Here is a 72,089-nt window from a genome sequence, read left to right as displayed (position 1 = left end):
GTGTCACAATGGAATTGAGCTATTCTCACTCACTCATAACTTGCCCCCAATGAAGAGAAGGTTGCCCTTTTTATAGGTGAGGGAGCCATGTTTTACATAATCACTTGATTAAGCTAAAGAGTTAGCCCAAATCAAATGTTCTTTGGATATTTCTTAAAATGGGCAATATTAGGACTCAAAATATCATGAAATTCAGCATTTTTGGTCATTGAGGCTCCATGTGGGTGCGTGATGTATATGGGCCCCACCTAGGCATCTTCTGTGTGGCTCCAGTAGGGGGTCCCAACTTGTGTGTCTTGTCCTTCAAGGCATCTTTGACGTGTCACATTCACTTGCAGTGTAGTTGTGAGAGGGTTTTTCACTAGTTTCCCTGTAACTTTTGACCTGTAACTCGGATTGACATGCTTCAAAAGGAAAAATTGGCCTACTAAAAGAGCTTGACTTGGTTTTGGCCTTTTCTCCATGCCCTTAGTTCAGAATGTTCAAATTGGGATGGTCCAAGAAGCTTTGGATCTTCCTTTTCATAAAGTCTTCTAGTAGGCCCTTTCCTCTTGTATGTATCCAAGAAGGTATGCATTATTGAAGGGTTATATTATTAGATAAATGTGAAAAGAAGAAAATAATTTATATATGGTAGGGTATAGCTGAGATATTAGAAGAAATATACAAATGCTTTTCCCCCAGACAAAAAGAGACACAATCATTGATACTTCTCTTGCAGTAGTTTCTAATAGTAATGTACATTTATATTACTTCAAAGGTAATACTAAGGTATGGTAGAAAGATTTTATTTATGCATATGAGTATTATATGAAGTATACTTATGCGTCAAAAAGTCACAAGATAAATCGTTTAATGCCCGTTCCCACTATATACGTGCCACATTACGACAACGTGTATGATGTCTTTTTGGGTAAAATTGTACCATTTTGCATTGTAAGCTTGGATTTGTCTTTATATAGGCTTAGACAATGATTTTATGAAATTATGGTTTAGTTTGGACCAAAATTGGCTCTTGAGACATCCTACGCGTATGATGTCTTTTGTATCATTTTTGCATGAGATTGGTTCTGTGGGCTCCTCATATGATAGTAAAGGATTGTGTGTACTCAAATCTTGCCTTGAAGTTGAGTATGATGAATTTTGGTAAGATTAGGCTTTAAGTAGAGGATTTTTTGCTAATTGGGCTAATGGAGTGATCCACTTGGCCAAATGGTACCAAACTTAATATGTGGCATGTATTTGATGTATATAATGGATATATGATCAGAAATGATCAATTTTGGCTCTGTATATGCAAAGTGACATCATATGTCTTTTTTGCCAAAATGATACTTTTTGGTTCCAGATAGCTTTTGCATGTGTTGAACAACAATCCTACAAAGTTTCATTGAGTTTGGAGCTATTTTGGCAAATTTAGGGCCATAAGTCGGTTTTATGCCCTACTTTGCGTCTTTTTAGTTTCCAATTGGTTTTTCAACTTCAAATCTCATGATACTTTGTACATTTGATGTTGTTAGCATATAGAAAGGGGCTATGTATTCATGTGTTCAAGATGATGTGAAAATCATGCTGTGAGACATCAGACGCGTATGATGTTTATTCTTGATAAAAAGTGTTTTTTGTGCAAAGCATGGATTGTGCTAGTGCCCTAAGCCCTGCTAACTAGTTTTCAACCTTAAAAATTATCAAATTAGTTAAAAGCCCCCCTTTGTAGGCATTTCAGTCTCCGAAGTCGTCTTTTGGTGTTGCATTTGATTTTCCTCGATCTTTCTCCTCGAGAGTTGCATCCCGAGCTCATTTGAGGTGTTGGGAAGTCGTCTATGTGGTTGGACTCGACTTTGGTTCCTTCTTTTCCACCTTTAGCCATTTGGTTGCCCGAAAGCGTCTTTTTCACCATTGGTAAGTGAAATGGCTTTCTCTTGGGTTTTGCTTTTACACATGTGTCATTGATGGCTATTTGAAGCTGCTTGTGAAGTTTCATGACCATTGGTCCTCAATTTTGGCCGTTATGCCAAAATGACGCTTTCTGTGTCTGCCGTCGAATCGGTTGTTTCGACCCACTTTTGGTGGTCCAAACCTGGAGATACTCCATGGTTGCATTGTCCTCGATGTTGTTAAGCTTCCTGAGAAGTTTTGTGTCGTTTCGACAACTTTTTCCTGTTTGCCACTTTTGCAGGCTCTATTGACCTAGGGTTTTTCCAGTTGGTCTTTCTCGATCTTTGAGAGTTAGAAACTCATCTTCTACACTAGGGTAAGCCACCTATTGGTTCTTGCATGGTTTGGTCAGGCGGTTGTGCCTCTACCTAGAATTCTACCCATTTCCTAGTTTGCTCTTGTTTCTTTGTTTTGGTTAGTTTTCGCGACAAAAGTTAGTGGTAAGCATCAAAAGCCTATGGCAACGAGTCTACCTCTCATATTTGGAGTCCTCTGAGCTCTCGTAGCAGTCGTAGAAGGCTGTAGAAGGTCGGATGCTCCTGTGTGCTCTTTGCTCTTTCCAAGTGGGTAATAGTGCAAATGAGCTTGTAAGTGAAGTCAAAAATACTTAACTTTGGACTTCCCGGCTCACTTGTTACCAAATTTTACATGTGTTCCTATCTCATCGTGAAATGCACTTTAGGATTTGAAATTTCTCAATTTGGACTCCGTTTGACCTGTTTCCGAGAAATCTGTCCACTTTGCCAAAATTCTATCATTTCGGGCTTTCCGCAACTTTTCCCGAATTGTACCCAATTTTTACCATGGGTTGCCCTTGTCATTAGGATCATCACCGTCTATTCTTTTCTTTTTTCTGATCTCGTTTCACCTGGTTTTTAATTTTACTTTTACTTTTATTAAGAAAATCCTAAAAAATAAAGGAAAATAGAAAATTGAAGCCAAAAATTTCCAAAAATACACAATAATTAGCTGGTGACCCTGTGTATATGTATATATACTTATTTGTGGTTTCTCGGCTTGGATTACCACTTTTTTCCACTTTTTGGCTCCAAAAACACGCATATTTAGTCGTATTTACAAACTTAGAGACTCAAATTCATCATTTGATCTCTTATTATTGCAAAACAAAGTATATAAGGGCATAGATATTATCAATATACGCAATCAAACATAAAAAATTCAAAATCATGTAAGACACTGCCCTTGTAATATCATTTTCTTTGTCCTTATTGCTTGTAGTTCCTGTATACTTGTATACCTCCCCCCCTCCTAGTCTGAGTCGTCCCGGACGACTATGAAGTGTCTGAGGGTGAAGCATTGTATTTGTTGTGGTCATGCTTGGTCAATTCAATTGTAGAGCGATGAAATAGCAATATTTCCAATAGTGTCGCTCTTTGTTTGATTGTCAGATTTTTAGGCAATATTTGGGTTGTAGCACTTTTGTAGTAGAATCAGTATTTGGATTCTTCTTTACATTGTTATCCTTTTTTATAATCCAAATCTGCTTCCGATTGCCTGTGCTTGCCACAATTTTTTTGCTACCCAAATTTGCTTAACTTTAGGTTGTGATGTCTCTGTCCTTGAGTACTTAGGATTCTTTGTTGATTGTACTGAAGGGAGTTCCTGCTTACAAATCTTTGGAATCCAAATTTCCTTGCTATGGCTTTGTGCTGTCATCAACTTCTTTGGAATCCAGATCTGTTTCACTGAATTTGACTATCTGAAATCACTCTGTTGTCTGGTGTTGAAGACTTTGTTTTCCACCTTTGTTCTCTCTGGCACAACCTTTTTTGGCCTCCATACCAACTTTGAGTCTGTCTTTATCCAAGGTTGAGCTGTGCTTTTATTTTCTGTCTTCTTTACCCATTTCTGCGAGTTCTTTGTTGAGGAGCATTCTTGTTTTGTCTAAGTGGCTTTTGGTTGCCATTGCTCCTTCTTAATCTCTTTAGGTCGTTTACCCTTGTCATTGGATTCTTCGGCTTGCACCTGTACGGTTGCTTTGGAGAACGGAATTGATTGACTTTCCTCCTCATATTTGATGTTAACTGAATTAGAGCTCCAATTAATCATCGCATTGTACTGCTTTTGCCATGGTTGTCCTAGCAACAACGGATGTTACTTAGCTTTGTCTTCAACCACATAAAACATATGTGGATACACATATTGATTTATATGTACGTGTAGTATTGTGCATCCGATTGCTTTAATTGAGTGTTCTGAATAACTCTTCAACTCTTATTTGGTAGTTTGCAGCTTAGTGTCGTGTTTCAATTGCTTGTACAAACTGACTGAAAGCAGGTTAGCTTGTGCTCCTGAATCCAATAGTGCTCTGGCTTTAACCTGGTTTGTGCCCACTTTGACCTCGATGATGGGTTCTACTTTGTCTTCACCCATTTCAGAAACACTAACTGCGTTTATTCGTAAGTCTCCATCATTGCGTTGTCTCTGACGCAGTAGTCTTCTTTTCTCCATTCTTTCTTTTGCTTCCGCTTGCGCTTCCTCAACAATCTTTTTCTTTATCTAAAGTCGCAGCTTATCTTGATGTATTTTGAGAAGCATCTCTTGGGTTAGTGGAAAATGATACTTCTTCAATCTGCATCCACTAATCCAGTTTGGCATTTCTTCTCCGTTTAATGTAGCAAGCTTGACGGCCCCACTTGGTGATAGATCTTTAATCACAAGAGGTCCCATCCCTCGCTTTTTAAGTTTTTTTTGCATGTTGTTTTAGAGTGTATACTAGGACAAAGTCCCCAATCTTAAACTCTTTAGTCCGCACATGCTTATCAAAGAACTCATTTTGTCACCTTTTCTAAGCATAGATTGAAGCCACGGCTTTTAAGCGAAGCTCATCTAGCTTTTCAAGGTCGTCTATTCTATCTGAAAGCTCATGTCTTGTCCACTCTAATTCCTTAGCTACTCTCAGTGTTGGAATTAAAAATTATATTGGTAAAATAGCATTCAAACCAAAAACCATGTTGTATGGGGTCGTTCCTATGGATGTTTTATATGCTACCCTATACGCCCATAATGTCGAATGCAATTTCTGGTCCCAATCAGTTCTCGACTCAGATACAATCTTTGTAAGGACCGCATAAGGTTTTGTTCATCGCTTCAGCTTGTCCATTGGCTTGTGGATGATATGGAGCTGATTTGCGATGTATTACCATGAATTCGTCTAGAAGGATCTCCATCACTTCATTTATGAAGTGTGTGCCTCGATCACTCACAATTTCTATTGGTAATCCATATCGTACAAAGACGTATTCATACAAAAATTGTGTCGTGGTCCTGGCATCTGCTTTTTGAGTTGCTTTTTTCCTCAATCCACTTTGTTAGATAGTCCGTCGCCACAATGATGTATTGTGCATGAGTCCTGTATGCAGGAGGTGAGATAGGTCCAACATAATCAATCCCCCATTTTGCAAAGGCTCTTGCTCCCATCATTGGTCTAAGCGGCATATCATCTCTTTTCAGTGGTACTTTTGTCCGCTGACAGTCATCACATCGTTTTACGTATTCCTCAACGTCCATGTGTAATGTCGGCCACCATATTCCTGCAGCTAAGACAATTTTTGTTGTCTTATCACCTGAGAAATGGCCTCCACATACTCCTCCATGAGCTTGCTCTAGGATTATCACATTCTCTGACTCCGATGGGCATATCCTAAGTTGGTTTTCCTTTCCTCTCTTATAGAGTTGATTTCCTATTAAAGCGTAATCTCGCGCTTCTATCTGTACAGCTCTCTGACACGCTTTTGAGGTTCCCTCTGGAAAAGTTCTATTTGTGAGATATTCAACAATATATTGACTCCATTCAGGAGTGATCATTATTTGATACAATGTTGAATACTCAATTGGCGGTTTTGACGAACATGTAATACATACTATGACATATTTATGTACACTCTCTTTCATTCCTGGCCAATAGACTCAGTAGTAACAGATTCATGTACGTGTTCCTTCTTGAACAATGAAATGCACATTCCTGAACATGTGCTTTTCACAGATATATGTTATATTCTTCAGGATTGATGCATAACCTTAAGATGTTATCGGTTCCTAAGTGATACAACCTTCCTGCAATCAACTAAAGATTTTTGGATTGCTAAATAGTAACTTGTTTCTGGTTGTATTCTTTTTTATCAAAATCTCCTCCATAGGTTAATAGACTAACAACATCCTGAGACCACTTTGGTATCATTTCTATGTTGAATAAGTACGGATCTAGCATGTCGTCATCTAGACCTATAGGGTCTTCTCCATTCGTCAACCTTGAAAGGTTATCCGCTTTAAGATGTGTCTTTCCTTTCTTTAATACTACCGTGAAGTCGATTCTAATAAGATGATGAACCATCTCACTATCCGTCCCGTATTGCATGGTTTGTTCACTAGGTAGAGCAAGGCTTGATGATCTGTGAAAAAGACAAACTTATTGGCTAGAAGATAATGCCAAAATTTCTTCATAGCATAAATCATTCCTAATCCCTCTCGCTCTGTTGTCGTGTAATTCCTTTTAGCATTGTTGAGCTGTCGACTAGCATAGCAGATTAGAAAATCCATGTTTCCTTCTTCTGGCTGAGCAAGGATGCATCCTATTGCATATGCCGAAGCATCTATATGCACATGGAATATCTTCTCCCAATCTGGTGATTTCAAGACTGGAGCAGTAATGAGTGTCTCTTTCAGTTTCTTGAAGGATTCCTCACACTCCTCTGTCCATTCAAAATTCACTATTAGCTTGTAAAGTGGTTGGCCTATTATAGCGTACATGTAAATGAATCGTCTATAATATCCACAATGTCCCATAAAACTCTGCACTTGTTTCACATTGGTTGGTCTAGGCATATCCACTATTACTTTTATCTTTTCCATATCCGTGGATATTCCGTTATGTGAGACAATATGTCCCGGAATTTTGCCTTGTCGGACCATAAACACGCACTTCTCAGGATTGAGACAAATGCGATATATCCTACATTTCTCGAATACCTTTTTTAGGTGTTCTAGATACTCATATCTTAGAAGAGAGTCTACACACAAATCATCCATGTATATTTCTAGAAACAACCTCAAGTACTCTTTGAAAGCATGCGTCATCAGCCTTTGGAATGTTGCGGGAGCATTAGTTAAACCAAACAGCATAACTCGATACGCATAAATTCCCCAATCCGTTGCAAAAGTTGTTTTGTGTTGATCCTTTGGCGCAATGGAAAGCTGATTATATCCTGAAAATCCATCTAGAAAGGAATATGCTCTTTTCCCCAATACACGTTCTAGAGCATGATCAGTTATTGGCAAGGGATAATTGTCCCTGATTATCGCAACATTTACTTTCTTCAAATTGACACACACTCGGAGTTTTCTGTTTTTCTTAGGCACTACAACAATCGGAGATACCCAGTCCATGTGTTCAATCTCATATATGAATTCAGCTTCCCTTAGCTTGTCTATTTATTCTTTGATTCGCTTAGCAAACGTGTCATTATACATGTATGGTCTCTATTTGCTAGACTTAGCGTCTTGTTTCAAAGGAATTGTGTGTTGGCATATTGATGGATCAACTCCTTTCAAGTCCTTGTACGACCATGCAAACACATCCCTGTATTCTCTGAGAAGACTCAAAAGTCTCTCTTCTTCTTCCGGAGACAAATCTGTAGCTATGTATACCGGTCTCGGTTCCTCTCCTGGAGCTGCTAAATCAACCTTTTTAGCGTCCTCCGGTCCATCATAGGATTCGTTCTCCTTTCTTTCTCTGATAGGATGGGTTAATATCACCTTCCTATCCTCTATCGTAAATTTCCTGAAGTGAGAGGGAACATCCATGTTTCCCTTGATATTGGAGTTTTCGTCCTCACCACTGTCGCTTTCAGTCGTCCAAACTTCTTTCAGAGTTTTCTTTAGCTCTCTGTACTTCTTTTGGTGTTCTAATTTGGACTCTTTGTTTTCCTTGTTTCTCATGTTCTTTTCTGCTTTATCTGTTTCGATTTTCATTTCACTGGGTTGAACTCGATTTCTTGAGCTTTGTTTATCTTTTTGTCAGCCCGTTTCCACATTTCCTCTCATTCTTCCAGAAATCTTATCCTTGACACAATCTTCCGCTTTTACTAGCATTAGGAATTGGTTTTTCCCTCTTATCCTAGGCGTCGAATTGTTTCTAACCCCTTTCGTTTTTCTCTTTTCTTTGTAGCGTTTCTGGCGTTTTTCAGTCTGATTTGGAAAGTCGTAGAATTTGACATCCTTTATGGTTTCCTCGTTCTTGCTTGAGTTGTCTGTGGACTCATTGTCAGCTTCATTTCCCCATTCTGGATGATCGGAAATGTTGTGAAACATCTCCTCTTCATCTTCCTTGTCTGATGTATCAATCTTTTCAGTCTCCTTTTTTAGTACAGCTCTCATCATGAAGTACGGAACCACATCATATCCATCTTTGTCACAGAACTTTGTTGTGGGACCATCTTGAACTGCACAAACATCTAGGGTTGCTAGAATGTGTGTCCATTCTAATGGTTCAAGTGCATCCTCTGGAAAGGGTTCGCCTATATAAGTTTCGTCTTCAATTGCCCTTTCTAAAACACATTCTTTGCGCTTCACACTTCCACAGTTCGAAGCTCCACACATCCATAACTCTTTGGGTTTGCCTAACCAAGCTAGAAACTCTGATCCTGCCAAAGTAGCTGAATCAAACTCTTCAACTGGTGTTCGGTTCACATCCTTGTAGCTATGATCTTTTAGGTTCACACGAGTAGTGGTTTCCATATGTCTCAAGTATATGTGCTCATAACCCCAATCCTGGACCATTTTCAATTGTCTCATGAACGGTCTTCCAAGTATAATATCATAGTTATTCTCCTTGCCAAAGTCAACAATAGCAAAAGTATCCTCGTACTCAATTCCGCAACAAGTCACTACGAATTTCTCTAATAGTCCCAAAGGTCTCTCCATATGTTCGTCCGCTAGTTGGAGTTTCAACCTCGTTTTTATTATCGCCGGTTTTCCCCATTTTTTCCATATTTCTTTCGTAGCAATGGCTACCCCAGCCCTACTGTCAAGTATTGCCATCGTGTTAACTCCCTGGAATTCAACTGGTAAGGTTGTATTCCCCTCTTCGCCTTCGCAATACTCTCCGACCTTGTTCAAAGGTACAGGCTTAGCGGTTTTTTGTGGCTTACTCAGCTCTCGTATGCCCTGGTGCAGTTTTGCAGTTGGGTCTTTTATCCCAAATTTCTCCAAGCATTTTCCTACAGTTGCCCACATGTTTGGTCGTAGTCTCAAAAGCTCAGATAGGGTGATAGTGCATGTCACTGGTGTTGACAAAATCTCTATCAATCCTTGCGAGTCCATAACTTTTTCTGAAGAGATTCCTCATGAGGGAAGTTCTCTAATCTTAGATTTTGCTTCGTATTCTCCTAAGTATGAAGGTAAGGTATTCAGCGAATGAGGTTTACTCTCTACTATTCTAACAGAGCCTCCATGGCCCCTAGTAAGAATGCAGATCTAAGTCCACTTGAGATCCTGCCTCAAATTCTTCTATGGGAGGATTCCTGATGTCCTTTTCCCCATTAGTCTGATTAGCTTGACAACTCAGCTCGTTTGCAAAGTTTGCCTCTCTCACTTATTTCCAAAACTCATTGTAATCCTCATCTCTTCCATAAGACCTCTGTACCATAGGATCAAAACTCTCTATTTCTTGATTTGTTGTGTTCATCACTATACGTTCATCCCCGTGCATTTTTTCAGGCTTTTGTGCAATGTTAGGCTTTTCAACTACCCGTGAGAGATAGTCTCTCGATGAATTGGGTTTTTCGCTCCACAATTCATTGGTTCTCTAGGTGGTTCTAACAAGGCTTGTGCAGTCTCGATCATTCTCTGACACATTTCGAGTCTCTGCTTTTCCAATTCCGCGTTTGGATAAGTCAACCACCGTTGTTCTTGTGTTTGGTTGCTCTTTAATCTCGCTTCATAAGCTCTCATTAGTGCATCCAATGGTTTGTGTACTTTGTCGACTAACACTGATCCCCCTGAGCTCACGCTCGTTGTCTCTTTGACGCTCTTCATTTTTGACTTTTCAGAGTCCATTTCCCGTACTCCATTTTGACTCTCAAGTTTCTCTAATCTGTCTTTAGTTTGTTTTAATTCCTCAGCTAGAATTGCGTCTTGCTATTCTTTTTTCAGTTTCATGCGTGCTTTTCTAGATTTCCATGTGTTTCTATGGCTTCGTCGTCCTTGACTAGCCAATTCAGTCTTTGACTTTCCATTCTCTGGTTCTCTAGTGGTTTTCTTCGCTTGAGCTCTAGTAACAACTTGCGTTGGTATCAGAGTTTCATTTTCAGACCCACTGCTAGTAGGAATCAACTCTAGCATGTTCAATGTCGTCTTTTGCACTTTGTTGGGATTCTTTGAACAATCCTCAATGAAGTGAGTGACACCACACTCTGTGCAATATGAATTTATTCTAATGATCTCTGTGTGTGGACAAACATTCATCAACTGGTCACCTCCACACTTATAACAGGGTCCTAATGCAGGTCTTTGTGTCCCTTGATTTGCCCTTTGTGGATAAGCTGGTCTTTGGCCTGACAACCCTCCATGAGCTATGAACATAAGTGTTCTTACATCCAAGCTATACCTCTCTTCATCTGAGGCGTGTGCGGCTATTGGTGGTCCAACATTTCCCATCATGCTCCAAGGTTCTGATTGTTTTGGTTCTTCAGGTGGGTAATACACAGTAGGAGCCATGAGTGCACCGGAATCTTCGTAATAAGTCTGAACAGGCACTAAATCTTGTTCTTCTTGATTCTCTAGGATCTAATGCCCAGTGGTCTTGCTCCTGGTAAAGGTGGTTGTTGCCCCAATACCGGCTGTGGTCTTTCTATCCCCATAGCCTCCTGATACGTTTCCTGTTGGGTATCGAGGTACTGGATGTACCTGAGGTGGTGCTCTTTGAGCTGGAGGTGCATACTGACGCTCCTTCACATAACCCTTGTTGTAATATCACTCCTCTCTTGAGTGATTCGTCCATTTTTTTTCAATCGCACACCATTTCGTTAGTTTAGGCATTGGTTTAGGGTATGGTTCTAATCTCCTTATAGCATCCTCTATCATTTGTTCCATGTTTGGCACTGTTTTTATTTGGACATTCTTCTTAGTGGTGGTCTCGCTAGCTACAGATGATGAGCTACTGGATGCGACATCCGTATCCATTTTCACCTCTCCATAAACCGCACAGTTATCCACTAAGTACAATGCTTCTCCGATCACTTGCTCAAAACTTGTAAAAGCTTTCAGGTGCAAGTCTTTCTTGAGAGTGTCATTTCTCAACCCTTCTATAAAGAGGACAGATAGTCTATCATCTTGCAGTCGTTCCCGTACTGGACATCTCTCTATGTATTGTTTGAAGTGAAGCGAAGCTTCCTTCACCTTTTCTTGCTCCTTCTGTTAGAAAGCATATATTTGGGATACCGTGTTGTGTTTGATCCCTCTTTTCGAAAATTCCTCGGCAAACTCTCGCAGCAAATGGTCAATGTCATGGAAACCTCCGCCATTCAATGGTTGAAACCATGTCAATGCCGTCCCTTCTAAAGTAAGACCAAATCCTTCGTATTGTGTGTGGAAATCTGTTATCTGCTCAGCTCTTAAGACTTGCTTAAAGAGTGAGACATGTGCATACGGATCTCCTGAGCCACTATACTTCTTCGGCATACACTTGGCCACTTGAGATGGTCTCATGCGTCTCTTGTCTGTCATCAATCTCATTGCTCCTGTATCCCGACTAAAACTTTCTCTTGCGTCATGGACTTCATGGGCTGCTCTAGTTGGCTCCCTTGCCACGAATCTACTACTAGGAGGCAAATGTGATGGTGTTGCTGCAAACATCGGACCTACCGTAGTATGTGTAGGGAATGGAGCTGCACTACCTCGATTCGTAGCCATTGACTCTCTAGAATGTAATGTTCCCATTGGGTTTGGCATAGAATACTGAGGTTGACTGAAAGAATCAGCCACATGAGTTCTTCCTATTCCACTTGTTGCTACAGGGTCTGGCACTACATTTGTAGGTGCTGGTCTTTGTGAGCTAGGAGTGACATAATACTAATGGAGTGGTCCCCCAAAGTATGTATATCCTTCCAACTCCTTTTTATCCATTGTCGAGTATTTCCTTCCATACTTGTCGTATGCGACAATCTTCGTTTTTGATCCCTCTGTGTAGGTAAATATATAAATTCTTTTCCGCTCTGTCAACTCTCCAACGTAGGGTTCCTTGCATCTATAATAGAGATCTTCATCTCCATTATTATACTTGTATAACCCCACATAGATGTTATCAGTGTTGGCTCTCAAAGTTTCGTTTTCTCGCCTTAACCTCGCACCAGGGAAGCTCATTGTTGGTGCTTTCTCTTCGGGTTCTTCATCTACTTTGGCTTTTGTGCCCATCAATCCCCACTTTTCCACAATGTTAGGATTCAGGACTACCAAGTACATGATACCTTCATCATCTAGGTACCTATCTCTGCTATAGCTCACAGGCACTAAGTCCTTGAACTCACTCGGTCTATCTTCTATCTTTACACAATAGTGGTCCATACCATCTCTGTAGATCTTGGCACCTTGCTCATTGTCGTATTGATACTTTATGAACAATAGCTTCATTGTGGCTGAAGGGTTTGATGGTCCTGCTGCCATGTTTTCTCTTTCGTTTAAGTTCAAGTATCCTAAGTGTTCAGTGAAAATCTCGTAAGATCTCTCTGAAGAAGTATTGGAAATACTTCCTTCAAGGATCGGCTCTAACGGTCGCACTACACTTTGGTTTACACTCTCCTCGGTTGATATAACACTCGCTTGTTCTCTTTGTCTCGGTTGGTTATTCTGGAGATATCTACCGGATCTCAAATTCATCAATCCCCCTAGAGGAATCTAACTTTTCATTCTCGGCAGTTTGTTTATCCCAATTCTCTGTGATCAAAAGTGATCCAAACTGAATGATACTTGGTCAAATGGTTTGTTTTGTCAGTTGGAAGACTTCTATTACCTCAAGTGAAATTTTTGTATCAGATTTGCTCAAAAAGACATTATACGCGTATGATGTCTTTTTTCACAGATTTTGGATATTTTTTCTTTGCTCACTCCCAGTAGCACCCTTATACTCTGTCCACTCACAAAATTCAATTTGAACTCTGTTTGTGCAAGTTATGGCCAGATTAGGCTTTTCTTGGCAATTTCGCGATTTTTGACTTACTTGGGGTCAAACGTGATCCAAAGGACATGAAACTTGAAATACAAGCTCTAGACAACTAGTACAAAGGATCTATGATAGCAAAATATCAAAATATGCTCAGAATTAGGAAAAAGACATTATACGCGTATGATGTCTTTTTGCCTATTTTCAGTCCAAAATTGATATTTGAGCTTTGCACAGTATTTGTAACAACCTTGTCAAGTCAAATTTGAAACATCACTTCAGCAACAAGTGCCAAAAGACATTATACGCGTATGATGTCTTTTGTCCCAGATTTTTCCAGTTTTCAATTTTAAGCCTTCTCAAGTGTTTATCTTTGAGTTTCAAGTGTTTTATCAAGTCTGAATGCAAAAATAAGTTCTGAATCAAATTTTCCTATTCTTTGCGTTTTTTACACTTTTGACTTGGTATTTTGAGTTTCTAGAAGTGTTAAAATCCCTTGTTTTATGTTGATCTTAGGGTAAACCCCCCCTTCTGAACACTCTGGTAATGTTAAATTTTCTGTTTTGGTCTCTGTTTAGCCCCTAAGACGTCATACGTGTATGATGTCTGAAGTTGCAGAATTCCAGTTTTTCAACATAGAACTCTTCCAAGAGCTCTCCTAAGTGCTCAGCAACACTCAATCTCACAGAAAATTTCTCTGAACTTTGTTTATGCAAGTTTCACTACCAAATCAATGGTTTAGTGATCTAACATGCAAACAAACACATCAAGAAAATAAATCACTGATTAATAGCTCTAGATCAGGATCAAATCAAGTCCTACGTAAGCTACTTCTAATCATAAAATGGGTTTTTGCAATTGTGAGTATAAAGAGATTCACTGCGACACACGGACTAGTAAATACCTCAATCTCAACAACCACTCAACACCAACAAAAATCAATCTAATCTAAACTAAAAAACTGTCAAACACGAAAGACCCAAGAATACCACAAGTTTCCTAGTACCTCTCAAAGATCCTCAGAGTCCACCACTTCTAGACCTTTCTTACTAAAATATACAAAGTAACAAAACAAATCACCTCGTAGGATTAGTCTAAGGTTGCCTACTTGGGGCTCCCGTCCCCGGCAACGGCGCCAAATGTTGTGGCAGTTACACCGCTAGCGGTGGCTATATTAGTGAGAACTCAAGGGGAACTCAATCGACAAACAAGAATGTCAGACGAGGACGAAGCTTGACCCGCAGGCGCATGGAAACAAATAGGTGGGTGTCAAATCACCTACTCGACCTTCTAATGACAATCACTACGAAGGAAATCAAATCTAAGTTCTCAAATACACAAGTGACTGAAATCCGTACTACGAACAAATGCTATTGAAACATAATCTAGAGTCATCGAATCAGCCTCAAACTCAAAGGGGGGTCTCTACACTAGGTAAGGACAATACCCTATGAATCTACAATACAATCTCAACCTGTAACCACTCCGTGCAATAAATGCGTATGAAGATAGGCCTGACAGACAAATTTTGCATTGGAGTGCAACTTGGCCTAAAGAAGTTAAGGGTTTAGCCATACAATTTCCAAAATCCTTACAAAGTTGTCATTGGCTCACAAGATCAGAAAGCCAATCACTCAATTCTACAGATTGTAGAAGTGGTTTCTGAGAATCACAAATACTCCGAATTCACAGATTTGCTGGAGCAAATGATGGATGGAGCTTTCTCTATCCATGATGATTTTGAGTCAAGTTAAACGACATTGGGTTCTTTTTTAATTTAGATCTGGCAGTAGACCTATAATGACAGAAATAGATACTGCAGCTCGGAGCATGGATGTGAAAGACATAAAGTTCGTCATCAATTATGATTTTCCTGAATCATGTGAACACTATGTACATAGGATTGGGCGAACAAGACAAACTACTGCAAAGGCTATAGTCTATACTTTCTTTACAACAACAAAACGACAGCAAAGACCATATCGCCATCGACAATCAGGTCATGTCGGGGACGACATGAACGCGGAAGGGGGGGATGTTGACCGATGGGTCAACAACACAACATAACTCAAGTTTCGTACCAAAGTCTTATCTTTTGCGAGTTATGAAATGCTACGAATTATGGCTATAAACATCATTTGTAATGAGTAGTTATTCTAGTTTTAGAAGCCGGGGTGCAATGGCACTTCCAGATTGTAAATACAAAGCCATTTGACCCTTCCCTTTCAACCCCATTTTTGGTTAAACCTAAGGTAGCCTTAGTATATAAGGTACCTAGGTCATTTTGTAAAGGAAGACTTTAATCATAATCAAAACTGAGTGTTGCCGTCTACTGTGTGTGAGAGAGAAAGAGAGTGAGCGTGAGCTTCATCCTCTTGCTACACCCGGCTCGCTCAACACATTGGAGATCCGACTGCACCATTGTTGTAGGCTCGAGGAGATCTACGCGACAACGCCAAGCATTCCATGCGAGACGAAGCGCACACGCCGACGCATCTACGAGCTATTTGTGGCCGTAAGTGCATCAAACGATGTTTGTTTTCTACGTGCTAGTAGTCTATAGAATCGTGGCGACATAAGCTACGCATAGGTACTCATAAATTTCAGTTTCAGGCACTTTCAAAATTATGTTCTGTCATCCTACGCGTTTTCCGCAGATGGGTTTAGAGTGAGCGTTTTGAGTGTAGAAGCTTAGGGACAGGTGTATCCTAGTGAGGGGATGGTGTTCCTTAAATTTCGTACGAATCTGGCATGATTAGGTGAGTTACCTTCCGTATGTGTGTATGTGGCTAGGTGGTGTAGTTGAGAGCAGTGAGGTTCTTGATTGTGGTTTAGTTGGCCTTCCTGAGTGTTGTATGTGTAGGATGATCTCAGCCTGACAAGCTACAGAGATTTCCTCCGTGTGCCTATCGTGTCATCTGTGTCCTCGATTGACATTATGTTGATCTAGGTAGTGTTTGCATGCACTTCATGGGTGTGTGAGTCGCTCCCGTCCAACATTGGCGCCGCTGCCGGGGACACAAGGACCTAAGTAGGTTTTTTACTAACACTCGTGTCATGGTTGCTTGATTTAGTTTCGGCTAAAGAAAGCGTTTTTCTTAAGTGGATCCGGAAGAGGATATTCCGCGATCAAGTGGATAGCCAGGAAGCGTGTGTCTTGTCGAGGGTCTGCGACTAGATAGGTTTAGTTAGGATATGTGGATTAGAGTAGTTGTTGGTGGTCAAATGATTTGTGAGGTGATAAAAGCGTTTACTAGTTCATGTGTGGCAGTGGAGCGTTTTTCTACTCATAGATGCAAAACCCCATATGATTTGTAGGAGTAGCTTTAGGTAAGTGATCCGATTCTGATCTAGAGCTATTCAGCATTGAATTATTTGCTAAAGTGCTTGATTGCATTTGAAATCACGGAAAAGTGTGCTTTTGAGGGTAAAAATGCATTAAACAAGCTTTTGTGGACATTTTTGTATGAGTGATTGATGTTGTGCATATAAAAGAGCATTTGCAAGGGTTCTGTGAAGAAAACCTGCAATTCTGTAAACATAGACATCCTATGCGTAGGATGTCTCAAGGGGGTTCTGGAGACCAAATTTGAAAATTCTGACTGCACCAGTGGGTTCAGAGGGTAGGTTTTATCCTAGTAACATATTGACTTGGGTGTTTTTCCCTATTTTTGTTGACCAAAAGACAAAAGGCGGAGTCAAAAAACGTAAAATTTCTGCAAAGGCTTAATTGAGTGATTTTTGCATGTTTTTGCAATTGTGAAGCATACTTGCACTTGCTGAGAGCATAAGGAAGCATCAAGGACACTTCAGTCTCAAAAAAATCAGCAGTAGACATCCTACGCGTAGGATGTCTACAGGGTGATCTGGGCATTTTTTTTTAAATCTGAGGTTACCAGTGTGTTCAGAAGGTAGGTTTTACCCTATTTTCACCTGGAAAGGGAAACTTGACCATATCTTGACAGGATAAGACCAAAAGACGAAAATTGCCAGACATCCTACCCAAATTGTGTCCAAAGCCTAATTTTGAGACCAAACCATAGGGTGACTTCATGTGCATGTTATACATGATGTTTTGAGTGCATGTGATAAATTTCATCTCATTTGGGTCAGTGAAAGTGAAGATTGAACAGACTTTAGCGTTTTTGGACAAACAAAAGGCAAGAATAGCTAAATTTGGGACTTTTGAAATCCAAACCAAAATCTAACCATACCACTGGGTTACTGACATCAAGGGGAAGCTGCGGGACAAGTCTGGGGTCAAACAGACCAAAAAGACATCCTACGCGTAGGATGTCTTCTGTGTGATTTTGGACTCTAAAATAAATTCTGAGCATACCACAGTGATCAGCACCTCAAGGAGAGTCTGTGGTTCAAATTTGGGGCAATTCTGAGAAGTTAGACATCCTACGCGTAGGATGTCTAAGGCATGATTTAGAGGCCAAATTCAAACTGTGGACATAGCAAGGTGTTGTATAGCCTTAGGCAAGCCTCCTAGGCAAATTTGGTCCAATTTGGAGTTGATTTGACTTGGGAATTCATCAGAACAGACATCAGGCTTTTGGAACAGATTCTTGATCATTTGACCAACCTATAGGTGTCAGAATCAAAAAGTAAAAATAGCTGTGAGTTAAGCACATCAAGGAGAAGCTACAGTGTAAGTTTGAGCTGAAACAGAGCAAAAAAGACATCCTACGCGTAGGATGTCTCCAGGGTCATAAAGTGGTCAAAATTCTACTTTGGCTATATAGGGAGGTTCTAAGTGTCTCAAGGATTCCAGATCTTTTTTCAAAATTTGGATGAGGGCACACCCATGTGCAACCATCTCAATGAGTTCAACACAACTTTTAGTCAGCTTTTGCACAAGGAGTCAATTTTGATGATTCTTTCAAAGCAATGTTCTTCCTAGTTACGTTTCCAGAAAGTTGGGATACTTTTGCACAACCATAAGTAACTCAACACCTCTTGATGGTTTAACATGTATGGATGTTGAGGGCAATTTTGTTATCGAAGAGGTTAGCAAGAAGAATCTTCACGCTTCTTGTGGTACTAGCAATTCTCTCATTGTTCGTGGTCGATCATAGGAAAAGAGTAAGCAGAATCAGAGAGGAAAATCTCCTAGCAAATCTTGTGACCAAAAAGACATCAAGTGCTATCATTGTCATAAAAAGGGTCATATTGTGGTGTAGGTTGCCAGGTCACATGCCGAGTCAAACTTCTATGTTTACACAAAACCGTCCCAAGGGTTTCTTGTTGATGTACTCTAAGGCACCTATTAATAGAGAGCAGATCCTGCTTGTTAGGCAGGAGAGATCCAATCTAGCGAACTCTACATTGGTGGAGTTGACGGGCAGGGGAACTCTTCTTGACCCATTCTAGAAGGCTCGTAGCGTTTCTTGATTGAGACTCTCTCTTCCCCAAGCCACCAGTTTCTGAGCTTTCGACTATAGCCATCATGATCCATCCACTCTCTCCACGACACCAGCCCTCCTCTCCTCAATATGAGGATGCCCATTCTATGAATCCTACGTTTTCTGCACATCTCCTTCCTCTGGAGCAAATCTTTCAAGCTATTTTGGGTCTACTGGTTCAATTTAACCACACGAACCAGAATCTAATGAGCTTCATTGCTAACATCTCAACCCATAGACAACACACAGATCCAAAAATTAGGCCCAAACCTTTCTTAGGCTTGCCTATGGAGGATGTCCTCACATGGTTAGACCACTTTGACAATGTAGCTGGTTATTACCAGTGATCAAACGATTGTCGAGCCATGGAAGCTCGTACTCTCCTTGAAGGTGTTGCTGCTACCTGGTTGATCCAGCAAGCTGATGTCGATGTCGTTAAAGCTGATTGGACGTTACTCAAGTCCCTCCTCATCCAAAATTTTGCTCATCATAATATTACCCAAACTGCCTTACGGCAACTTAATGCATTGCATCAACAACAACATGAACCAGTGGCTCAATTTTCTGTGAAACTCAATCAATTTTTGTTGCATGTAGATGCTACTATATCCGAGGAGATGAAGCTTTTCTTCCTGTGGCCCAGATTACGACATGACATCTCCCTCCATGTTTGCGATCAAGGGCTGACCACATTTTATGATGCCTCAAGGAGAGTACGAGCTTCAAGGCTGACCACTCTCCTTCAGGTGGCTCAACAAATTGAGGGTACCATCCAAACTGAGCATAATTAGGTATCACCATCATTTACACAACCTTCACAATATAGATCACTTTCTGATCAAATTCCCACTCCTACGGACATAGATGTCCAAAACACACAAATTAATAACTACAGGGCTCTACTAGATCAAGATGCTCAAGGACGTCCAAATGTTTTTATTGTAACAATTATGGTCACATCAGGCGGCACTGTAGGAGATTGCGAGCAAATCAATAGATTCAACAAGCACAGATTCAGGTGGACAATGTGGCCACACTTGCTGCTCTTCCGAAAAACATTTAGGCGGGTGGTTGATGGAAGGGAAATCCCCGCACTTTCAAGCTGCCGCCTCTTCTAGTCGCATGGTGTGTTCCACTCTAGTTCACATTGGGGACACATCTCACGAAGCACTCCTAGATTCGGGTAGCATTATCTCATCTATCATTCAATCCTTAGTTGAGCAGTTAGGTTTAGATACAAGTCTAGCATCACCAATCTCTGTACTTTTCGGCGACAATAAAGAATTGTATTACTCTAATCGCGTAGTAGATTGTACATTCTACATATCACAATGCAGGTTCATGCACCGTTTTCATGTCCTTCCTAGACAATTGTTTCCTCTTACTTTTGGTTGTGATTGGTTTGTTAAGTCCCAGGCACATCTGCACTTTGATACTAATCACCTGATCCTTCCAAACACTCTGCCCATTCCATTCCTTTATGCTAGCCAGGGACCTAATTTTATCCACATACAACATTGTCTCCTAGATGCTCAAACCCGCATGCATGACATCCGATCACTTCTCAAAAAATTTCCTTCACTGTTCACAACACACACTACTGCCTCAAAAATAAATTTGCCAGTGTGTCACTCAATCCGCACGGGAGATTCTCCTCCAGTGCGCATGGCATCCCGTCATCGCTCTCCTGCTGCTAATGAACAGATCACCCAAGTTGTTAAAGACATGCTCCAAAAAGGTTTCATCATCCCCTTTACTAGTGATCGGGCATTTGAACCCCAACTTGTCAGGAAGGATGATGGTAGTTATCAATTCTGTATCAATTTCGACCTCTGAACAGAGTCACCATACATGACCTGTATCCTCTACCTAGAGTGGATGATCTATTGGATAGGTTGGGAAAGTCAAGATACTTCACCTCTTTGGATCTTGCATCTGGTTATTGCCAAATTCCGTTGAACGTAGTCGATGCTCACAAAATAGCTTTTCGTATACCTTTAGGCCTCTATGAGTTCACAAGAATGCCATTTAGTCTCTCCAATGCGGGTAGTACCTTTCAATGAACGGCCAATTTCATTTTTTTGACCTCATTCAGCAAGGAGTTGTACTGGTGTATCTTGATGATATTTTGATTCACACAACTATTTGGCAGAAGCATTTATAAGTTCTATATGAAGTTCTGACACGAATCAAAAACTACAATCTACAGCTTTAGTTTCGGGAATGCAAATGGGGAACGACCAAGTTGAAGTATCTTGGTTTCATCAACTCTAGTGAAGGGATACAGATGGATCCCAGCAAGGTACTAGCTCTACAAGATTACCTAGCACCTACTAATGTCAAAAGTTTGCAAACCTTTTTGGGCATGGCTAATTTTTCCTTGAGATTCATTTCTAACATGGCAGCTATAACTTACCCACTTTGCCAACTGCTAAAAAAGGGACATAAGTTTGAATGGACATCAAGTTGCCAGCAAAGCTTTCAAACAGGTCATCGTTCAAGCTGTAGTTCTTGCACATCCAGATTTCAACCAACCTTTTATCTTTCAAACAGATGCGTCTAATACAGGTCTAGGAGCTATCATTCTACAACAAGATGAAACACAAACTTGGCGACTTGTATGCTTTGTTAATAGGGCTCTTACACCAGTAGAGTCTAACTATTCCACTACAAAAAAAGAATTACTAGCTATTGTATGGGCCTTCGCCAAATTTCATCCATACCTTCAGGGCTCTAATGTCCAGGTTGAAACAGATCATCAGCCCCTCATACCTCTACTCCAGAAGAAACATCCCCTTGGGAAGCTTCTTAGATGGGTGCTGGCTTTACAAGAGTACTCTTTCAAGCTCTCCTATAGGCGTGGTGCTACTAACTAACATTGTAGACTGTCTCTCAAGGGCTGAACTCCAATCCATGCAATTATTACCTCCTCCATCTAATCTATCAGTTACTATGCAGCAAATGACAGTAGCTCAGCAACAAGATCCCAATATACAATCCATTATCAGCACGATACGCTCTCTCACTCTTTCTCACCAACACAAAAACTTTGTAATCTTCAACGATGTGTTGTTCTACACAGATCACTCACATGACCCACGAATCTATGTTCCTATAGCACTCAGGCCCTCTATTTAACTTACTATCATAACCATCCCCTCTTAGGGAATTTGGGTTTTCACAAGGTATTAGAAAAGATACGTAAATCATATTATTGGCCCTGCATGCGTAGATCAATCTCACAACACATCCAACAATGTCTCACATGTCAAGAAATCAAATCTCTGTCCACTCAAGTAGCCCTTTTAGATCCAATCACAGTCCATGAGCCATTCGAACTTGTAGGATGGGAATTCATGGGTCCTTTTCCAGCTTCCACTCAGGGAAATAGATACATTCTGCTCACAACTGATTACCTCACCAGATGCTGTGTAGCTATTGCATTACCCGAACAACATCTATAGTAGCAGCTGCTCTCTTGAAAACAGTCATTTTCAATCATGGTTGCCCTCTTCAACTTTTGTTTGATCAAGGCACTCAATTTAAAAGCAAGGTTTTAGCAGTCCTAACAAAGTGTTTGGGAATTTCGCAGCTATTCACCTCTCGCTATCATGTACAAAATAACGGTCTTACAGAAAGGATGAACCGGACTATCAAGCAGGTGTTAGCATCTTTTGTGGATACCCTTCACCAAAATTGGGATGAAGTTCTTCCCTTCGCAGTCTATGCATACAATACCTTTGTTCAAGCTTCAACGAAAGTCCAGCCCTTTTTGGGCCCCGGGTAGGTCACCTAAGAAAAATGTAACCTATCACGTGAGTTCAACAGAAGGGTATTTAAAGTTCTTGAAACTTACATAAATATATATACAGAAGGGATACTATTTTTCAAATTTGAAAAAAAATTACAGATTTTAAAAGAAAAGGGTACATTTGATTCCTTAAAAAATTCACAGATAAGGGTTTTTACAAACATGTCTTGAATGCACGTGATATGATAGTTTTACACATAGTGAACCCCCCAAGTTTTGGGCCTTATATGGTCGCTTTCCGCGGTTACCTCCATATTTGAAAACCATCCAGGTTGAAGCATCGAAGGCAGATGCGATTGACTGGCTTCATTACCTTCAACAATCTCAACCTCTTCTACGCAAAGCCCTCACGCACAATCTTCTCCAGGCTCAGGCTAGGCAAAAACGTATCTATGATGAAGGTCGCAAGAAAGTGTCGTATGTTGAAGGTTCTAAGGTCATGCTCTACTACTCTTTACGCAAAACAGACTTGAGTGAGTCATTGCTCCATAAATGGCTTGGTCCCTGCACAATCCTTCAACGCCTTCGAACAAATACTTATCGACTCCAGTGCGATTCAAATGGCACCTTAATGTGTGCTCACACGACTTTCATAAAGCCCTATTACGGCCCCTATACCATGCGACCCTACAATTGATGATTCTTGTTCCCTGCTCACTTTGTATGATCTTGGTCCTTTTGTATGATCTCAGTCCTTTTTTGGGGGGGGAAGTGTGGTGTTGGTTGCCAGGTCACATGCCGAGTCAGACTCCTATGTCCACGTGTGTTGATAACAACCGTGTAACAGAAACCATTCCAAGGGTTTCTTGCTGATGTAAGGGTTCTTGCTGATGTACTCTGAGGTGCCTATTAATAGAGAGCAGATCCTTCTTGTTAGGCAGGAGAGATCCAATCTAGAAAACTCTACAATATAAAGAAAGACTCTCAAAAGTGGAAACAAGAGAAAGATAAAGACAAGAAGCAGGAAGAAGGAAAGACTAAGGAAATCAGTGTAAAGATTGAAGAGATCAACAATGTTTTTGTTGAATATTTTGATGGAGACATTTATCTCACATCTGCCATGGATTTAGCTTTTTTGGTTGCCACTAATGACTATGCTTTACAAGATTGGCTTCTTGACTCAGGTGCATCATTTCATGTGACTCCTCACAGGGAGTGGTTCAATACATATGATGCAGCACGTAAAGGTCGTGTTCATCTTGGCAATGATTTTTCTTGCAACATAGTTGGTATCGGTGATGTGCAACTGAAATTTTAGAATGGTTCTTCATTCATGCTCAAGAATGTGAGACATGTGCCAAAGCTTACCAAATGCCTGAGTAGTACAGGACAATTGGATGACGTAGGATACTGCACATCAAGTGATAGTTCATGGAAAATCACCAACGGTTCTTTAGTGGTAGCACATGGTTCAAAGTCTGGGACTTTGTACATGCTACATGTATCCAATGTTAAAAACCATGTAATTTGTGTAACCGAGCAACCAACTATTTATTTGTGGCATTGCCGGTTAGGACATATGTCTCAAAAGAGAATGAAAATCTTGTCTCATTTTGGTCATGTTCCTGGCTTCAATTTCTCAAAATTTTCAGTTTGTGAGCATTGTCTTTATGGTACACAAACATAGTCACCACACAAAAGGAGCGCTCAAAAAAGTGAGCCATTATAGTTAGTGCATAATGATGTGTGTGGACCTATGCCTAACGTATCCATGGGAGGTTCATTGTACTTTACTACATTCATTGATGACTTCTCAAGGAAAGTGTGGGTATATCCTCTCAGGAAGAAGGATGAAGTTCTTTTATAATTTCAAGATTTTGTGGCATTAGTGGAGAATCAGTTTGGCAAGAAAGTCAAGTGCTTAAGGCCAGACAATGGTGATGAGTATGTCACTAAAGCCTTTCAAAATTTTTGCGATTCCAAAGGCATCAAAAGTGAGTTGACTGCTCCATATAACCCTCCACAAAATGGTGTTGCTAAGAGGATGAACCATACCATACAAGAGAAGTTACATAGCATGTTGTCTAATGCAAAGTTTCCTAATGGACTTTGGGTGGAAGCATTAACAATTGTTGTCCATCTTATTAATAGATCTCCTAACAAGGCTTTAAATGAGAAGGTACCTGAAGAGCTTTGGTCTGGGAAGCCACCTTCTTACAAACATCTTAGAGTCTTTGTTTGTGAAGCATATTGCCATGTTCCAAAGGAATTTTCAAGCAAGTTGGATCCTAAGTCAAAGAAATGCATATTTCTTGGCTATGTTAATCCTGGCAAGATGGGATTTTGGTTATGGGATCCTAAAGCTAAAAAGATAGTTCATAGCAATGATGTATACTTCAATGAAGAAAAGATGCATAAGAAACATGTGCATACAGTGGAGGTCAGGAGAGTTATCTTCCAAGAAGATCGAGTTGTCCACAATGGGCTAAAGTGCCTAATGTCAAACAATAAGTACAAAATCCTCATGTAGTACAAGATGTTGTTGAGGCACAACCGGCTTAAGCAGTTATTAGAAGGTCTACAAGAGTTTCAAGGCCACCTAATAGATTTATTCCCTCATTGGAATACATTATGTTGATAGATTGCGGAGAGCCTTCCTTCTATAAGGAAGCCATGTCAATGGATGACAAGGTAAAGTGGGATAAAGCTATGCAATAAAAAATGGACTCACTTCATAAGAATCAAAATTGGAAGTTGGTTTGATTGCCTAAAGGTTAAAAGGCATTACCATGAAACTGGGTGTATAAGCAAAAAATTACACCTCATGATAATAAACCCAAGTACAAGGCACGACTTGTTGCTAAAGGATTCAAGGAGCAGCAGGGTATTGACTTTTATGAGATCTTTTCTCCAGTTGTCAAGATGACTACTCTGCGGTGGGTACTTTTGTTGGTTGATACAGGAGACATGAAACTTGACCAGATGGATGTCAAGATGGCATTCTTGCATGGTGATCTTCAAGAAGAAGTTTATATGCAGCAGCTAGAAGGTTGTATTGAGAAGGGCAATGAAGACTTGGTGTGTCAGTTAGAAAAGACTCTTTATGGTCTAAAACAGTCATCAAGGGAGTGGTATCATAAATTCTACTCGTTCATGCTCTCTCAAGGCGACACACATAGAGATATGGACATTGCCTTTACACTAAGTGAGCTAAAGATGGTAGTTTGCTGATTTTGGTCCTTTATGTGGATGATATGTTAATTTTTGGGAAATGCAGGGATGAGATTTCAACCTTGAAGTTAGAGTTACATGCAAAATTTGAAATGAAAGACATGGGTGAAGAAATCCATATCCTTGGCATGCACATTAGGCAAGACATATGCAAGAAACTGGTCTATTTGTCTCAATCTGAGTACATTGCTAAAGTGCTCAAGCGTTTCAATGTGGAGAGGGGGAAGACATTGAGTAATCCATTGCCTCCATATGTGAAACTTTCTAAAAATGATTGCCCTAAGTCTAAAGAGGAAAAGGCTGAAATGGCACAAGTGTCTTATTTTTCTACAGTTGGGAGTTTGATGTATGCTATGATTGCTACGTGTCCTGATATTTCTCTTGCAGTGGAAGTTGTTAGCAGATATATGTCAAATCCAGGCAAGAAGCATTGGGAGGCAGTGAAAGGGGTTAGGCGGTATTTTAATGGTACAAAAGACATGTGCATTTGCTTTGGAATAAAGGAAGCATGTGTAATAGGTTGCACAAATGCAGATTATGCAGGAGACTTGGACAAGAGAAGGTCCACTTCAGGCTATGTTTTTGAATTCATTGGAGGTGAAGTTTCATGGCAATCTCGTTTGCAAGATTGTGTTACCTTGTCTACTACAAAAGCTTAATATGTTGCAACTTCAGAAGCTTGCAAGGAAGCTATATGGCTTGGTCGGCTGGTGGGTGACTTGGGAATCAATATTGAGATGCATGTGTTGCATTGTGATAGCCAAAGTTCTATACAATTGGCAAAGAATCCAGTGTTTCATGCAAAAACAAAGCATGTGGATGTGAAGTATCACTTCATTTGTGAGGTGCTTGAGGACAAACGATTGCAGCTTGCCAAGATTCACACCACTGAGAATCCTGTTGATTTTTTAACAAAGGGCTTACCTTCAGAGAGGTTTGCACATTGTTGTGAACTCATGGGCATTGGGTAGATGATCATGGTCATTGTCTACCTGTATTGTATGGATATACACATTGTCACCCCAGCTTAAAGGCACATTGTCCTTTAAGTGGGACGTTGTTGGGGTGGTGAAGACCAATGTGCCACCCCTAAGTGTTGGGTGGACAGAGACTAATCAGGAACTAACACTGACCATTCATTCTACATAAACAATAAGGACTCATAACCCTAACACTATTGTGTTTGGAGTCCACCCAAACCTGTATCTCCTCTCTTCTTCTCTCTTCTCCATTGTTGCACACACGCACATGCTCTTGCATGCGCACTTCACTAGACCCCTTGAGTTTTTTAGAGTCCTTCGATGCAGCTACTAGAGTCTTTCTTTTATTGTGCCCATGCTGTGTGCATGCATTTGCATGTGTCGTGGAAAGCACATGAGTATTATGAAGCGGTCTCTTGTTGGGATCATCATGAATATGAGCTTGCACTATTGCCTCCTCAAGAGTCTTGGGATCCTGAGTCTTGACATGCTTCTTAAGCTTTGGTGTCAACCCGCGGATAAACCCAAGCACTTGCTGAAAGCTATCTAACCCCTCTAGCTTTCAAATGACATCCTGATAGTGCGAGCTATATTCCAACAATGTGTTATGCTGTCGCATGGTACACTTATCCCAAGCAGACAAATTTTGGTCCGCTTCATTTGCGGAAAAAGATCTTTTCTAAATACAGTCTCAAAGGTTTTCCAAGGCTGTGGTATGATGCCCTTCTCCTTGAGAGACATCCACCATTTATAGGCCTTGCCTTATAATGTTAGACTTGTTTGAAGTGCCTTGATTGCATCCGGAATGCATCACAGATCGTGAATCCCATCCCACTTACCCAGGAAGATATTATACGCATCTTTATTGTGTTCTCTTTGCTCTCCCTTAAAAGTTGGCGGCTTTGTATTTTTCAACAAACCATCCATCTCTTTTTGGGTGAGAGGGTGCACAGAATCTAGAGGGGAAACAATCCACTAGAGTTCACCTTCAAAACTCTCAACATATGCTAGCAGGCAACCGCTCGCACACACATCAATGCACAAACACGCTCAACACAACTACCCATGCATTTCAATGCTCGCTTCAAGACACACACCACTGCCACACACGAAACCACTCCCTCACTTCCGTTTCGCACACAAAAAATGTTTGAGGAGCACACACATTTGTACCAGCACTGCACACACAAGAAAAAGAAGTAGAGGAAGGGGGTAGGGGGGGAACAACGCAAGAGAAACACCATGGAAGCCACTGCTCAAACACCAGGTACAACTCACTTACAACAAACGGTGCACCCACATCTTCGCTGGGCAAGAACAACCACACTTGGGGCTTTGCAGGCACACACCTCTGCACAAAAAATCCCTTAGAAAAAACACCCATTCACCTTGGCTCCCCTACAAATGACAGGCTAAGAACTCCTAAAAATGACTAACAAAATGACTTTTATAAGGGGGATCTTGTCTTGATTTCCTCTCTTTTGTTCTCTTTGAGGGGGGATGCACTAGCGATCTTGCTAGAGCCCCTAGCATCTGGTAATTTTTATTTTTTTTCTCTTTTCTCTCTCCCTCACTTACCACTTTGCTATCTTCTTCTGGCCTCTAATTTCCCACTCCAGCTCTTGGATCTGCCCATCTCTTTGATTGCCCGGACACTTGGATTCTCTCTTCTCTAGCAACCTTCAAGGCTCTCTCTCTCCCTCTCTCTCAAGCTCACACGACACCTCCTTGTGCCCTCTCCCCGAGCACTAGCCAGATTGCTAGTGGTGTGTGTGTGTGTGTGTGTGTGTGTGTGTGTGTGTGTGTGTGTGTGTGTGTGTGTGTGTGTGTGTGTGTTGGGGGGGGGGGGGGGGGGGGGGGGGGGGGGGGGCATTACTCCTTGAAAAATCGGGGGCCTTGAATGGCTTCCCGTGGGATCAATCGCTACCTAGGATGCCATGTCAGCATGTTGCACCACGGCTAGCCAACAATGGCATCATCTCAAGACTGTCGTGCAGTCATGGACATCACGGGCCGTCGCTAAAACTGCCGAGAACACAACCTTGATACCAATGGAGTGGGCACACCTTTGCTCTTATAACATGGCATGTTTCCCCCCAACTTTGCATACGGGTCTATGTCATCTGCCACGTGGCCGGCTCCAGTGCCTTGGTCCTCTTAAGACTTAAAGACTTCAAAGAACACCAAGTTTTCTATCCCTCTCCCCTCCAGATTCTTTGTACTGCCATTTGATTCACAAGGGCGTAATGACCGAGCCGTTGAATCCCCCAAAAAGCATGCATTCTTGACTTTGAACCCGCACAAGCCCCTTTCTTTGTGACTTCCTCGGGACCACAAACTAAGGCCGCCAAAACCTGCAAAATGCATCTGGTACTTTTCCCCGAACAATTGCACCCAACTCCAACTGACCCCATTACTTAGTGCTCAAGACTTAGAATGGAGAGTCTTCACCTCCTATTGACTCCTCACCATGCATACTACCTTCTCAAACTTGGTCGAGGCCCAAAAAATACATGGTGGCATGCCTTCCAATGCGGTCAACTTGGCACAGACTCTTCCCTCGAAAAATCTTTAACTAGTCATAACTTGCAATCTAGAGCTGTGATTTTCAATCCAAGAAGACCGGCATGCTCCACAACTTGATCTCTTCATGTTTTCCTGCTTACTCCATCTCTGGCCACATGTCCCCAGCTGCCTTGTCCGTCGGGGATCTCCAAACCCTTCTATCTTTAAACTGCAATATCTTTCAGATTGGGGCTCCATTTGACTAGTCGTTTGGACCAGCTTGTGCAACATCTCGAGGTCCAAATTCTCAAGCACAAACAGATCACTTTGTGCACCTTGACCTACCGTCCCATTTGGACCATTCTGGAACCTTCTTGATCTAAAAGGCCTCAACAGGCATACATTTTTCCTAGCACCTGCTTGCCCAGTTCTTTCACGCTTGCCTAAGCACTTTGTCCTACATCTACTAGCACCCTTTGCTTGGCATAGAGTATTTCCCTGCATATACCAACTTTGGTTGCACCATCATTGCCCACCCCCTAGTTGAACATTTATGCTCAACGACACATAGGCTTATGAACTAAAAGACTACACACTCCAAACAGACCCTTTGTACACCAAGAAACGCCTATTTATATGTACAAAAACTGGCACCTTGTTGGGGGTTCCATCTTTGCATAGCTCCAATGACCAACAAAATTATCAATCCGAAGGGATGAGCTACTTGGCTAGGGCATGGAAACACTCACATGATTAGTGAGCTAATCACTCACATGATTAGTGAGCTAATCATGGCAACACGAATGGTGACTCTACGAGGTGAGCTTCTAGGCCCATGGAGGAGCTAAGCCACAATAATGGCAAATATTCACATCCACTTCCCTTCACCTCTAATCAACCCAATCACACACACTAATGATTGCAGATGCACATAAAATTAATCCTATCATGCAAAACACTAATCACAAGCACACACACATAGATCTATCGAGCACCACACTCCAATCAAGCCTACATGCACACACAAGCAAGAGAGGGCAATCACACAAGATTAGAGAGGGATTAACCACTAATTAGTTAATATCTAGCTAATCAAAGCATCATACACAATCATAAGAAGCATGAGAGAGGCATAGTAAAAGAGAATTAAGCATTGATTAGTGTTAAGTCACATGAGCAAGGAGAAGCTCAAGGACTCCATAGCCACACACCTCTAGAGTTCTCACCAAAGAGTACTCTCAACAAATGAGCTTGAGAGCCCTGATTTCTTTTACACACTGCCTTATATACCTAGGGTAAAAATATGCAATGTCCGGGTTCCCAAGGCCTTTAGGGCTCCACCACTTACTGAATTTGCAACCTAGGTACACTAACTGACCTGTTCTTTACAGCTTGGAACTCATACATGACCATTTTGGGAAAATGTGAAAAATGTGTAACTCCAATCTTCACTGTTTCTTTGTATTCATCCTTGATGTGCATCCATACGTCTTTGTATTTTGCTAACTGACATTGACTAAATTAACATCCCCCCTTTCAATTTTAGTGCCCGTCCTCGTGCACTGTTGAAAAGTGTCCATGGAGGCTGTGGAAGGTTTTTGATTGGTTGTTGATGGACTACTTTCTTCAAGTGTTGTTGAATTTGTTGATGAGGTTCATTTTGCCGCAGCATCTTCATTGGTACGGATATGTCTGATGTGAGAGATGATGTTGCATTTTTCTGTTGTAATAGCATAATGATGAGGCTGCTGTTTATTTACGAGAAGTATGTACAAGGGAAGTAAAATGATGGGGTCCTAAATTAGGGTCTAATACTTGGATGAACAAAGGGAAAAGACCCAGTGGGGAAAAAGTGCCTTTGGGATACGCACATTATTGGGGTACTTATCAGCATGGAAAATATGAAGAAAGTACTCAAGGGATTATTTGCTGATGAATATGGAATTGAAAAGACAGCAAATATGAGAGGGTAGCATGATGGAACATTGGTTGCTTGTTGTAGTCCAGTCAAGGTGCATTGGTGGAAAGAAAAAACAGTGTCTAATGCATATGTTCAATGATGGGACATCCTATCTATGCATACACAGAAATGCATGGGAAACAATATGCTGTGCAAGAAGGATTCTGAGGGGTTCTTCAGAAAGATGGTGTAGCTATAAAAGCACATGACATGGCTTTGCAAGCTAGAACCCCTTTAAGAATGGTTTTCGTTTTGACGAGGATATGTGCTCTCATCTTACTGTGCACTGTGCGTGAGTGTTGAACTCTACGACACTCCCCAATTGTAAGTTAATAGACTTTGACTCTTATGCTCATCTCAGCATCCAGCATGAGCAACACAACTTAGATATGCTCAACTCTTCCAGCTTGAGCGTAAGCCTAATAACTACGATTCTTAGCACAGAGTTTAATATGACTTGAAGCTTTGGGACTAATGCTTTGCTTATTTTATGGCTCAGCAAGCCAACTCTGACTATGCCAAAGAGTGTTTTTTGCACCCTGGCGACTTGACTTTTTACATTATTGTGCTTACTAAAAACCTTTCTTCAGGTAAAAGTAAGCTTGAATACTCAAAAAGAGGATTAGTAAATGACCAAGTTGGCATTGAAGGTTTCTTTTGCCTACCTGTTTTAACTTCTTCAAATCTGCATTTGCATTGTTTGGGCTGTCCTTCTTTGACTGTAAAGACTCCATCATCTCTTTGATTCTCCAATTAGGCATGTTGATAGGAGTCTTTGATGTTGTCGTAGGCCTCTGTTGGCTGTCCGCATCTGGATTTTGACTAGGAGCCTTGAAAGGCTTAGGAATCCAAATCTCTTGATGACCTTTGTATCTCCATTGTTGACTTTGCTTCACTCTAGGTCTTATTGAGTTCTTGATATCTTCATGCAGGTCTAGTGTATTTGCAGTCGGCTTGTGGTTGACTGGTGGCCAAATCTTTGTATAGTGTAACATGACTTGATTTTTGAAGTGTTTTAGCAATAAATTTTGTTTTTCTAGGAAGTTTTGGTTGTTTTAAAGATGGTCCACTGTGTAGAAGGATGTGTGGATTGTTTTCGTCCAATAAATTTTTTTGAGCCAGAAGGCACTTTCTGGGTCATTTTTGAAGGTGTTAACGTGTGATTTTGGAAAAGTGATGTATGAAGCGATTAAAGCCTATGTTATAAGGAACAACTTTGGTTCTTTGAGTTTTTAGAGATTTTGATGTTTTGATGCTCTTTGAGGGCCAAAGATTAAGGAAAAAGTGAAATTTGCTGTTTTTGCATCATTTTTGTAGAAAATGATGTTTTGCAGGTTGATTTTTAGCAAATCGAAGCAGGCTATGAAAATTTTGCATCACATAGCCGTCGAAGAGCGCAACAAGAGCAACAAGGCTGTGTGAGACGGACTTGGGCTGTTTTGGCTCCGTTTGGGAGTTATGTTCAGTTAAAGACAACTGGAAAAAAAAATCTCACCTTTACGGATCGCTTTACGATCACGTTCTTATCTTATTCTCGCACGTATACTTGGTGCGAAAATCGAGTCGACCGAACACCTAAAAAGCGGCTATTTTGAAAATGCTTTTCGAGGAAAAGAAGGATAAAGGAACGACGGGTGGTGCGTTTGGGGATCATTCACAGATCTCCTCTTCTGCGAGTGTGAGTGAGACACTGCATGCAAGCGGACTAAAGCTCGGGGGTGGTCGGGAGGTTTGAGCTCCGTACAACGGAGTGCGCCCATATTCAATTGCTCCTCTGTTGTATCAAAACTCTGCAAAAATTCATCAATACAAAGATCTCTTTCTCTATCTTTTGCTGTCTATCTCTATTATTCTGTTCCTGTGACATATAGCCTGTGTATAATCCTTGTCTAAGAGGAAGATCCTTTGAGATTCATCTTTGCAAAAATTCATCGAAGCAGGCTATGAAAATTTTGCATCACATAGCCGTCGAAGAGCGCAACAAGAGCAACAAGGCTGTGTGAGACGGACTTGGGCTGTTTTGGCTCCGTTTGGGAGTTATGTTCAGTTAAAGACAACTGGAAAAAAAATCTCACCTTTACGGATCGCTTTGCGATCACGTTCTTATCTTATTCTCGCACGTATACTTGGTGCGAAAATCGAGTCGACCGAACACCTAAAAAGCGGCTATTTTGAAAATGCTTTTCGAGGAAAAGAAGGATAAAGGAACGACGGGTGGTGCGTTTGGGGATCATTCACAGATCTCCTCTTCTGCGAGTGTGAGTGAGACACTGCATGCAAGCGGACTAAAGCTCAGGGGTGGTCGGGAGGTTTGAGCTCCGTACAACGGAGTGCGCCCATATTCAATTGCTCCTCTGTTGTATCAAAACTCTGCAAAAATTCATCAATACAAAGATCTCTTTCTCTATCTTTTGCTGTCTATCTCTATTATTCTGTTCCTGTGACATATAGCCTGTGTATAATCCTTGTCTAAGAGGAAGATCCTTTGAGATTCATCTTTGTTTTGTATCCTCTTGTGAGTTGTGGTTGATTGTAGCAGTATTTGATATTGTTTTGTTGTATACTTGCTTCTTAGGTATCCTAGGATATTGTCGAGGTTGATACCTTGTGGGCCTTCTTTCTTGGGAGGGACTTGAAGTTACTTCAGATGCTCTAATCTGCGGTTTTGGTACCCATATTTGTTTGTTAGTTCTATAGTACTCCTGTTCTTTTAGACTCCATTATGATGCTAATTCCATCCCATGTGTTTGTCTTTCTGATTTCCCATCCTTAATCCAAACTGGATCATTGACTTTGATAAACTGCTCTGAACAAACACTTTGTTGAGCCAGCAGAGGATCACACCCACATTTTTGCTCACACTCATCATTTTGTAACCATTGATTGTAATAAATGTCTTTCCGACATTAATTTTGATTTGAGCCATTCATTAAGTAACGGGACTCAATTGAGTTTCCAGCTTGTAATCCCGAAGTAATTTCACTTGCTGATGTAATTAGTTAGAGATGTTCTCACCTCCAAGGCTGAGGTATATAAGCCAAAGTTTTTGTAACCTAGGGATTCAGATTATTAATCAAAGTGAGTTTTTGAGCGCCGTGACTGTGTCTGAGAGAGAGAGAGAGAGAGAGAGAGAGAGAGAGATTCTTATCTACTTTCTACGCGAGCTATGGAGCCGCCATTGGAGAAGCGACACCGCCATTGTGTTAGCAACGGCGAGAGCTACGCACAGATACCAAGAGTGTGCGCTATCGGCTTCTATGTGTGGTAAGTTCCTACGAGCTTCGGTGTGAGTTTTCTTCCAACTCGTGTGTCGGAATTGAGCGTGCAGCATATCTATAGAACCACAACGAGTAGAGCTACACATTAGTACCATCGGGGTCAAGTTTCGGCCACCTGTATATTTCGGCTTGTCTTCATACGCGTTTACCGCACGGAGTGGTTATAGGTTGATTTTGCAGTTCAAGTCTTTAGGGTGTTGTTCTTACCTAGTGTATAGACTTCCCCTTGAGTTTGAGATCGATTCAATGATTCTAGATCCTGTTTCGTATAGCATTCGTTCGTAGTACGGATTTCAGTCACTTGCGTATTTAGAACTTAGATTTGATTTCCTTAGTAGTGATTGTCATTAGAAGGTCGAGTAGGTGATTTGACACCCACCTAGTTGTTTCCACGCGCCTGCGGGTCAAGCTCCGTCCTCGTCTGACAAATTCTGTTGTTGGTTGAGTTCTCGCTATTTAGCTTCCGCTAGCGGCGTAACCGCCTTAACATTTGGCGCCGTTGCCGGGGACGAGAGCCCTAAGTAGGTGACCTTAGACTAATCCTACAAAGTGAGTCGTATAAACTACTTTGTATACTTTAGTTAGAAAAGATCTAGGAGTGGTGGACTCCGAAGATCTCGAGAGATACTAGGAAGTGGGGTATTTCTGGGTCTTCCGTGTTGACAGTATTTTTAGTTTAGCTTAGATTTGTTTGTTGTTTTGTTGGTGTTGAGTAGTTGTTGATAGAAGAAGAATTTGCTAGTCCGTGAGTGGCAGTGGATCTCTTTAAAATCACAATTATCAAACCCATTTTATGATTAGGAATAGATTAGGTAGGACTTCATTTGATCGTGATCTAGAGCTAGTAATCATTGGAGTATTTGCTTGATATGGTTGATTGCATGTTAGATCACTAAACCATCGAGTTAGTAGTGAAACTTGCAATAAACAAAAGTCAGAGAAATTTTCTGTGTATCTGGGAGTTGCTGAGCACTTGAGAAAGCTTTAGGAAGGATTCTGTGCCAAAAAACTGGAAATCTGCAACTTTAGACATCATACGCGTATGATGTCTCAATGACCAAACAGAGACCAAAACAGAAATTTTGACTTTACCAGAGTGTTCAAAAGGGGGGTTATACCCTAATTTCAACTTAAAACAAGAGCATTAACACTCAAAGAAACCCAAAAAGACAAGTCGGAGTCCAAGAAACGCAAAGAATAGGAAATTTTGGATTCAGATCTTGTTTTTACATTCAAACCTGACAAAAACACTTGAAACTCAATTATAAACATTGGAGAAGACTTAAAACCAAGAATAGTCAAAATCTGGGACAAAAGACATCATACGCGTATAATGTCTTTTAGCACATCCACTGCTTATTTTTGATATCTGACCTGACAAGATTGTTACAAACACTGTAGAAAGCATAAATATCAAGTCTTGACCCAAATTGATGAAAAAGACATCATACGCGTATGATGTCTTTTACCTAATTTTGGACATATTTTGATACTTTGCCAACACGGATCCATTGTAATAGCTGTCTAGAGGTTATATTTCAAGTTTCATCCCATTTGGATCACAATTGACCCAAAACAAGTCAAAAGCGAAAAATTGCCAAGAAAAGCCTAAATTAACCATAACTTGCTCAAACAGAGTTCAAACTGAATTTTGTGAGTGGACAGAGCATAAGGGGGCTACTGAGAGTGAGCATAACCAAAATAGTCCAAATCTGTGAAAAAAGACATCATACGCGTATAATGTCTTTTTCAGCATAACTGCAACAAAATTCTCACTTGATGAAATAGAAGTTGTCCAACTGACAAGATTAAACAATTGACCAAGTATCAATCAGTTTGGATCAATTCTGACCACAAAAACTTGGGAAAACAAATTGCCGAGACGGAAAAGTTAAAGTCCTTTAGGGGAATTGATGAATTTGAGATCGGGCAGGAATCTCCAGAATAACCAACCAAAACAAGGGGAAGAAGCAAGTGTCATATCAACCGAGGGAAGTGTAAACCAAAGTTGGGTGCAACCATTAGAGCCGATCTTTGAAGGAAGTGTTTCTGATACTTCTTCGGAGAGATCTTACGAGATTTTCACCGAACACTTGGAACACTTGAACCTGAACAACAGAGAAAATATGGCAGCAGGACCATCAAACCCTTCCGCCACAATGAAGCTATTGTTCATAAAATACCAGTACGACAATGAGCAAGGTGCCAAGATCTACAAAGATGGAATGGACCGCTATTGTGTAAAGATAGAAGATAGACCTAGTGAGTTCAAGGACTTAGTGCCTGTGAGCTATAGCGGAGATAGATATCTAGATGACGAGGGTACCATGTATTTGGTAGTCCTAAACCCTAACATTGTGGACAAGTGGGGATTGATGGGCACCAAAGCCAAAGTAGATGAAGAACTTGAGGAGAAAGCACCAATAATGAACTTCCCTGATGCGAGGTTAAGAAGAGAGAATGAAACTACAAGGATCAGCACTAATAACATCTATGTGGGGCTATACAAATATAATAATGGGGAGCAAGATCTCTATTATAGATGTGAAGAACCCTACACTGGAGAGTTGACAGACCAAAAAAGACTTTATGTCTTTACCTACACAGAGGGATCGGAAGTGAAAATTGCCGCTTACGACAAGTATGGGAGGCAATGCTCAACAATGGGCAAGAAAGAATTAGAAGGATATACATACTTTGGGGGACCACTACATCAGTATTATGTTACTTCTATCTCACAAAGACCAGCACCAACAAATGGAGTGCAAAACCCAATGACAACAGGAGGACAAAGAATTCAGGCTGCTGACTCTTTCAGTCAACCTCAGTACTTGAAGCCCGGACCAATGGGATCATTACATTCCAGAGAGTCAATGGATACGAATCGAGGTAGTGCAGTTCCAATCCCCACATATACCACTCCAGGTCCAAGGTTCGAAGCGGAACCATCACATTTACCTCCTAGTAGTAGACTCAGGGCAGGGGAACCGACAAGGGTAACCCATGAAGTCCATGATGCTAGAGAAAGCTTTAGCTGGGACACAGGAGCAATGAGATTGGCAGCAGACCATAGACGTATGAAACCATCTCAAGTAGCCAAGTGTATGCCAAAGAAGTATGGTGGTTCAGGAGATCCGTATGCACATGTGTCACTCTTTAAGCAAGTCTTAAGAGCTGAGCAGATAAGAGATTTCCATACACAATACGAGGGATTTGGTCTTACTCTAGAAGGTACGGCATTGACATGGTTTCAACCACTGAACAGAGGGGGATTCCATGACATTGACCATTTGCTAAGAGAGTTTGCTGAGGAATTCTCAAAACGAGGGATTAAGCACAATACGGTCTCACAAATATATGCTTTTAAACAGAGAGAACACGAAAAAGTGAAGGAAGCTTCACTTCGCTTCAAACAATACATTGAGAGATATCCAGTACGTGAACGACCACAAGATGACAGACTATCTGTTCTCTTTATTGAAGGATTGAGAAACGACACTCTCAAGAAGGACTTGCACTTGAAAGCTTGTACAAGTTTCGAGCAAGTAACGAGAGAAGCATTGTACTTAGTGGATAACTGTACGGTTTATGGAGAGGTGTCAGCGGATACAGATTTTGCATCCAGTAGCTCTTCCTCCGTAGCGAGCGAGACCACCACTAAAAAGAATGTTCAAACAACAACCATGCCAAATGTAGAGCAAATGATAGAACATTCTCTAAAAAGGATGGAACCATACCAAAAACCATTGCCAAAACCACTGAAATGGTGTGCTATTGAACAAAAATGGACAAACCATCCAACAGAGGAGTGCTATTACAACAAAGGGTATGTAAGGGAGCGTCAGTATGCACCTCCTGCTCAATTAGCACCACCTCCGGTACATCCAGTACCTCGATACCCAACGGGAAATGTACCAGGACCTATGGGGATAGAAAGACCGCAATCGGTATTGGGACAACAACCACCTTTACCAGGAGCAAGACCAATGGGCATTAGATATGCACCAACCTTAGAGAATCAGGAAGAACAAGCCTTAGTGCCTGTTCAAGCCTATTATGAAGAATCTGGTGCACACATGTCTCCAACTGTGTATTACCCACCAGAAGAACCCAAACAACCAGAACCATGGGGCATGATTGGGAATGTTGGAACACCAACAGTTACAAGTGCTTCTGATGAAGAGAGATACAATTTGGACGCAAGAACATTGATGTTCATAGCTCATGGAGGGTTAACAGGACAAAGACCATCCTATCCACAAAGGACGAATCAAGTGGGACCAAGACCAGCACTAGGACCCTGTTACAAGTGTGGAGGTGACCATCTGATGAATGTTTGTCCACATACGGAAATCATTAGAATTAACGCTTATTGCACTGAGTGTGGGGTTACTCACTTCATTGAGGATTGTTCAAAGAATCCAAACAAAGTGAAAAAGACGACATTGAATATGCTAGAAACTATTCCTACCAGCGGTGGGTCCGAAAATGAAACTCTGATACCAACGCAAGTTGTTACTAGAGCTCAAGCTAAGAAAACCACTAGAGAACCTGAGAATGGAAAGTTAGCGATTGAAGTGGTTAGTCAAGGACCGCGGAGTCAGAGAAACACATGGAAAGCTAGAAAAGCACGCATGAAGTTGAGAAAAGAACGTGAAGACGCTATTCTAGCTGAGGAACTAAAGCGAACTAAAGATAGATTAGAAAAACTTGAGAGTCAAAGCGGGAAACGAGAGATGAGCCCGGAAAGAACGAAACAAAAGAGTATCAAAGAAACAACGAGCTTAAGCTCAGGGGGATCAGTGCTAGTTGACAAAGTACACGAACCATTGGATGCACTGATGAGAGCTTACGAAGCTAGGTTAAAGAACAACCAAACACAAGAACAGAGGTGGATGACATACCCAAACGCGGAATTGGAAAAGCAGAGACTTGAAATGTGCAAGAGAATGATCGAGACTGCACAAGCCTTATTAGAACCACCAAGAGAAACAATGAATTGTGGAACGGAAAACCCAATTCAGCAAGAGACTATCATTTCACGGGTAGCTGAAAAGACTCCCAGTGCACAAAAGCCTGAAAATACACACAAGGATGACCGCATAGTATTGAACACAACCGATCAAGAGATAGAGAGTTTTCATCCAGTCATACAGAGGATTTACGGAAGAGATGAGGATTACAATGAATTTTGGAAACAAGTGAGAGAGGCAAACTTTGCAAACGAGCTAAGTTGCCAAGCTAATCAGACAAATTGGGAAAAGGACATCAGGAATCCTCCCATAGTGGAATTTGAAGCAGGATCTCAAGTGGACTTGGATCTGCAATCTTACTGGGGAGATGGGGGCTCTGTTAGAACAATGGAGAGCTAACCTCATTCACTGAATACCTTACCTTCATACTTAGGAGAGTATGAAGCAAAATCCGAGATTAGAGCACTTCCCTCACGAAGAATCTCATCAGAAAAAGTCATGGACTCGCAAGGATTGATAGAGATCTTGTCAACACCAGTGACATGCACTATCACTCTAGTTGAGCTTTTGAGGCTAAGACCACATATGTGGACCACTGTAGGAAAATGCTTGGAGAAATTTGGGATAAAAGACCCAACATCGAGACTGCAAGAGGGTATACAAGAGCTGAGCAAACCACAAAATAACGCTAAGCCTGTACCCTTAAACAAGGTCGGAGAGTATTGCGAAGGTGAAGAGGGGAATACAACCTTACCAGTTGAATTCCAAGGAGTGATCACGATGGCAATACTAGACAGCGGAGCTGGGGTAGCCATTGCTAGAAAAGAAATCTGGAAAAAATGGGGGAAACCAGCAATAAGGAAGATTAGGTTGAAACTCCAATTAGCAAATGGACACATGGAGAAACCTATGGGGTTATTAGAGAAAGTCGTAGTAACTTCTTGTGGCAGTGAATACGAACATACTTTTGCTATTGTCGATTTTGGCAAGGAGAATAACTATGATATCATACTGGGAAGACCATTCATGAGACAGTTGAAAATGGTCCAGGATTGGGGCTACGATCACATATACCTGAGAAATATGGAAACCACTACACGTGTGAACCTGAGAGACCATAGCTACAAAGATGTGAACCGAACACCGGTAGAGGAGTTTGATTCAGCTACTTTGGCGGGATCCGAATTTTCAGCTTGGTTAGGTAAGCCCAAGGAGTTATGGATGTGTGGAGCCTCGAAATGTGGAAGTCTGAGGCGAGAAGAATATGTTTTAGAAAGGGCTATCGAAGACGAAACTTATATAGGAGAACCCTTTCCAGAGGACACGCTTGAACCATTAGAATGGACACACATTCTAGCAACCCTAGATGTTTGTGCAATTCTGGATGGTCCCACAACGAAATTTTGCGACAAGGACGGGTACGACGTGGTTCCGTACTTCATGCTGAGAACTATACTCGAAAAAGAAACTGAAAAGAACGATACACTGGAAAAGGAAGATGAAGAAGAGGTGTTTCACGACATTCCCAATCATCGAGAGTGGGGAAATGAAGCAGACAACGAGTCAACGGACAATTCAAGCGGAAACGAAGAAACTATAACGGATGTCCGATTTTATGATTTTCCGAACCAAACTAAACAACGCCAGAAACGCTATAGAGCAAAGAGAAAAACAAAGGGGGTTAGAACCAATCCGATGCCTAGAATAAGAGGAAAAAATCAATTCCTAATGCTAGTAAAGGCGGAAGATTGTGTTAAGGACAAGATTTCTGGAAGAATGAGAGGCAATGAGCAAAAGAGCTTACGAAAAGACAAAAGAAGCTCAAGAAATCAAGTTCAAAGGAATGAAACGAAAACTGAAACAAAAAAATCAGAAAAGAGCAAGCGCAACAGAGAACACACGGAGTCCAAGTTAGAACGTAGAAACAAGTACAGAGAGCTCAAGAAAACTCTGAAAGAAGTTTGGACGACAGAAATTGAGAGTGGAGAGGACGAAAACGCCAAAATCAAGGAAAACATGGATGTTCCCTCTCACTACAGGAAATTCACAATAGAGGATAGGAAGGTGGTATTAACCCAACCTATTCGAGAGAGAAGGGAGAACAAATCTTATGACGGACTGGAGGATGCAAAAAAAGTTGATTTAGCAGCTCCAGGTGAGACACCTAGACCGGTGTACATAGCCACAGATTTGTCTCCAGGCGAGGAAGAGAGACTTTTGAGTCTTCTCAGAGAGTACAGGGATGTGTTTGCATGGTCTTATAAGGACTTAAAGGGAGTTGACCCATCAATATGCCAACACACAATCCCACTAAAACAAGACGCAAAACCTAGCAGACAGAGACCATACACATATAATGATACGTTTGCTAAGCGAATCAAAGAAGAGATAGATAAGCTAATGGAAGCTGAATTCAAATACGAAATTGAACACACCGATTGGGTATCTCCGATTGTGGTGGTACCCAAGAAGAACGGAAAACTCCGAGTGTGTGTCAACTTAAAGAAAGTGAATGCTGCAACAATCAGGGACAATTATCCCCTGCCGATAACTGATCATGTTCTAGAGCGTGTATCAGGGAAAACAGCATACTCCTTTCTTGATGGTTTTTCAGGATATAACCAGCTAGCCATAGCACCGGAAGATCAACATAAAACAGCTTTTGCAACGGAGTGGGGAATTTAAGCTTATCAGGTTATGCCTTTTGGTCTAACCAATGCTCCCGCAACCTTCCAGAGGCTGATGGCGCATGCTTTCAAAGAATACTTAAGGTTGTTTCTAGAAATAGACATGGATGACTTATGTGTACATTCTCTTCTGAGAGATGAGCATCTAGAACACCTAAGAAAAGTATTTGAGGAATGTAGGACATATCGCATTTGTCTCAATCCTGAGAAATGTGTGTTTATGGTCCGATAGGACAGAATTCTGGGACATATTGTCTCGCAAAACGGAATATCCACGGATTTAGAGAAGATAAAAGTTATAGTGGATATGCCTAGACCAACCAATGCGAAACAAGTACAAAGCTTTATGGGACATTGCGGATATTATAGACGATTCATTTACATGTACGCTATAATAGGCCAACCACTTTACAGGCTAATAGTGAACTTTGAATGGACAGAGGAGTGTGAGGAATCATTCAAGAAATTGAAAGAGGCACTCATTACTGCTCCAGTCTTGAAATCACCAGATTGGGAGAAGATATTCCATGTGCATATAGATGCTTCGGCATATGCAATAGGATGCATTCTAGCTCAGCCAGAAGAAGGAAACATGGATTTTCCTATCTGTTACACCAGTCGACAGCTCAACAATGCCGAGAAGAATTACACCACAACAGAGCAAGAGGGATTAGGAATGATATATGCTGTGAAGAAATTTCGGCATTATCTTCTAGCCAACAAGTTTGTGTTTTTTACGGATCACCAAGCCTTGCTCTACCTAGTGAATAAACCATGCAATACCGGGAGAATAGTGAGATGGTTCATTATCTTACTGGAATTCGACTTCACGGTAGTAGTAAAGAAAGGAAAAACACATCTTAGAGTTGATCATCTTTCGCGATTGACGAATGGAGAAGACCCTATAGGAGTGGATGACAACATGCCAGACGCGTACTTGTTCAACATAGAAATGATACCGAAGTGGTCTCAAAATGTCGTTAGCCTATTAACCTATGGAGAAGAGTTTGATAGAAGAGAATACAACCAGAAACATATTGCTATTCAGCAATCCAAGAATCTTCAATTGGTTGCAGGAAGGTTGTATCAATTGGGAAATGATCATGTTTTACGACTATGCATCAATCCTGAGGAATATAATATATATCTGCGCGAAGCACATGTTCAGGAATGTGCATTTCATTGTTCAAGAAGGAACACATATAGGAACAAAGCAGGTTTGGGTCGCAAAGAGTTTGTGGCAAGCACAAGCGAAGCGGAAGCAGATTTGGATTGTGAAAAAGAACAACAAGGTAAAGAAGAATCCATCTACTGATTCTACTACCAAAGTGCCAAAACCAACCCAAAACCCGACCACCAATCCTTCAATCAAACAAAGAGCAGCTTTATTGGAAAGACTGTTGTATCATCGCTCTACAATTGCATTGGGAACTTATGACCAAAACAACTACAATGCTTCACCCACAGACACTTCATAGTCGTCCGGGAGGACTCAAACTAGGAAGGGGGGAGGTATACAGGTATACAGGAGCTACAAAGCAGCTACAAGGGAAAAAAAACAAAGAAAAACAAAAATTATATTACAAGTGCAGTGTCTTACATGATTTTGCAATTTTTATATTTGATTGCGGATATTGATAATATTTATGCCCTTATATACCTTGTTTTGCAACAAGAAGAGATCAAATGATGAATTTGGGTCTCTAGACGTGTAAATATCACTAAATAAGAGTGTTTTTGGAGCTAAAAAGTGGAAAAAAAGTGGTAATCCAACTCCAAAAATCACAAATAAATGTATATTCATATACACAGGGTTACCAGCTATTTATTGTGTATGTTTGGAATTTTTTGGCTTCAATTTTCTATTTTCCTTTATTTTTTATGATTTTCTTAATAAAAGTAAAAGAAAAATAAAAAAAAAGCAGGTGAAATGAGATCGGAAAAAAGAAAAGAATAGACGGTGATGGTCCTAATGACAAGGGCAACCCATGGTAAAAATTGGGTACAATTCTGAAAAAGTTGCGGAAAGTCTGAAACGGCAGAATTTTGGCAAGTGGACGGAATTCTAAGAAAACAGGTCAAACGGAGTCCGATTTGGGAAATTTCAGATCCTAAAGTGCATCTCACAACGAGATAGGAGCACATGACAAATTTGGTGGCAAGTGAACCGGGAAGTCCGAAGTCAAGTATTTTTCACATCACTTTCAAGCTCATTCACACTATTACCTTCTTGGAGAAGAGCAGAGAGCCACAGGAGCACAGATCTCCTACGACCTTCTACGACTTCCACGAGAGCTCAGAGGACACCAGACATGAGAGGTAGACTCGTTGCCATAAGCTTTTGATGCTTATCATTAACTTTTGTCGCGAAAACTGACCAAAACCAAGAAACAAGAGCAGACGGGGAATGGGGTAGAATGCTAGGTAGTGGCATAACCGCCTAACCAAACCTTGCAAGAACTTATAGGTGGGTTACCCTAGTATAGAAGATGGGTTTCTAACACTCAAAGCTCGAGAAAGAACGACTGGAAAAACCCTAGGTCAACAGAGCCTGCAAGAGGCAAACAGGAAAAAGTTGTCGAAACAACACGAAACTTCACAGGAAGTTCAACCACATCAAGGACAATGCAACCATAGAATATCTCCAAGTTTGAATCACAAAAAGTAGGTCGGAACAACCGATTTCGCTGCGGACACACAAAGCGTCATTTTGGCATAACGGCTGAAATTGACGACCGAATGAAATGAAACTTCACAAGCAGCTTCAAGTAACTATCGATGACTTATGTTTGCAAGCAAAACCCAAAAGAAAGCTGATTCACTTACCGATGGTGAAAAAGACGCTTTCGGGCAACCAAAGGGAGAAAGATAGAGAACGGGGAGCCAAAGTCAAGTTCAACCAAATAGATGGCCTCACAACATATCCAATGAGCTGGAAATGCAACTCTCGAGAAGAAAAGTTGAAGAAATTCAACTCCAAGGCAAAAAGACGACTTCGGAGACTGAAATGCCTATAAGGGGGCTTTTTAGCTAAACTGATGACTTTTTAAGTTGAAAACTAGTTAGCAGGGCTTAGGGCACTAGCACAAAGCATTCTTTGCACAAAAAGACCAACATTTCAAGAAAAGACATCATACGCGTATGATGTCTCACAACATGAATTTCACATGCATTTCAACATTTGAGTGCATAGCCTCATTCCACATGTTAATCACATCCTATGAACCAAGTATCATGAGAATTGGAGTTAGAAAACCCAAGGAAAACCAAAAAAATGCAAAGTAGGCCATAAAATTGATTTTTGGTCCTAATTTTGTCAAAATAACTCCAAACTCATTGAAACTTTGTAGGATTGTTGTTAAACACATCTACAAGCTATCTGGAACCAAAAAGCACCATTTTGACACAAAAGACATCATACGCGTATGATGTCTATTTGCACTTACAGAGTCAAAACTGCTCATTTGTCATCATACATCCATTATATATATCTAATACATGCTACATATGGAATTTGGAACCATTTGGTCAAGAGGATCACCCCATTAGCCCAATTGAGGGAAAATCCTTCACCTAAAGCCTATTTTTGGCCCAAATCCAACATACTCAAGTCCAAACCAAGATTTGAGTAGGAACAGTCCTTCACTAGTACATGGGGAGTCCACAGAACCAATCCCATGCAAAATTGATGAAAAAGACATCATACGCGTATGATGTCTCCAGAGCCATTTTTCGCCCAAAATCTATCCAAACTTCATAAATCCACTAAATAAGCCTATCTAAAGCCAAATCCAAGCTTATAGAGAAATTTGGTCCAAAAATACACTAAAAGACATCATACGTGTATCATGTCTCACTATGTGATTTTGGCACCTAAGGGCTTCAACCACCAAACAGAAGTGATCTACATGCCATTTGAAAGTGAACCACCAAGTTTTATCCAATTTGGATCATAAAATCCAATTCCCTTTCAAAATTTTGCCAAGAGCCAGAACTGGACTAAATTGGCCAAAACTTGACCAAATGGGATCCAAACTCAAATCCAAGCATATGATAATCATGTATACACTATCAGCTACAAGCACAACCAATATGAAGTCATTTTGACACAAAAGACATCATACGCGTATGATGTCTCCAGCATGATTTTGAGCCCACTTTGCATATTTTTTCACCTACCTTGCATCCTTAGGCCCTGAATAGCTCATGTTTCAATTTTCAAGTCATTTGGATAGTTAAAAGCTTTATTTCGGCTTTCAGTACTAAAAAGAAGCTAACTTCTGAAATTGGAGTTACAAGATCCATGGATTCCACCAAGTCATCGGCAACGAAGAGAAAAAGACCGACAATCAAAGATGCTATTGTAGAAGCGGAACCATTTGACATTCCAGCAGAAACCCTCAAGCCAACCAAAACTTGGGTGGAGGAAGCGGTATTGGAGAAAGAGGCAATAAAGATCTACCAGGGGACTTTCAAAGATCCTCAAGGGCAAGCGGTGGATGTACCGATGATCCCACTGGAATTGGTAGATTATAGCAGGTCAGAAGACATCAGTAGGTACCTGGAAAGGGCAAACTTGCACAGTTTCTTCACCTCGAGACCATCAGGTGTGGATACAAGAAGAGTGTACGAGTTGGCAACATCCATTCAGAAGGATGGAAAAGCCACATTGACAGCCATGGATGGAGAGAAGGTAGAAGTACAGATCACTCCACAGCTAATTGCAGACGCATTGAAGCTGCACAACAAAGGGAGCTCGGTCAGGGAAAGAAGGGAGGCCATAGAGGTCTATGGGCCCAAGAAACAGAATGCGACCTATGGAGATATGAAGGACCCAAGAGCGGCAACCCTTTGCCGACTGTACAACCAATTTCTTCATGTTTGCAGTAAAAGACCGCAAAAGTATACGACACCACCCCATGCCATTGCGACCACCATCACATGGGCATTAAAGAGCAATATGCCAAAAGAGGTGAATTACGCTCAACACATCCACGAGCAAGTAATTGCCATGCACAACGAGAAGCCAAAATACATAGGAGGAGCGGAAGTTCTGACAAGAATAGCTTATGAAGCTATTGGAGCTAGAGATCAGTGGCCAAAGGCTCCCTCCCAGAATGAGTGGCTTAGAGAAGCTTACGAGGAGGAAGAACAGCTCGAAGTATCCAAGAGGGCATCCACAAGAGCACGCCGGAAACTAGAAGTAGTTTCAGAACCTGAAGAGGATGTGGACGAGCCACTTAAGAAGAAAGTAAAGAAGAAGGTTGCTCCCAAGCAAACCAAAATTCAGAAAGCGGCAAGAATGGAAAGATTAGTGGAGCAGTTTAGAGCGCAAAGAGCTCTAAAGGGTGACTTTGAAGAAAAGTGGGTGCCAGACCCCACTAAAGTCCGAACTAGCTCGGCCAGGCCACATATTGATCAATACGATCAATATATTAAAGCTTATGAGGAGTCAGAGGCTATTTTGGAGCAGGAACTTGTCGAGCCATACACTGAAGAGGAGGTACAGCAATTAAAAGCTGAGCTGAAAAAAGACGACAAGGGGAAAAGGAAAGTAGATGGGTCTACTAAGCCTCAAGAGAAAGATGGGCAAGCCGACAAAGGGAAAGCTAAGGAAGCTGAGGACAAACATCCCTCTATGACTGATGTACCAAGCCCGAAGAAGACGGAAAAAATTGTGGAAGAGACCACAGTAGAGGTGGACACAGATGTTTTGGAAAAGCAAGAAGCCGAGACCAAAGAAAAGAAGATAGATCCAGTTCAGCAAAAGAGAAATGATTATGAGGATCTGGTAGAGATAGGATACACCGAAGAAGAGGCCCTTGAGGCAGTTTATGGGATCACCCTACAAAAACAAGATGAACGGAGAGGGACGGAGAAAAAGACAAAGAGTAAAAAAGAAAGTGAAGAGAAACTGGACGAACCAAAAATACTAGAAGAGCCAAAGCCAGTGGAGGTGGTGGTGGAAAGAGCTTTAGAGTTGACAGATGATGATGAAAAAGACATGCACATGGTGCATGAATTGCTCAGCAAGATAAAAGAAAGGTCCAAGGCAAAGGAAGTAGAGATTGAGACAGCCAAACAAAGGGAAGCGGAGTTGCAGAGAAATTTAGAGAATGCTATGACTGAATCTGAAAGTCATAAAGCATCAATCTATGACGCGGAAAACGAGAGAGACGGCTTGATACTCCAACTAGCCGAGGCTTCAAGCGAAGTAACAAGTGCACAGGAAGCAAGGGAGCGGATAGAGGATGAGTTGGAGGTGGCTAAGGATAAGCTCATTGAGCTAAGGGAAAGAGACGAGCTCCAAGAAAGAACAATCACTAGACTCAGGTCTACCCCTAGAGCTAGCAGAGCAGGAACCGAACAAGAGGGAGCTATCGTACCAGTTTTGGAAGACCAGGTCCGAAGCTTACAAAGAGAGCTAAGATTAGAGCAAGTGCAAAGGTTGCACATTGCGGAGGGATCATTGGCCGCAGAGGAGAGGCTCACATTAGAAAATCAAACACTACGGACAGAGAATGAGGCCCTCCGCAAACAGCTCCAAGATCTACAAGAGCAACAAAGGAGAGAGACAGAGACACCACAAGAAGAATCAGGTGGAGCAGCCATAGAGCTACCAGAAACTGGAGAGGCAACCACAATTGAAGATCCAGCCCCAGCTCAAGAGGTTGCCTCGACTTCAAAAATCTCTGAAGAAGAAGAACAAAGGCTCCATGACCAAATAGAAAAGTGAGCAGAGGAGAGTGCCAAGGCGGAAATGGAATGGGAGAGGAGACTCCTAATCTCCATTAGACTTCAGGGACTAGACACAAAAGTGCTCCATGAACAGTGGATGCAACCCAGCCTGCCTTTCCCTTTGATGAAATTTGAAGTGCTAAAGACGAAAAAGAGACTAGAAGGGGAGCAGTATGTCGCTCTTTACGAAGGCGACATCACAAAGGAGGAACAATCAAAGAAGATAGTAGATTCACAACCTAGATGGAGGAAAGGTTGGCTGAACAAATACCCAGCCTACCTCATCTACTTGATGGAGACACCAAAGGAGATCCGGGAGGATGCAGATACGAATCACATTTGCAGATGCTCAAGACGACAAGACTTTATTGACCAAGCATAAAAGTCATGTCAGGGACGACATGAACGTGGAAGGGGGGGAGTGTTGAGCCAGCAGAGGATCACACCCACATTTTTTCTCACACTCATCATTTTGTAACCATTGATTGTAATAAATGTCTTTCCGACATTAATTTTGATTTGAGCCATTCATTAAGTAACAGGACTCAATTGAGTTTCCAGCTTGTAATCCCGAAGTAATTTCACTTGCTGATGTAATTAGTTAGAGATGTTCTCACCTCCAAGGCTGAGGTATATAAGCCAAAGTTTTTGTAACCTAGGGATTCAGATTATTAATCAAAGTGAGTTTTTGAGCGCCGTGACTGTGTCTGAGAGAGAGAGAGAGAGAGAGAGAGAGTCTTATCTACTTGCTACGCGAGCTACGGAGCCGCCATTGGAGAAGCGACACCGCCATTGTGTTAGCAACGGTGAGAGCTACGCACAGATACCAAGAGTGCGCACTATCGGCTTCTATGTGTGGTAAGTTCCTACGAGCTTCGGTGTGAGTTTTCTTCCAACTCGTGTGTCGGAATTGAGCGTGCAGCATATCTATAGAACCACAACGAGTAGAGCTACACATTAGTACCATCGGGGTCAAGTTTCGGTCACCTGTATATTTCAGCCCGTCTTCATACGCATTTACCGCACGGAGTGGTTATAGGTTGATTTTGCAGTTCAAGTCTTTAGGGTGTTGTTCTTACCTAGTGTATAGACTTCCCCTTGAGTTTGAGATCGATTCAATGATTCTAGATCCTGTTTCGTATAGCATTCGTTCGTAGTACGGATTTCAGTCACTTGCGTATTTAGAACTTAGATTTGATTTCCTTAGTAGTGATTGTCATTAGAAGGTCGAGTATGTGATTTGACACCCACCTAGTTGTTTCCATGCGCTTGCGGGTCAAGCTCCGTCCTCGTCTGACAAATTCTGTTGTTGGTTGAGTTCTCGCTATTTAGCTTCCGCTAGCGGCATAACCGCCTTAACACACTTGCTTTACTATCTTTTGCTTTCTTGAGTCCTTTGGCTGAAATATCTTTGATTTTTTGGGTGGCTCCTTAGAGGTTTAGTTGGGTCAGCAATTAACTTGAAATTTTGAAAGCCTGACTTTCTTGAAGAAGCTGATCCATGAGGGTCCTTTGATGTAGAGGCATATGTTGTCACACCTTCTTTGCTAATCGGTGGAAGGTCCACTTTAGCTTTACCTTTGTCTACAAGATTTGTCTTCAATTCTTGTGACTTCTGCAACTCTAAAGTTAGCATTAATGGTATCTGTAATTGTTGCTGACTACCTCTTGGACAAGAGAGTATTAACATTGTATCTTCTGTGTAGGCCTTGCGTTGGTCTAACCACTAATGTCCAAGGATGACATCTGCAAACATTTCCTTTGAACCTGAAACTTTACTTGCTCTTCATGATTTTGGATGCTAAGGGTAGCAACCAATTCTTCTTGACTTGTAGCCTTACCCATGATTTGTCTATTATCTGGTTTGCCCTAAGTAATCTCTAGAATGCTCTGAATTTTGTCTGCAATCATATTGCACTTTGCTTCTTTATCCAATAGAGAATTGCATCCGACACTTTCTCCTTTTGTAATGCTGAGAACTATAGCTATTCTCATTGTTGGTTCTATTAAAAATCTTTGTCCATTTTCATTTGTCATGGTATCATCTTGATCCAATTGTGTCTCTATGGAGGGTAGCTTGAGACTTTGTTTTCCAATATGACTTGCATCAGTTGATTCAACTGGAAACGTCTGGATCTTTGAACTTCCTATTTCTTTCTAGTTGTCTGCAACCTTGTTCTTCTTAACTTCTAGCTTTTGTGGCATTCTTTGCTCAATAGCTATCGTGGTTGCTCTTTGCTCTAATTGATCTGCACTTGCTATTACTTGAGTTGCTTTAAGCTCTTCTGAAGTTCGGATTGACGGAGATGAATCATGTTCAATAATATCTGCTTTGATATAAGTCTTCATTTTAACTATGCTTGAGGACCTTGTGCTGTCGTTCGCGGGTGACCAGTCTTGGTCTTCATTCTTTGTCGTCGATGACTCCGTCATGTTTGAATTTTGTACCTCTAACATCCCATTATGATGTCGTCTGGCATATCCTTTGTTGTGATCACGTGGAATTGAGCTATGATGATCTGTAAACTTACTTCAATGGCGGTGGAGATGATTCCCCGACATTCTGCTTGTTTATTTCCACATATTCTCACAAATTTAGGAGCATCTTCCAGCTGTGGGTGGTTGGCCAAATCTTTTTCAAGTGCGAAAATACATGAGGTTCTTGTCTAGCTGAAAATCTAGCTTTACTTTTCTTGAGAGTTTTTCTTCATTCTCACCAACAATGTTGGGACTTGATCTTCTCAGGATTTGTGTCTGAATTGACTGCTTTTGTTGTGACAGTGTCCTTTGGTTGAGTTTTATCTACATTTTATTTTCTTTGACCACCTACTTCCGTTGATGTCGACTCGTATGACTGTGATACTGCACTTTTTTGCAATTGCTGAGCATTGTCCACCTGCATCTGAGTAACCTTTGATCTTTAAAAATCCATTGTACTTTCTGGCAGAATTTGTCTCTTCTGTGGGGATTTTGGTGGTGACCTTTGTGTATCTGTTTGGACTTTAGCTTTCATTGACTTTGAATTTTCTATCACGTGTTCTGGCAGCTTGAGGCTTTGCATCATCTTTAGATAGTCTTTGACTCAGTCAAGACATCCATAGGGGTTTGTACAAGGTCATGATCTTGTTGATATTCGTTACCATGTGCATCTTGCTATGCCGATGTGAGCTTGATCACATGTAACTGTTTGAACACTATTGGATTTGTCAGTTTTTGACTTTGACTTGTGGAGATGAGCTAAACTTTTGTCCCTAGTAATCTTCATATAAGCATTTTTTTGCAGATTCTGTGGGAACTAGGGTCAATTGGAAACTTCCAACAACCATATGATCTTTCAATGGTTTTCTCTTTGAAGGGATATGTTGGTTAGAAGCCCGAGGGCTTCTAACTGGTGTAGCATTTCCTGGTACACATATCCTACCCAAGCACTGCGAACAAGTAGACCGTCATATCTTACTATGTGTAATTTTGAAAATTTTACACACATTATCTCATGCAAATGCATTTCTCTTTTCACGTGACTTTCTATCCCAAGAGTTCGTAAGTGAGGTGGTGGTATGTTATCAAGGTAACTATCATAATAATCAATATCTAATTCTCCTAAATGATTTTCTCATGTTAAACTGGTCATTTAATATGGGGAAGTGCCAGGGGAGAAAAAGCTAGAATATTGGTTAAGCTAGCAGACCGGCCACAATAGAGATCCAAAGGAGAGAAAATAGGAATCCAAAGGGGGGGCCCTCTGTAAAAGAGAAATGTGCAACAATGGGCTTAAAAGACCCTAAGGTTCAGCCCATTAAGACTTCCAAAATGCTAAGGTTCCAAAATTCAAAGGTTGTGTCCAAAGGTCAAACATTAGGGGAATTGGATGCTTTGTGTGTGTCCCAAAAGTCTTTATCAATCCCTACATAGGAGGGGGTGAGCCTTGCAAGTAGGGGACGAGAGAGAAACTCACACACAAACACACACACACACACACACACACACACACAAGCTCCCTTTACACAAAGGGAATGAGGGACACATGTTAGCTCCCTAGCCCAGATGCCCACAAGGTGTACCCAATTCCTATTGGATGGCCTTGGAGGTGCACCAATGAGAATTAAGGTAGATTAAATCTAGTTTAATTAATTTAATAACACTCAATAAAAGAACCAATTAGAATTAAGCTCTCTAGAAGACTATTGGACAGTCTCCCAAGGGGTCCAATGAGCATTCAGCAACCCAATGGCTTGCCTGATTCCTATTGGCTAGGAGGCAAAGGGGTCCAATGAGAGTTTAGTTGCATTTATTAATTACCTAAATCTCTCACAAAAGGGAAAAGGGGGACACATGTCAGAAGGCTATCACTTATGTTGCTTAATTCCTATTGGCTAAGCTTGGGGAGGTCCAATGAGGTGCTAACAAGAGCAATTAGCAAGGGGGGCTCAACCAAGAGAGAGAGAGGGGGCTAAATTTTACAAGGCATTATCACCTACACACTCACACTAGCTCATGTGTGAAGCAAAGAAGACTCTTCTGCTTCTCAAGCTTTAATACCACCTACTCCAATCTGGTGAGAAGGGATGCCTACACCAACAACTCTTGGCTTTGTGATGCAAATCCAACCAAGAGCCAAGCTTCAATGCATGCTCATCTCCTCTACCATGCTAATTAGTAAGCTAAGCTATGCTAATATGAGTGATTATGTGAGGAGATGTACATCTTTCTCGTAAGAATGCTCCTTCTTCCTCTCAATCTACTATCATACCCCGCTAGCTCTCACCATCTTCGAAGGTGTGTGAGGTCTTGGGTCTGAGACCATGAGGGAATTGACGTTGTGTTTGATAAGTGTTTTGCTTAGTGCATGAAGTTTCCATCTTCATTGCACTAGCTAGTACTGAAGGGACACAAAGAATTGTATTGTAAAATCTCTCTCTTGATGGGAGAAACCATAATACAAAGCCTTTTGGAAGGGGGACCGGCTCCATGCAAAGCCGGTCCTCAACTGTTGTCAATTTCTTAATTTATCTCCCTTTTGAAGTATTATTCATGCTATCTAACTAGGTGTTATGCTTTTTGTTGCTCTCTCCACCCAAGCACTCTTGTTATTCTCATTAGGAAGCTATTCTAATGAAATGCTCACTATGTTCATGCTATTTTCCACTACACACAAGTTACTAGATCATTAAATGTTACATTGGTATCAGAGCACAAGGTTTCTCTTTTCTTGCTCAGGAAGGGAGGTCCTCAAGCTAGCTATAAATGGTTGGTACTATTAATTGCATGTGAGTAAGTAGAATAGGGATTTTTCAACCTTGCAGTGCGCCTGCCTTTGTACAGTTAACGAGGCATCACCGTCGAGAGCTATGGTCTTAATAGTGGAGTCCTATGGGGCTTGCCTACGGCTTAACCATTATTGAGCTATTAGAAGCTTGACAAGAGCCGGTGTTGTTTTGGTGTTGAACAACCCTCTCTTCTATTCCTTGCAATTAATGGTATTCGAGCCACGGGTAGAGTAGCTTGAGTGCTTTTTCTAAAGGGGTAAAGAGGAGTAGAAACTAGGGATTGAAGTGCCAAAGTACACCTAAAAGTTGTTAGAATGGCTGACAATAGTAAAGAGAGTGAAATTAATGTTGATAACTTTGATTTTGCTAATGAGCAAGCTACTAATGATGCCTCCATGCTTGTTAACTATCTTGTTTCTAGGCTTCAACAAGCCATGGGCAATCCATCCCTCCAAAGTGAAGTGCAACGACAGCTTCGTGCTCATGGGATTCTCCAAGCTCCCCACCATGATGAGAGAGCACCTAGGAAGCCTCCTTGCGAGACTTCCAAAAGAGGTCTCTCTCCGATTCGGGAAGAAGAAGAGGATCCCTATGAAGGGCTCATAAATTTGCTCCTTGATGACGCATCTCCTTCTCAAAGGAGAACTCAAGAGCCTCCACCGAAAAAACGAGAAAGAAGTGAGTCTCCCGCCACCTCGATGGAGATGGCTCCACGAAGACGGCGGGCTAAACGCTCTCCATCACCTCCAAAACAGATAAGACCATCACATACTTATCCACACCATACTTGGTTTAAGTATGTGATGGTCTTATTTGTTTAAGTATGTGATGGTCTTATCTATTTTGGACACCATGATTGGCATGGTTGGGGTGGCCGACTTGAATGCGATCTTGTGTGCTTAATCGTCAATGCATGTAATTAGAGTTGTGCTTGAGAGATTCCAAGATTAGTGTGTTTCACTTCGTTGCTTGATGTGTGTAGATGATTGCTTGAATTGATGCTTGATGTGCGATTAGCATTAGTTGTTTGGGATGATTTCTAATTGCATTGGAGGATGCACGCTCTTGAATCCTCTCAATCTTTGCATCCGATGACGCTCTCGCACATTCTTTGTGTGATGCCTCCAAGCCCTAGCCGGGTCATGCTCTCTCTCTCTCCGGATTGATAGATTTGTGGGAGATTGCCTATGCTATGGCGAGCCTCCAACATTGCGGCAATTGGAGGATGCACGCTCTTGAATCCTCTCAATCTTTGCATCCGATAACGCTCTCGCACATTCTTTGTGTGATGCCTCCAAGCCCTAGCCGGGTCATGCTCTCTCTCTCTCTGGATTGATAGATTTGTGGGAGATTGCCTATGCTATGGCGAGCCTCCAACATTGGCGCCGCAATGTTGGAGGCTCGCCATAGCATAGGCAATCTCCCACAAATCTATCAATCCGGAGAGAGAGAGAGCATGACCCGGCTAGGGCTTGGAGGCATCACACAAAGAATGTGCGAGAGCGTCATCGGATGCAAAGATTGAGAGGATTCAAGAGCGTGCATCCTCCAATGCAATTAGAAATCATCCCAAACAACTAATGCTAATCGCACATCAAGCATCAATTCAAGCAATCATCTACACACATCAAGCAACGAAGTGAAACACACTAATCTTGGAATCTCTCAAGCACAACTCTAATTACATGCATTGACGATTAAGCACACAAGATCGCATTCAAGTCGGCCACCCCAACCATGCCAATCATGGTGTCCAAATCAAGTCACACATAATCAAATGAAGCTCAAGGCTTCTTAAACCTACACACACACAAGCACACCATTAGAGGACAACTCTAATCCCTCAATCACGAGTACGCCCACTCCGCTTAATCGAGAGAGTTAGATTAGGACTCCACTAATCGGAGTAGCTTAGCATAAGTAAGAGTTAGATTAGAGAAGATCAACACTTCAAAACAATGAAGGAAAGTAGATAAACATGATTGACAACATAATGAAGACTAGATTAATTAAGAGAGAATTACACTAATTACATGTGATTAGCACTAGCCTTCTAAGCATGGGCATTAAGCTCAAAGGCTATGCCATCAAGCCCTCCTCTAGGGAGAGAGTTCTCAAAAGGACCACTCAAGAATGACCTCTCATTAAGCATAGGGCTCTTTTATAGTTTTGGGCCTCAAACCCTTCAACTATGGGATAAAGTGAGCTCTCTAGCTTAGACTCATACAACTTTGGAACTCCTAAATGAGCCCAAGCCCTATACAATGAAAAGTAAATACTGTGCACTATGGCACATCCACAACTTGGTGCATAAATGGTGTAGCATGTGTTAGCCGCTGCTAACATTCCCCCCTTCCTAATTTAGCGCACGTCCTCGTGTGCCGGTGAAGCAAGACATGGTGACATGGTAGAAAGAAAGTCCAAGGAAGAAATGTTGAGCTGCAAAACATAAGAACAAGTAATGAGTATCAAAGGCCACCAAAAATGAATAAACATGAAGCATAAATGAACAATCATGCAAAGTGATTTTTTGCTTCTAAAAGATGGGTTAATCATAGTCAAAAACTAGACAACATAAAGCAAAAAAATACTCAAACTATTGTGAAGATTAAACCACTTGAAATTTCAGTTTTATGCATGAAACACAAGCAATCAATTATGACCCTAGGCTAATGCAAGTTCATAAACCTACTAGCCTAAAGACTATGTGAACAATCTTAATAAATCATTCAAGTCTATCATGTCTATGGGCTATAAAAAGCTCCTAATCTATTAGTACATTGTCAAAGTTTTTTGAAGCTCATGGAAGTTTTGATTTAGTCATTCATTGTAAAATTGAAGCACAATCACAAGGCTACCACCCCAAGGCAAGTCTAGGTGCGACTCTCAGCTCCTTGAACCCTCAAGAAGGTTTTCCAAAAGCCTACTAGCTTACCAAGGCGATGGCTAACCCCTATCAACCCAGGGCATCGGTTTAGGGCTTTGACCAAGCGAGCCAAAGTGATTCCCCTCGCCTACCAAGTGTCAATAAGGCGCTAGGCCTCACATAGACACAACATAATATATAATTTTTATTTTCATGTGCCAAAAAGCAAGAGAAGAAAAAGGCAAAAAAGAGGACGCCCTCTTCTCCATGTTCTTCATCCTCTTCCTCTTATGAAAGTGATGGTGAAGACAACGAAGATCAAGGCAAGAAAAAGGAGAGAAAGAGGTCACCCTCTTCTCCATCTTACTCAAATCCTTCATCTTCTGAAGAAAGTGATGGTGCAACCTTTGAACCATCAAAAAGAAGAGGCCATAGGAAATCCTATGTCGCGTGGAAAAGGGCATCCAAGCTCAAAAATTTCAAAGAGGGAGGGAAGAGCATCTCTTTCCTTACCTACGATGGCACTTTGGTGCTACGGACAAAGTCTTGGCCTTTATCCAACAATTCGATGCAGCGTTTGGAGATGAGGGCTTCACGGAGTCCTCAAGCTATGCCATGTAGCTATGCACTTTCAAAAGTCTGCCAGGCAATGGTGGTCTAGCCTACGGGCCAACGGTGAAGCTCCACAAACATGGAAAGCTTTAAGAGCTTCCATTATGAAGCAGTTTTTGGCCACCGATGCCAAAGACAAAGTACTCACCGAATGGCGAAGCTTAAAGCTCTCTCCTTACGAATCCATTCACAAATATATAGACAAGTTTCGGGACCTACAACTCAAAGCCATTGTCTTCAAAAAGTTGGATTTTGGAGAGCAAAAGCAGCAATTTGTGCGGGCTTAACTGAAGAAATGGCGGAGTATGTCAACTCCCAAAGGCCACACACCATATTGACGGTTATACACCATACTATGGTGGTCTCTCAAATCAATTTCCAAACGGGGGCTAAAAGAAATTCTAAGCCCACGGAAATAAGGGTTCCAATGAGCCTAAGGGGAAGGACAATGTCCAAAAGTCTCCTAAGGGCAACTCCAACAAAGCTAAAGAGAAGGGAGTTGATAAAGGCAAAATAAACTCTCTCCTGAAGAGCTTGAGCGTTATTGCAAGGATAACCGATGTTTCAAGTGCGGCGAGCAAGGACATGCGTACCGCGCTTGTCCCCAAAAGAACACCCGCCATGAACCTCCTAGAGCTACCTTGGTCAAAATCCAAGAGGAGGAAATTCACCACAAAGGATCTCCTCTATGCCATGCTTGGGGAAAGGTAAGAGAACATGATGCTTTTATTTTCTTTGACTTTGGTTCTACTCACAATTTTATATCTATGGAGTTGGCCACCAAGCTAGGCATACAAGCCTACGAGATGGGAGATGTCCTACCCGCAGATGGTGCTTTCAAGGGGCAAGAAGCTTCAGTCACTCTCTTAATCGGGAAATTGAGGCTCCATGTCCAAAGCTATGTGGACAAAGAGGACTTCTTTATCTCTCCTCTCAAGCATGAGGATGTAATCCTAGGGGCACCACAATTTGATCGCATGGCTGCCAATGTTAAATTCCCTAAAAGGAGAATCTCCTTTAAGTTCAGGGAAAAAGATATGTATATAGATGCTAAGGAAATGGGTAACACTATACCCATTGTACATACACAAGCTTTCAACAAGTCAATAAAGAGCTCTATTTTCGTGTACACGATTTTTGTTAAAGATTCTCAAAATGAACCTAATGTTTTAGCAAAAGAAAATATACACAATCAAAAGGAATTAGAGTTATTCAATTTTCTCAAGGTCTTTCAGGATGTCTTTATTGACGACATCCCTTGTGAGCTACCTCCTAAACGAGGTAATGATGACCATGCAATTGAACTTCTTCCAGGAAGTTCACCGCAAAGACCGCATTTCGCACTACGTTTGGTCTTTACGAATACATTGTCATGCCTTTTGGCTTGACCAATGCACCAGCCACATTCAGCCGCTTGATGGAGAAGCTATTCAGGCCTCACCGAACCTTTACTGGAGTGTTCTTTGATGATATCATCATCTACTCTAATTCATTAGACGAACAGAAGAAACACCTCCAGGTAATATTTCAAGTTCTAAGAGAGAATAAACTTTATGTTAATAGAAAGAAAAGTGAATTTTTCTTACAAGAGATTCAGTATTTAGGTCACATTATCTCTCAAGATGGCATCCAAATGGATCCATCAACGCTAGAGGTAATAAAAGGATGGCCTAAACCAAGGAATCTTCATGAATTAAGAAGCTTTATAGGTATGTGTGCATACTATAGACGCTTCATAGAAAAGTTCTCACTAATAGCAGGACCATTACATGACCTAACAAAGAAAAACGTTAGGTACACATGGTCTGCCAAGGAGAACAATGCTTTCGAAAAGCTTAAAGAAAAGCTTATCTCTCAATCAGTGCTTACACTACCGGATCTCTCAAAGCCATTTGAGGTCCAATGTGATGCTTGTGGTGATTGCCTTGGAGCTGTTTTTCTTCAAGAAGGGCATGCCATAGGCTATGAAAGTCGAAGGCTCGACCCTGTTGAGCAAGCTCTAGGCATATATGAAAAGGAACTCCTCGCAGTTCTACATGCCTTAGACTCATGGAAGCACTATTTATTGGGGACTCCTTTCATTCTGCGAACGGATCACCAAAGTCTTAAGTACTTCATGATGCAGACCAAGCTCTTCGACAAACAAATGAGGTGGGCAAACTTTCTTTCAAAATTTCATTTTCATATTGCTCACACTGCTGGCAATCATAATCAAGTAGCCGATGCACTCTCAATACGAGCGAGAGTGAATGCGGTTTCCATAGCAACTCACAATGATCTATCTTCTATGATAGATGAGTATGCTATTGATCTCGATTTTAGAGATGTGATTTTAGCCCTTGCACTAGGGAAGAAAGAGGAACCATTTACTTTACAAGATGGTTATCTTGTCTACGGCAATATACTATGCGTTACTAGCTCACTACGTGAGAAAGTAATGTATGAATCTCATGCTCCTCCTTATGCGGTGTTGGGGGTCCCATCGTTGCAACGTGGAAAATGTGTAGTTCCAGTGTTTAGCAGCTTTTGTTGCAACCTAGGCACAGTAAGTGACCTATTCTTTACAACTTGGAACTCTCATTGAGCCCGTAACACATTAAAATATTACAATGGCTTGAAATAATTTGGGAATTTACAATATTTGACCATTTTGGGAAAACATAAAAAATGTGTAGTTCCAATCTTTACTGCTTCTTTGCATTCATCCTCGATGTGCATTCGTACATCTTCGGTCTTTAGCAGCTTCTGTTGCAATAGCTCCAATGACCAACAAAATTATCAATCCGTAGGGATGAGCTACCTGGCTAGGGCATGGAAACACTCACACGGTTAGTGAGCTAATCGTGGCAACACAAATGGTTAACTCTATGGGGCGAGCTTCTCGGCCTATGGAGGAGCTAAGCCGCAATGAAGGGCAATCTCCATATCCACCTCTCTTCACCTCTAATCAACCCAATCACACACACTACGATTGCAAGACGCACACAACACTAATCCTATCATGCAACACACTAATCGCAAGCACACACACATAGATCTATCGAGCACCACACTCCAATCAAACCTACATGCACACACAATCAAAAGAGGGCAATCACACAAGATTAGAGAGGGATTAACCACTAATTAGTTAAGATCTAGTAAATCTAAGCATCAGAGGCAATCATAAGAAGTAAGAGAGAGGCATAGTGAGAGAGAATGAATAATTGATTAGTGTTAATCAAGTCTCACGAGCAAGGAGAAGCTCAAGGACTCCATAGCCACATACCTCAAGAGCTCTCACCAAAGAGTGCTCTCCACAAATGACTTGAGAACCCTAATTTCTTTTACACACTGACTTATATACATAGGGTAAAAATATGCAATGTTCGGGCGCCCAAAGCCTTTAGGGCTCACCACTTACTGAATCTGCAACCTAGGCATAGTAAGTGACCTATTCTTTACAACTTGGAACTCCCATTGAGCCCGTAATACATTAAAATATTACAATGGCTTGAAATAATTCGGGAATTTATAATACGTGACCATTTTGGGAAAATGTGGAAAATGTGTAGTTCCAATCTTTACTACTTCTTTGCATTCATCATCGATGTGCATTCGTACGTCTACGGTCTTTAGTAGCTTCTGTTGCAATAGCTCCAATGACCAACAAAATTATCAATCCGGAGGGATGAGCTACCCGGCTAGGGCATGGAAACACTCACACGGTTAGTGAGCTAATCGTGGCAACACAAATGGTTAACTCTATGAGGCGAGCTTCTCGGCCTATGGAGGAGCTAAGCCGCAATGAAGGGCAATCTCCATATCCACCTCTCTTCACCTCTAATCAACCCAATCACACACACTACAATTGCAAGACGGACACAACACTAATCCTATCATGCAACACACTAATCGCAAGCACACACACATAGATCTATCGAGCACCACACTCCAATCAAACCTACATGCACACACAAGCAAAAGAGGGCAATCACACAAGATTAGAGAGGGATTAACCACTAATTAGTTAAGATCTAGTTAATCTAAGCATCATAGGCAATCATAAGAAGTAAGAGAGAGGCATAGTGAGAGAGAATGAATAATTGATTAGTGTTAATCAAGTCTCATGAGCAAAGAGAAGCTCAAGGACTCATATCCACACACCTTAAGAGCTCTCACCAAAGAGTGCTCTCCACAAATGACTTGAGAACCCTAATTTCTTTTACACACTGCCTTATATACCTAGGGTAAAAATATGCAATGTCCGGGCGTCCAAGGCCTTTAGGGCTCACCACTTACTGAATCTGTAACCTAGGCACAGTAAGTGACCTATTCTTTACAACTTGGAACTCCCATTGAGCCCGTAACACATTAAAATATTACAATGGCTTGAAATAATTCGAGAATTTACAATACGTGACCATTTGGGAAAACGTGGACAATGTGTAGTTCCAATCTTTATTGCTTCTTTGCATTCATCCTCGATGTGAATTCGTACGTATTCGGTCTTTAGCAGCTTCTGTTAACTGACGTTGACTCAGTTAACATTCCCCCCTTCCTATTTTAGTGCCCGTCCTCGAGCACTATTGGAAGGTGTCTATGGAGGCTGTGGAAGTTTTTGATTGGTTGTTGATGGGCTGATTGTCTTAATTGGTCGTTGAATTTGTTGATGAGGTTCACTTTGCTGCAGCATCTTTATTGGTTCAAATATGTCTGATATGAGAGATGATGTTGCATTTGTCCGTTGTAATAGCATAATGATGAGGCTGATGTTTATTTATGAAAAGTATGTACAAGGAAAGTGGGATGATGAGATTCTAAATTAGGGTCTAATACGTGGATGACCAAAGGAAAAAAACCCAGTGGGAAAAAAGTACCTTTGGGATACGCGCATTATTGGAGTACTTATTAGCATGGGAGATATTAGCAAGGTACTCAAGGGATTATTTGTTGATAGATATGGAATTAAAAAGGCAGCAAATACGAAAGGGTAGCATGATGGAACATTGGTTTGCCTGTTGTAGTCCACTCAAGGTGCATAGTGGAAGCAAAAAAGAGTGTTTAATGCATATGTCCGATGATGGGACATCCTATTTATGCATTCACACAAATGCATGGAAAACAATATGCTGTGCAAGAAAGATTTTGAGGGGTTATTCAGAAAGATGGTGTAGCTATAAAAGCATATGACATGGCTTTGCAAGCAGGCACCTCTTTAAGAATGGTTTTTGCTGACGAGGATATGTGCTCTCATCTTACTGTGCACTATGCATGAGTGTTAGACTCTACGACACTCCACCAATTGTAAGTTAATAGACTTTGACTCTTATGCTCGTCTCATCCAGCATGAGCAACACGACTTTAGATATGCTCAACTCTTCCAGCTTGAGCGTAAGCCTAATAACTACGACTCATAGCACAGATTTTAATATGACTTGAAGCTTTGGGTCTAATGCTTTGCTCATTTTATGGCTCAGCAACACGACTCTGATATGCCAAAGAGTGTTTTTTGCACCCTGGCAACTTGACTTTTCACATTCTTGTGCTTACTACAAACATTTCTTCAAGTAAAAGTAAGCTTGAATCCTCAAAAAGAGGATTACTGAAGGACCAAGTTGGCATTGAAGGTTTCTTTTGCCATACCTGTTTTATCATCTTTGAATCTTCATTCGTGTTGGTTGGGTTGTCCTTCTTTGACTGTGAAGACTCCATTGGTTGTTTGATTCTCCAATTAGGCCTGTTGATAGAAGTCTTTGATGTTGTTGGAGGCCTTTGTTCACTTTTGGCATCTGGCTTTTGACTAGGAGCATTGGAAGACTTAGGAATCCAAATCTCTTGAGGACCTTTGTATCTCCATTGTGGACTTTGCTTCGCTCTAGGTCTTGTTGATTTTTTGATATCTTCATGCAGGTCTGGTGTAGTTGCAGTTGGCTTGTGATTAACTGGTAGCCAAATCTTTGTATAGCCTGTGTAGAATCCTTGTCCAAGAGGAACATTCTTTGAGATCTGTCTTTGTTTTGTATCCTTTTGTGAGCCATGGTAAACTTCAGCATCATTCAATGTTGTTCTATTGTTTACCTGCTTCTTAGGTATCCTAGGATATTGTCGAGGTTGATACCTTGTGGGCCTTCTTTCTTGGGAGGGACTTGAAGTTACTTCATATGCTCTAACCTGTGGTTTGGCACCCATATCTGTCTGTTACCTCCATAGTACTCATGTTCCTTTAAGCTCCATTGTGATGCTATCCATACCATGTGTTTGTCTTTCTGTGTTGATTTCTCGTCCTTAATCCAAACTAGATCATTGACTTTGACTAAATTGCTCGGAACAAACACTTGCTTGACTTTCCTTTGCTTTCTTGAATACTTTGGCTGATATATCTTTGCTTTTCTTGGTGTCTCCTTAGAGGTTTCAGTTGTGTCAGCAATTGACTTGAAGATTTGAAAGCCTGACTTGCTAGAAGCAGCTGATCCATGAGGGTTCTTTGATGTAGAGGCATATGCTATAACAACTTCTTTGCTAAAGCTATGTCTACATGTCTTTGTGGCATGTTTCAAAACAATGGACTTGCAAAGGACAAAGACGATGTGGCTTAATAGAAGACTTTCTATGGCTGAACTGGATAATGTACTTGGAGACGGATGGAGTACCAAAGAAACTTTCCATATTGGCGATAATATTAGTTGTAGAGTAAGCCCAAATTTTATGTCTATCTCATATCAACTATGTCATCAATCATTAGTTCTGGGCTATGACTATAGGAGATAGAGAAGCAAATTAGGTAGTTGGGTTTCTCTCGACTCTGAGGAAAATTGTCCAGAGTTTGAACTAAAGGTCATAGTCCATCCACATTGAGCATAGAAGCCTTATAGTAACAACAAACTGGAGACTACAGGATGTTAGAGAATCTCTTGAGTTTCTTGATGAAACATCTCCCGAGTATAGATTCAAAGTGGATGGAATTGTGGTGAGCACAAGGATGGAGAATTCAACCTCTTGCATCACATGCCTTCCCCCAAAAAGAGTTGTATTTGAGCCACTTGCAAGGACTTGAAAAAACAAGTTCAATATTGTAATCATTGCATTTTGCAAATATATTTGTCTTTAAACTGGCATGAGACCATGATACACATTTAAGAATCGAATAGTTGGTATTAAGTATTTGAAGTATAAAATTATGAGCCACCAAAGGGTATATGTTCATATGGACAAAATGAACAAACGTGTACATAACTTTTGTGGAGTAATCAATCATAAACTCCAATTTTCTTTTTGCCTGAGGATTCTGCATCCTCAGAGGCCCTTTTTCTTTTGTGTTCAGGAGAAGGTGAATTCAGTTCAGGAGGGGGTGGTGCTGACTTGGGCTCCTCAGGGCTTAGCACGAGGGACTTGGTAGGGGTTGGTGCTTTGGGCTCTTGAGGAGTGGTTGGCTTGGGTGACTTGGCAACCTTCTTTGTTGGCAACATGAATGGTAGCTTGAAAGGTGAGCTAGGTGCCTTCCCCTTACTGTTCTTAGCTGAACGACGCTTTTGAACCTTGAATTTCAATGGTGAGTGGAATGGATGGCCCTTTATATCTGCTTTTCTTTTTGCAAGGCTCTTCTTCTTAGTGGGGCTCTTCCTCTTAGCAGGACTCTTCTTGGCATGGCTCTTCTTTGTAGGACTCTTCTTTGTATGGCTTCTCTTCGAAGGGCTCTTACTTGTATGGCTCCTCTTTGAAGGGATTTTCTTTGTATGGATCTTCTTTGCAGGACTCTTCTTCTTGTGATCCCTTTTCTTTGCATCCAAACCATTGGTGGCTCTACCCTTCTTTGGTGGCAAAGGAGACTCTATTTCATCTGTAGTTGGTGCCATGGGAGAGTCTGGATCATTTGGGTTTATTGATCTTTCCAAAACCATAGAAACAACCTTCTCTCTCATCCACGTGACCCAAGACTCTGGATATTCATGCAACTGCAACAAATAGAAAAAGAAAATAAAGGACATGAGTACATACATAGTTAAGAAGTCAAAACAAATCAATGGCACATGAGATACACACTTAAAAGCTAGGAATACCACAAAATTTTATAAATTGTTAGGAGTTAAGATTTACCCTTCAACATAGGGGTATATTATGTGATTGTAGGTCAGCATGTCAAAATCTTCAAAAAAACTTGAAAGTCTTCCTTGCTTGTTAAATAGACAATGTGTCACTAGAGGATCAAGTATGGAAATTTGCATAGCAATAGCCTCTAGAAGATCTCTCATAAGACACCTGAAGTCAAAGAAAACACATCCCCCAATGAGGCCCTTGTAGGTGAACATGCACGAATAATTAGCAAAGGGGCAACACATACCTGAGACAGATAAAGAGCACAGTATCACCAAGCTCAATGTTGGGGTTTACAAGCATACTTTTGTCTTGAGGGAATATGTCACAATACACCTCATCATCCCCACACATGGAGACATCCACAACCATTTGGCCTGTAATTTTTTCATAAAGGAGAGAGTTGGATGCTCTTAAAATTTCTGCTTGCTCTATAAGGATAGCATTCTCTGACGTCATGTCTTGCTCCCTCTCAACCTCCTTGCCTGCTTTGATATCCTGGGCCTTTCTTGTCTCATATTGATGTGTAACATCTATAATGACAACCCTGAATTCTTCTGCTGCCTGGAAGGGGGGATATTTAAAATTTAGAAGGCCCTAAGATCCTCACTAGGAATAAGCTCAAGAGCCTTATCAAACTTGTACCTCAGCCTTGACACAAGCACAAAATCTTTGCTCATCAGTGTGACCCTGTGAGCAAATGCAAGTGCAATGTAGCTATCATTCATAAAGTTTATAAGGAAATCCTCAGTAGCCTCCTGAAGGCACATCAAGGCTTGGATTGCCACCTTACTGAAACAAAGGTTTTGATATTCATCATGCTCACTAGTCTATTTGATATCTCTTTGACAACTCTCATGAAGGGTAGCTTTGGAATAAGAAGACAAGTAGACTTCTGTGCTTTCCTTATCTCCCTTAGAGATTTGACTTGATAATTCAATCTCTTCCTAGCAGTAGGCACCGAGGTTGTGTAGGTGGTTTCTCTTCTTTCTTCCCAACTAATTCTTCTTGGTTGTCATCATCATCTTTCTCGAATCTTTTGGAGCTTGGTAAACTTTCCTTGCAGTTTGCTTTGTCCTTGCCATTTGATAGTCGGAAAGTGCTTTGTCCTTTGCCACAAAATTAGCCAAAACAAGGCCCGCGGGAGGTTCAAGAGACTCCTAAAATATCCCGAATAATGCGATAAGAGGTCCTCCCATAGTCTAGAAGTGCTCGCTATCGCGTCGTGTGGGAAGTTGAAGCAATACTGCAGGACGCGATAAGAGGTACTCCCAAAGTCTGGAAGTGCTCGCTATTGTGTCGTGCAGGAAGTTGAAGAAATACCGCAGGACACGATAAGAGGTACTCCCAAAGTTTGGAAGTGCTCGCTATCACGTCGTGCGGAAAGTTGAAAGCAATGCGGCAACCGATAGACTTCTTTCCTTTGGTCCCAAACCTTTGACCGAAGTAAGCCTATAAGCACTTTAATCAAGTTCACTTGTTCTCTTTTATTTTCCTTAGACTTAAGCTGTGGCCAATTTAAGATGGAAAATACTTTTAGAAAATTAGAAATTAGTTTTTATGAAAACATTGTACTTGCATTTTTTGTAGCTGCAATCTCCTTTACATCAACCACAAGATCATCTTTTAAATTTGTAATGGAATTAGCCTATTCAACTTGAGAATAGCTGAAATTAATGAGAATACTTTCGAGAAATAACTTTGTGAGCATAGCGGGTAGACATAATTGAAGATAGCAACATAATCATAGAAATTAGTTAACTTGGTATGAACAATACTTTTGCAAGAGAGAGAATTTAGAGAACATGACAAAAGTTGAGGACCGGATTTATGTGGAGCCGGTCCCCCCTCCAATAGGCATTTGTATTATGATTTCTCCCATTAAGAGAGAGACTTGTTACAATACATTCTTTGTGTTCCTTGTGACCTAGGTGATGCAATGAAGATGGAAAGCTTCATGCATCACAATCATAGCATAACATGAACTTGAAGAACGTTTTAATTGTCCCAAGCCTCAGTCCCAAGACCTCAAACACCTTCGAAGGTGGAGAGAGCTAGCAGGGAATGAGGGTAGGGAAGAGGAAGAAGAAACATTTCATAGGAGAAAGAACTAGTTCCTCACTTATCATACTCTTGTTGCTAGCATACATAATAGCATAGTAATGAAGAAGAAGGAGATGACAAGCTCAAGCATTGAAGCATGGCTCTTGGTTGGATTTGCACTCCATAGCCAAGAGTGTTGGTGTAGGCTCTCAACCTCTACTTGCTTGGAGAGGGAGCTCTTGCACTTTGCATAGCACACCATGAGAGTGATTGTGAGTGTGTGTGGGTGAGTATACCCCTCAAGCAAGCCCCTAGCTAGCTTGGGTCGACCCCCCCTTGTAGCTCATGCTTGAAGCTCATTGGACCCCTCCAGGCCTAGCCAATCATAAGCAGGAGCCATTACAAGTAACATGGGTAGCCTTGGGACAAGTGTCCCCCTTTCCCCTTTGAGAGAGAGGACTTGATAAATGCAAAATCAATTAGATAATTCAAGTAATTTATCATTGGACCCCTTTGAAGCCTAGCCAATAGGCTTCAAGCAACACATGAAGGTAACATGGGTAGGGACCTGACATGTGTCCTTGCTGCCTCTTCAAGTTGGGGCTTCCCTTGTGTGTGTGAGTGGGTGTTCTCTCTCTAGCCCCTAGGAAAAGGGCTCGCCCCCCCTCTTGTAGGAATGCTTTTGACTTTAGGTGATCAAGCACCTTACTCACCAAGCATGACAAAGCACTTGAACTAGGGGGTGTTCCCACAAGCATCTCAGGCAAGCTTCTCAAGGCACCTCAAGTACCTTAATCATGCAGCAAGTCAAGCACCTCAAACATGACAAACACCTCAAGAACGACAAGCACCTCAAGCAGGACAAGCACCTCGAGCTTGGGCCGGGTTCCCACCTCAAGCTCAGCCCTAGCTTACCTAAGGTCAAAGGACTTTTACACACATTTATTGGAGGTCTTCAATGAAGCTAACCCTAAGGTCTTATGCTCCATTGGTTAGCCTTGCTCTTTGATAGACCATCTCCCTTTTGGGCCCTTTTACCATTGGCCCCGTGTTGAGATAGATCTATAAGCACATATCTATATCTTAACACTTGTTCCCGTTTATTCTCCCACATTAAGTGATCAATTTAATATGAGAAAATCATTTGGGCTGGTTAGATATTAGATTTTATGACAAAATTTGCATACTAGCTCTTCATATCATAAAAAAAGAACATCATTGCTTACCTTGCTTGATGCATGTAGCATTTGTTAGCCTTTTTTCTCAAGGGTATAGCCAATAAACACACATTTTTATCCAACTTAGTTGTCATCTCATCATCCACATGCACATAAGCAACACATCTTAAAAACTTTGAGGTGTGAAAAATTCAATTTTGATTAAGCTTCTTCTCAAATATCGTATTATATAGTAGTAGTGTGAATCAACTGTAGAGATTGGCTCAACCCAATAGCATGATGCATATTCTTCCCATTCACATCAAAGCTCTTGCAACTTGTGCAAGAGCTTTGTGCAATGTACTCGTGCTTTTACTGAAGAGCACCATTTTGCTGTTGAGTATATTTGCACAAAAATTATTTTTGAAATCCATTTTGTGTTAGAAAACCACTGAGTTTATCGGAGAAGTATCTTCCCCTCCATTCAACATTAGGCATTGTACATACACTTTGTTTTTCAGTCACAACATTAAAATTCTAGAATTGAGTGAAGACATTACTTTCTCCCTCATGAATTACATCCATACTTTCCTTATGTTGTTGTAGAAGAACGTTATAAACAACCTCATCCATCCTAGATGCTTACTTCACAAGACCCCATACATTAGAGGATAGTACTCAATAGATTTTTTGCTTACATGCTTGTCATAGAAAAAAGATGCCATTGCCTGCTTTCCAAACTGACAAGCCTCACAAACCTTATGCTACATTCAAGACGCTTTAAACATTGGCAAACCTAAGACAAGGTCATGGCTTTGCATTGTTTTCACCTTTTGCACATTTGCATGCTGAATATGCTTATGCCAAATGTCAATGTTTGCAACACCTCGTGACTGCAACATGGTAGCTTTCATCTCGTGTATATTAACATCGAGAGTGGACATTTGCCCTTTGTGTAGTCAACCTTCTATTCTTCTTGTGCTCATCTATATATAGACCATCTGAACCGAACTTGACCTAAAATTCTTGCTCAATCATTTGCCCAAAAAACACTAAGTTGTTTGTAGTATTGGGCACATATAGTACATCAGTTAGGCACTTCACTTTATCATCTCTCAAGGACAAGGGCACATACCCTATATGCGCAATAATGTGATGTAGCATCCCTAGTCTCCATATAACGAGGATTGTCTAGAGTTTGCAGGTCCTCAAACCATCCACCTAGTTGTGTGATTCAATGCACTCGAATAATCCACTTACCACACATTATCCATAGCATGCATAACAAAAAATCTCTGTGGCTCAGTTGTAATGTAGGCAAGAAGTCATCTAGGCGAACAATGGTGATACAACCGGACTTCATAGACATGGTCTACCTACCGCTACTGACCATAACTTATCTTGCCAACTCATCGACTAGCGGATTCAGGTTGACCATCGTACATAGTTATCTCAATGTTTTGTATTTCCCTAATATTTTGTACACCATCTTATCATTTTTTGTAGTGAAGTAGCAACCTTCGTTTCCATTGCGTGCTCTCTTGGTAGCGAAGAGGACGAAGCTGCTGTCACATTGTTCCGGTAAGACACGCTGCATGTTGAGGTGGCCGAGGTGTCACAATGTTCCGGTAAGACACACGACATGTTGAGGTGGTCGAGGAGTGTGCGTGCTGACATGGATTGCCAACTCACGTCCACTCTGAGCATTGGATTTGTCCGAGGGGTCTTGCTTGACCACCAACGCCCAAATGTTGCTTAAACCAATCTTTTTGATATGAAGCGCTAATGTAAACTAAAGTAACGAAATGGACATCTTTCACATGTGACATGCAAGTCCAGACGGACACGAGTTGAATCTCATGGGCAGGTGAACAATCTAGGCCACATCACAATTGGGCACCGCCCTTGCGTGACATGGGCCAAATCGAGTTGCCCCCCCCTTCCCCCCCTCCCCCTCCCCCCCCCCCCCCCCCAAAAAAACAGAAAAAAAGAAAAAAAAACAACCATGGGAAAATCATTTTATGGAGCTGACACCCTTCCTGAGAAAGGGAAAATCACATTTGAGATGGAAAATTCTATATAAAATTAAACTTTTCAACTAAATTTTTTGAAATTTGAGCCGGCCTCAAATCCTTCTTGTGAAAATTATACCTTTTCCTGAGCCGCCAGCTGCTTCCCGAGCTTTAAGGTGGCCGCACATCCCTGCACGTCGTGATCCCACTTTTCCGTCTCGGGCTTTTTCGGAGGATTCACGTGAAACGGGCCCAAGCGGGGAGTCAGCATTATCCAATAGGGCGGAATGGAGGAGGTAGGTGAGGTCCGGTGGAGGGCCCTCGCTCATTCTAAGCCAAGTAGGTATCCGGATCTGCTGCTGCAAATCAGAAACTCGTCTCTCGGGAGTCGAATTTGCGTTTCTGCCCTCTTCTCATGGCGCTCGTTGCTTTGTCCCCTTCACCTTTTCTGCCCCCCTGCAGCGCGTGAGAGAGAGAGAGAGAGAGAGAGAGAGAGAGAGAGATTTGTAGAGAAACCCCCTTTCCCTGACCTCAGCCCTAGCTCCTCCCCTCCAAGTGGGTGGTTGTGGTGCTGCAAACAGATCAGATCTGTAGTATGCCTAGGTCTTGCGATGCCTGCCAGACCTCCACGGCCCTTGTCTTCTGCAGAGCAGATGCTGCATATCTCTGTTTGGCCTGCGATCTCAAAGTCCATGGCGCCAACAAGTTAGCCTCTCGCCATGAACGCGTGTGGATGTGTGAGGTCTGTGAGCAGGCACCTGCTGTTGTAACATGTAAGGCGGATGCGGCATACCTCTGCTTCTCCTGTGATGCAGATATCCACTCTGCTAATCCCCTGGCGAATCGTCATGAGAGGGTTCCTGTTCTGCCCTTCTATGAATCCCCAGGACTCATTAAGCTCTCCCATGTTAATGTTGCTGCTCCACATTCATCAGATGTCGGCGGTTGTGGCAGTGCAACCTCTGACGGAGAAGAGGATGATGACGAGAGATCTGCTGCAGAGGCGGAGTCTTGGCTCCTCCCTTCAGATGTAACCACTAAACATGGTCCAATAGTTGAAAGCTTCGATGATGTGGTAACAGGGCCCTCTCTCTTTTCAGATGAGGCGTGCAACAGTGGCTCCAGCAGCTTAACGACGCCTCCCACGAGCGGCAAGCTCCCCAAAGTGAAATCAGAGTGTGATAGTTGCTTGGAATTCTTCCCTGATGTGGATCCATTTTTTGACATGCAGTTTGTTCAGACTGTGGGAGCAGACAGCATAGTGCCAGTGCATCATCCGCATGTGCATGTCCCAATGTCGCCACCTCCTAGTGCTCCTCATGTTGTGGAGGGAGAAATGGCCTCAAAGAACGGGGTTGGTTTCAGTTCGGCATCTTTAAGTCATAGCGTAAGCACCTGCTTGCACTGTGACCTTTGTATTTATTGCCTTCG

At 41.5% G+C, this 72,089-nt stretch overlaps 1 protein-coding gene across 1 annotated transcript in view; it reads left to right on the top strand.

Annotated features, from left to right (window-relative positions):
* Positions 1-71,032: 71,032 nt before the first annotated feature.
* Positions 71,033-72,089, top strand: part of COL4 (zinc finger CONSTANS-like protein) — a 1,552-nt gene continuing 495 nt past the window's right edge. Inside the window, exon 1 of the mRNA XM_086526332.1 lies at positions 71,033-72,045. Within this exon, the coding sequence (XP_086382458.1) occupies positions 71,254-72,045 (792 nt within the window). The 5' untranslated portion in view covers positions 71,033-71,253. The remainder of the gene's footprint in view (positions 72,046-72,089) is intronic.

The sequence above is a fragment of the Adiantum capillus-veneris genome, chromosome 13, assembly GCF_014529385.1.
Source record: "Adiantum capillus-veneris isolate H3 chromosome 13, ASM1452938v2, whole genome shotgun sequence".
Taxonomy (NCBI): domain Eukaryota; kingdom Viridiplantae; phylum Streptophyta; class Polypodiopsida; order Polypodiales; family Pteridaceae; genus Adiantum; species Adiantum capillus-veneris.
This window is presented reverse-complemented; position numbering and strand designations above follow the sequence as displayed.